The following is a 70030-nucleotide window of genomic DNA, read 5'->3' as shown; positions in this document are numbered from 1 at the left end:
CCATCTCTTCCTTCCCCCCAGCAGAGGAGTCCAATGTCCAAGGCCTCCGGTGTCCTGTCTTGGACGTATTCCTCACCTTTTGGTTTCTGGGGAATTTGTGGAGATAACACCACTTCATCGTGAAACTCCTCACTTCGTAGCAACTTTGTGGCTAGATATTTGGGAAAAGGACCATGGGGAATCTGGATCTGCCAAATTCATATTCCTGTTCCTGGAAACATATTTTCCCCAGAGTTATTTGTTTTTCATTTACTGAGCAGTTGATATGTGCCAAGTGTTGAATTGAACACGTTATGTACATTATTTAATTCAGGATTTCTCAATCATGGGACTATTGATTTTCTGGATTGGATAATTCTTTGTTGTAAAGGACTGTCCTGTGCCTTGTAGGGCAGCATCCCTGGCCTCTATCCACCAGATGCTAGTAGCACCTGCCCACTTGTGACAACTGAAACATGTCTCCAGACTTTGCCAGATGCCCAGGGGGTGGCGGGGGGAGCGGCAAAGTCATTCCAGGGTGAGAACCACTGATTTAATGGAACAGACTCCACAATATACTGCGGAGGGGGGAAACAGATTGTAAAACAGACTGTTTACTATGTTGCCATTTTGTTAGCATATTTCGACATAGAAGGAAGATCTAGAAGATAAATTCTACAAAAGAATAACAGTAGTACTCTCTAGGGGTGGATTTTTTAAAAATAAAATTATTTATTTATTTATTATTTTTGGCTGAGTTGGGTCTTCGTTGCTGGGTGCGGGCTTTCTCTAGTTGTGGCGAGCAGGGGCTACTGTTCATTGTGGTGCACGGGCTTCTCATTGCAGTGGCTTCCCTTGTTGCAGAGCACGGGCTCTAGGCACGCGGACTTCAGTACTTGTGGCACGTGGGCTCAGTAGTTGTGTCTCGTGGGCTCTAGAGCGCAGGCTCAGTAGTTGTGGTGCACGGGCTTCGTTGCTCTGCGACATGTGGGATCTTCCCCAACCAGGGCTCGAACCTGTGTGCCCTGCATTGGCAGGCGGATTCTTAACCACTGTGCCACCAGGGAAGCCCCAGAAATTTCTTATAAAATTAAATATACAGTGACTTCCCTGGTGGTGCAGTGGATAGGACTCCATGCTCCCAATGCAGGGGGCCTGGGTTCAATCCCTGGTCAGGGAAATAGGTCCCACGTGCATGCAGCAACTAAGAATTTCGCATGCCACAACTAGGGGCCCGCCTGCCGCAGCTAAGACATGGCGCAACCAAATAAATAAATATATTTTTTAAAAAGGCACTTCCATACTGTTCTCTATAGCGGCTATTACCATTAAAAATAAATGAATAAATAAATATACATTTACCACATGTCCCAACAATTTCATGCCTATGGTTTTACCTAAGAGAAATAAAAATCTATGCCCACACAAATAGTAGCTTTATTCATAATAGCCAAAACTACAAACAAATCAAATATCCATTAACTGGTGAATAGGTAAACAAATTGTGATGTATTCATGCAATAGTATTGTATTTGGCAATAAAAAGGAATAAACTACTGATACACACAACAGCACGATGAATCTCAAAAGCATTATGCTAACTGAAAGAAGCCGGCCACAAAAGCTTACATCATGAATACTTCCTTTTATATGAAATTCTAGAAAAATCAAAAGTATAGTGGCAAAGCAAAACCAGTGGTTCTTAGGGGATGGGACTGGGGGAAGGGACTGATATTAAAAGAACTCAAGGAACTTTAGAGGGGAGATTAAAATATTCCATATCATGATGTTGGTGATGGTTAGGTGACTGTATACCTTGGTCAAAACTCAATGAGCTGTACATTTAAAATGGGTAAATTTTATTGTATGCAAACTCTACCTCAGTGTGGCTCACTGTAAAAGTTTTGATGCCATGACAGACCTATTAGAATGACTAAAATGAAAAAGACCAAATTATACCAAGTGTTAAAGTAGATGTGGAGCAACACGTGCTCTTGAACACTGTTGGTGAGAGTGTGAAACAGTACAAACTCTTTAGAAAACAGTTGGGCAGTTTTTTGTGAAGTTAAACATCCATTTGTCATACAACCCAGCAATTCCACTTCTAGGTATTTACCCAAGAGGAATGCAAATTTATGTCCACAAAAGGACTTATAACTGAATATTCATAGCAGATTAATATAAGTCGCTCCAAACTGAAAATAAGCCAAATGTTCAACTGATAAACAGAGGAACGGCCTGGGGTATATTCATACAATGAAATAGCACTCAGCTGTAAAAAGGAATGACTTCCCAATATAGAAAACTCATGAATAAACTTTAAAAACATTAGGCTGAACAAAAGAAACCATACACAAAAATATATATACTCTATAATTCCACTTATATGAAATTATAGAACAGGTACAACTAATCTGTACTTGAATGCAAAACTTTTTAAAAGGAATGGCAAAATAGGTCCATCAAAGATGTTCAAGTAGGAGAATTACATATACAAGGCTAGGTTTGAGGAGATGACTTAACCCCTGTTTGATGTGATTAGAACAATGAGAAGACAATTTGGTTTTCTTTCTTATGTAATTTGCTGATTTTTCACATTTTAAAAACTAAAAATAAAGGTGGTGTGATGAATTGGGCGATTGGGATTGACAAGTATACACTGATGTGTATAAAATTGAACCTGCTGTATAAAAGAATAAATAAAATAAAATTAAAAAAAGCTAAAAAAAGGAAAGAGAGTTGCTGTATTACTCAGTCATAAAAAACAATGAAATAATGCCATTATTCAGCAATATGGATGGACCTAGAGATTATCATACTAAGTGAACACAGTCAGAGAAAGACAAATACCATATGATATCACTTATATGCGGAATCTAAAATATGACGCAAATGAACTTATCTACGAAACAGAAACAGACCCTCAGACATAGAGAACAGACTTGAGGTTGCCAAGGGGGAGGTGGGAGCGAGAGGGATGGACTGGGAGTTTGGGGTTAACAGATGCAAACTACTATATATAGAATGGATAAACAACAAGGTCCTGGGACTTCTTTGGTGGCGCAGTGGTTAAGAATCTGCCTGCCAATGCAAGGCACAAGGGTTGGAGCCCTGGTCCGAGAAGATCCCACATGCCGCGGGGCAACTAAGCCCGTGCGTCACAACTACTGAGCCTGCGCTCCAGAGCCCACAAGCCACAACTACTGAGCCTGTGTGCCACGACTACTGAAGCCCGCACGCCTAGAGCCCGTGCTCTGCAACAAGAGAAGCCACCACAATGAGAAGCCCACGTACCGCAAGGAAGAGTAGCCCCCCTCTACAAGGAAGAGTAGGCCCTGCTCGCTGCAACTAGAGAAAGCCCGCGAGTAGCAACGAAGACCCAACGCAGCCATAAATAAATAAATAAATAAATAAACTTATAGGAAAAAAAGAGGTCCTACTGTATAGCACAGGGAACTATATTCAATATCCTGTGATAAACCGTAAAGGAAAAGAATATGAAAAAGAATGTATACATACATATAGGTATTTATGTATAACTGAATCACTTTGCTGTACAGCAGAAATTAACACAATGTTTTACATCAACTATACTTCAATAAAATAAATATACAAAAGTAAAAAATAGAAAAAGAGTTGCTGCCAGTTATGTGGTCATCCCTCCTCTGAGCCCCAATGTTCTGGGAACACCACTTTTTGCCTTTTGTCCTCCTAATTGAGAGGTTGTAACTTCTTTCTACAGTTTTTAGTCTCTGGGTTACCTCAGCATCTTTCTTTTTTCACCTTTATTCTCTTTTAGGATATAACTATGTATCTAATTCCCTGTACTAAATCTTATTTTATTTTGTTTATTTATTTACCTATTTATTTATTTGGCTGTGCTGGGTGTCAGTTGCGGCATGTGGGATCTTTAGTTGTGGCATGCAGGATCATTTAGTTGCGGCATGTGGGATCTAGTTCCCCGACCAGGGATAGAACCTGGACCCCCTGCATTGGGAGCACGGAGTCTTAGCCACTGGACCACCAGGGAAGTCCCTTAAATCTTTTTTTTCCTCTAACTGTGTGGCCTCTCCTGTTGCGTAGCACAGGCTCCGGACGCGCAGGCCCAGCAGCCATGGCTCACGGGCCCAGCCACTCCACGGCATGTGGGATCTTCCCAGACCGGGGCACGAACCCGTGTCCCCTGCAACGGCAGGCGGACTCTCAACCACTGCGCCACCAGGGAAGCCCATTATTTTTTTAAAAAAGGAGTTGCTGTAATTTAGCCCAATAAAATGGGCCAGGTATTGTTTCATCATTAACTGTCTTAAATTTAGAGCAGACACTTCTCCTGATGATTTACTCTTTCTTTGATATAATGATTTTCTTCTTATTCAACAAGAAGAGACCCTGAAACAAAACTTTATCATTTCCCTCATTTCTTCCTTTTTAAAAAAATAAATTTATTTATTTATTTTTATTTTTGGCTGTGTTGGGTCTTTGCTGCTCCACGTGGGCTTTCTCTAGTTGCAGTGAGTGGGGGCTACTCTTCGCTGTAGTGCACGGGCTTCTCGTTGCGGTGGCTTCTTTTTTTTGCAGAGCACAAGCTCCAGGCATGCGAGCTTCAGTAGTTGTGGCACCCGAGCTCAGTAGTTGTGGCTCATGGGCTTAGTTGCTCTGCGACATGTGGATCTTCCCGGACCACGGCTCAAAGCCGTGTCCCCTGAATTGGCAGGCAGATTCTTACTACTGCACAACCAGGGAAGTCCAATTCTTTTTTTAAAAATGTCTTTTCTTTAAAAATACTTAAACTAAATTTAAAATATTGCCTTACATGTAAGCCATCATCTCTCAAGAAGCAATCAAATTATCCACGTACCTCTTGTAACTTTGTAGGTATAGTTTTTTTGTTTTTTTGTTTTTTGTTTTTTGTTTTGCTGTACGCGGGCCTCTCCCATTGTGGCCTCTCCCGTTGCGGAGCACAGGCTCCGGTCGCGCAGGCTCAGCGGCCATGGTTCACGGGCCCAGCCGCTCCGCGGCATGTGGGATCTTCCCGGACCGGGGCACGAACCCGTGTCCCCTGCATCGGCAGGCGGACTCTCAACAACTGCGTCACCAGGGAAGCCCTATTACTAATTCTTTTCTCCAGTTAGTTATTGTCAAATTATCTAATGACTACTATATTCATTAGCAAATGCCTAGAATGAAATATTGTCCTAAGCCTAGTGAAGTAACACATTTTGTTGCATTTATGTTTTTGTTCTAATTTTTGAATGCAAAACTTCGTGATTTACTAATAAAGAAATGAGTGATTAAGAACAACAACGACAAACTAACCTGTAGTGACAGAAAGCAGAGAGTAGGTGTCTGGGCGACACAAGATAGGGGATTGGGGGACTCACTGCAAAGCACCACAAGGGAATTTGATTTGGGTGGCAGTTACGTAGGTGTATACTTTTGTCAGAACTCGTGGAACTGTGTGCATTTAGAAAGTATGCATTTTATTGCATGCAACTTATACTTTAATGAGTTTTATTTGAAAGGAAAAATAGAACAGGGTAAAGAAATGCACATTAGAGGAGAATACCAACCTCGAAGGGAAGAAAGTAAAACCCAGAGAGCCTGGAGGGTCCTGCTTTTGTTGGTCTATGACTTTGGCTCTGAGCTTTGTTTCCCCCAAATCTTCCCCAAATCTTACCTATCTTTAAGTCCTAGCTGAAATGCTGCCACTTCTAGGAAAGTTCCCTGGCTTCCGCAGCCCACAGTGATTTATCTTTGAAGTCAATATTGATTCTGCATATTAAAACAAAAATCCTCCGTAAATGAGTACAGTGCTTTCAGTTTAAATGCTTTCAGCCCACTATTTCAGCTGATTCTCACCTTAACCACCAGTCAGGACAAGGATTATTCTACCCATTTTAGAGTTGGGAAGACTAAGGCTTAGGAAGGGAAGTAACTCACCTAAATATTACAGCCTCCAATTCCTAGGCCTCCAATGCTCCTTCCCCATTGGAGGAGTGGGTAGAAAGAGCACGGGTCGAAGAGTCTAGAACTCCTGCTAATTTGCTTGGCAGATTCCTGGGCAGTATTAATATTGCTAGACCTCAGCTTCCACGGCTGTAAAATGGGTGAAATCCCTGCCTGCCTATGTCCCAGGGCTGTGGTTAGGATTGCCAAAAACAGTCCCTGGTTGGTGAATAAGTGATCAATAAGTATTTAATGCAATCAACACACATAAATTGAGCACTTAACTCTAACACGATGGCAGACAGTGGGGGTACAACAGCTAACAAGGAGACAGGCAAGAAGCAATAAAGATTATGAAAGGCGCTGAAGAGAAAAGGGGTGGAATTAGGTTGAAAAACAGGGATCAGGTCAGAACTCTGACGAGATGATATGGAGGGTGAGGACTGAAGGTTTAGAAAGAGCTAGCCCCCACACAGGCCTGGGAGAGGAGCAGTCTAGGTAGTGGGAATTCTATATTATCTTGCATTTCACAACTCCCGTTTCACATATGAGGAAATTGAGGCTATTCATCTGAAATAATAACATTGACCCAATCCCTGTCTTCCGCTGAAGGGCGGAAGTAAATTAACTAAACAGGTACTCTATGAACATTTTCTCATTTGATCTTGACACTAATAATTTTTGATGGTAATGTTCCCATTTTATAGATGAGGAAATTAAAGAAAGTTATCAAAGGTCATATAGGTACTTGGTTCTGTTTACTTACGCTCTGCCTCATTCCAGATGGACTTGCACTCAGATTTGAGCCTTGTCTGACTCGTTCCAAAGTCCAAGCTCTCTCCCCGACACCAGATTGACGCTGAGAGTCTGAGAGCTGGCTACGGAACAGACAACTAGCCAGAGCAGAGGCTGAGTCCAAAACACGGGGAGGCTGTTATTTCTGTAGCACTGTTGCCCATATCCAGCACTAGACCAGGCCTCCTGGTGGATACAAACATATATTTCACACCTATTTTATTTATTCAGCCCCTACCACATGCCAGGTCCTGCTCTGGGCTCTGGAGATAAAGCAGTGAACATGCTAGACAAAAATCCTCTGCCTTCTTGGGGCTTGCAGTCGAGTGGGGAGATGAGTGAGCCCCACAATGGTTATAATATTAGACATAAAAAACGCCTTCCTAAAACAGAGGCGCTAGGTAAGCTTAGGTCAAAGGAGGAAGATGTATACTCAGGGTGGATTTGGGGAACCAGAGAAACATTTTTGGTTGAGGGGATTTTTTTCCTTTTTAATAAATTTCTTTCTTTCTTTCTTTTTGGCTGCATTGGGTCTTCATTGCTGCGTGCAGGCTTTCTCTAGTTGCGGAGAGTGGGAGCCACTCCCTGCCGTGGTGCGAGGGCCTCGCACCACGGTGGCCTCTCAGTGTGGGGTGGGGGCCTCAGCAGTTGTGGCACACGGGCTCAGTAGTTATGGCTCGCGGGCTCAGTAGTTGTGACTCGTGGGCTCTAGAGCGCAGGCTCAGTAGCCATGGCACACAGGCCCAACCACCCCATGGCACGTGGGATCCTCCCTGACCAGGGCTCCAACTGTGTTGCCTGCATTGGCAGGCGGATTCCCAACCACTACACCACCAGGGAAGTCCGGTTGAGGGGATTTTTAGTCTCCATTCCATCATGTCCATCTGTAAAAGGGAGACAATACTAGGCTCTATAGGGCTGTTGTGAGGATGAAATGATGTCATGCTTGTGAATTACTTAGTGGAGGACCTGGCATGTAGGCAGTCCTAAATTAGTCTTACTACTTTCTTCACTCCTTCTTCTAATAAATGCTATCTATTGCCTTAGTTTGGGCCGCTATAACAAAAATATCTTAGACTGAGTGGCATAAACAACATTTATTTCTCACAGTTCTGGAGGCTGGGAAGTCCAAGATCAAGGTACCAGCCAGTTGGGTTCCTGATGAGAGCCCTCATCCTCGTTGTGTCCTCACATAGTGGAGTGAAAGTGAGAGAGAAAACAAGCTCTCTCCTGTCTCTTCTTAAAAGGGCACTAATCCCATCATGAGGGGTACACACTCATTACCTAATTACCTCCCAAAGGCCCCATCTTCAAATAACATCACACTGAGGATTAGGATTTCAACATATGAATTTGAGAAGGACATGAACATTCAGTCCACAACATCTGTTTTGTAATAAATAAAATCTCCTTTGAAGACTTCCCATTGCTAATAGGGTAAAGTCCAGAATTCTTAATATGCCAGATCTGCCCTAGGCTTTCTTCTTACCTCACCCTTCCTCATATTCTCTCTGCTCCCTCTGCCCTGCCAGGCTGCCTTCCTGCTTCGAATTTTCTCCCATGCTGTTTCCTCTGCCAGAAATCTTTTTTGCTCTGCACGCCTTTCTCCCCTCCCATCCTTGCCCGGTCCTCTCTCATCCTTCATGTCCGAGGTATTTCTCTGGGAAGGGTTCCTCTGCCGCACGCTCTCATGGCTTCCTGTGCTGTTTTTTCCCCTGTCCAGGACTCATCACAAGTATTTGTATGATGTTTGTCTTTAACATTGGATTTTAAAGTCCATGAGGGCCAGGACTGTATCTGTCTTATTCATTGCTGAACTGCCGGCATCCGGCAGTGTCTGTGACAAAGTAAACACTTGATAATTTTGGCATGAGCCAAGAAAAGGGGTTCCTCCCTGGAATGTGAGTTTACAAACTCGGAATTGGGGCAGAAGCTCAAGGCTTCCCTGAAGAGGAACCAACATTCAGGTCAGAGGTGATTCAGACAGGAGGGGAAAGAAATTCTTCTGCTATAACCAGCTGAGACATGGTTTTTCTCAGAACCATGACACGGGCTGACTTAAGAGAAGGTAAAGCATTCAGGCAGTGAGTGTACTTAACCTTCTCCCCAGAGATGGCAAGTGACTTGCCCAAGGTCTCCAGCCATGGGAGTGACGATGGGAGTGAGGACCTTTTCTGGCCTTTTCAGCATTGCAGCTGTCGCCTCCAACCTCAGGAAGAGAAAGTTGTGACCAGAAGTTGTAGGCCTCTGACACAGGGTGGTGACAAACTATGACGAGGATCTGAAGTTTCAGGCTTGTGAGACCACAAGCAAGAAATTTCTCCTCTCGGGTCTTTATTTTCACCATCTGTAATAAGAGTGTCTTAGGATCCTTGGTGAGCAGACTCAGATGGAAATTTGCATACGGGAGGTTTAGTGGGGATCAGTATCATAGGACAGTGAGAAGCAGGACTGGGCAGAAGTTGGGCTGCAATGCAGCTGCAACGTTGGCCTCAGCTGATCATGAAGGGAGCAGTACAGCTGGGACAATCCTTGAGCTGTTTTGAATGGAAGCAAAGGGGTCAGGTCTTTGCATACTCCTCTCCCATCAACGAGTCACTGGAGGCGGACCAGAGTGCCTGGAGGGGCATAACCGTGAGCTTGGCTGCTCCCTTCAACTGGGCAGTTCCCAGAGAGCCACTCAGCTGAGATCCTTCAGCAACCAACACTCCCAGTGGAGTGGGGGTGTGGGAAGGAATGCGTGCTACAGTCTGGGTTGCACACGACAGAATCTGTTACAGAGGAATGTAGATTAGCAGTTTTCTAACTGTTCCATGGAGGCTTCAGGTTCCAAGAAGGTGCTTCAGTGGGTGGGAAACTGCTCTTCTTCGATGTGTTTTAGTTTCTGCAGAAGCCCAACGTATTTCTTTGGAAGAAAAGCCTCTGATGATGCTACATTGTAAATACTCTGACAGCACCTCATGTCTCTCCTTTGAGGTGCTGATCACAATTATAATTGCAATAATTAGTTGTATAATGATCTAATGTCTGACTCCTTTACTAGATAATAAATCCCAAGAAGGCAGGAGCCATGCCTGTCATGTTCACTGTTCTGTATTCAGGGCATTTACATATTAGGAGCACAACATCTGGTGTTAAATGGAAGAATGACCTTGGCATCAGAACAGCAGGGAAGCTGTTGAAGTTGCACATTTCTGAGCTCTACTCCTAAACACGGGTCCTCTAGGAGATTCTAAAGCACAAAAAGTTTGTGAGCAACTTCTCCGTTCCACTTGTCCTAGGGCTCTGGTGAATGTTCGAAACCTGATGGAGGAGACTCACTCACCCAGCTCCTGTTTCTACCCACTCTCAGCAGCCCTCAATCCAAGCATGGCTTCAAATGTCAAACCAACCAAGAATCAAGTCACCAGAAACTTCTACTAACTCCAACCTGGGTAGACATGCCCAGGTCCTGGATTGCAGGTTGCAGAAGTCTAAAACAGATTCACTGGATCCAAACTGGAGCCAAGAGTTTTCAATTCCACATGCAAATCAGCTTGAACATGATTTTTAGAAATACAGACTGAGGGCATAGGGAGTTTGGGGACAAGAGTAATGCTCTGGATGGGACTTCCCTGGCAGTCCAGCAGTTAAGACTCTGTGCTTCCACTGCAGGGGGCATGGGTTCAATCCCTGGTTGGAGAACTAAGATCCCGCATCCTGTGCGGCATGTCCAAAAAAAAAAAAAGAGTAATGCTCTGGAGTCAGACTAACAAGGATTCAAATTCTATCTCACTTTCATGATGTTGGGCAGATGTCTGAATACCGAATGGCTCACTAGTTCAAGGTACCTGAACTGTGCGAGGTGCTTTTCATGCATTATTGAATCCACACAACTCTCCTGTGACCCTAAGTATTAATTCTGTTGCATAGATGAGGAAATTGAGGAAGGAGAATTGAAGTAACTTGCTTACGGTCAAACATTAAATGTCAAAGTTGGAATTTGAACCTGGGTCTGTCTGTTATGTTAGTGTTCCCTAGACTCTCACTTGAGGTTCCTTTTCCACATCTGTAAAATGGGACCAACACGCTTTTCTCACAGGGTTGCTGTGAAGATGGAGAGATTACTTTTGAAAACATCTGGCAACAGTCACTCAATGATGCTACCTGGAAAAGAAAATGTTTTGCCCTCGTTTTTATTTTTGGCAAACTTGAGACACAGTGAAATTAATCAACCCTCCCCCTCCCAGGGATAATAAATGACTAAGTCAGGACCAGAATCTAAGGGGAAGGGTACAGGAGAGTCAATCAGGGGAGGCTTCCTGGAGGAGACCCAGTTTTCATTTTATGACGGCAGTACTTAGAGGAAGTGGGAAGCCAGCAGGAGAGGTCTTAGCTCTTAGTCATGATGTGGTTTTTCTGATAAGCTTGCTAGAGTTCCTAGTGCCCAGAGAAGCTAAGAAGCTTGACCAAGGTCACACAGCTACTAAATGGTACTGGCACCAACTTGGAGTCACATCTAACTCCTTATGCCTGGATCTGTCTCCTTGGTGCTGGGGAGGGAAGGATGAGAAGCAAGTAAGAGTAATGTGATGAGGCAGGAGAAACAAATGGTCCCCCAGAAATTCTCAAACATCCTCCCTCTGCCACAGGCCAAGGCCTCAGGATCAAGTTGACCCCAGTTGTAATCCTGGTTCCACCATGGACCACTGATGTGGCCTCAGCAATGTCACTTGGCCTCTGAGTCTCAATTCCCTTACAGGATTTTGCTGCGGATTCAGAGAAATGACTCCAAGTACCCAGCCCGGGGCCAGGCATAATGAGAAAAATAAGATGGCCATTATTATTCCACAATGCCAGGCCAGCCACAGATGAGTGGCAGGGCTGGACACCCAAGGGACAAAAGTAGACCTTTAGTGCCAACCACTCCCAACCCTACGGTCGTGGGCACAAGTGCTTAGCAGGGTAAGGGCTGGCAGGTCAGGTCCATGATGCAATCACAGCTCCCTGCTTATGCCAAGAGGTGAACTATGACCCTTAGGAAATGGGAAAAACAGCCCATTAACAAGAAGTACAAAACAAAACCTCAGTGAACTTTTATTTCTCATCATACAGAACTGGTAGCAAAGGCAAAGATTTCTGCACTTGAACACTGAATACTCCTCCCCACCCACCCGGGGACACGTACAGTCATCTTGTCCCCTCTGGAATCCAAACCCCAATGCTGGGGCCTCTTCTCTCCTGCCCAGCTTCATTGCAGGGAGGGCTTTGAGGCCTGAAGGGGGTGCCAGCTGCTTGCCCATGCCTGCACGGGTATGAAATGTGGCACAATGACCAGGCTCCTCTCCTGCCCCACCCCAGAGGGGAGGGTCAGAAGCAGCAGCAGCTTGGCCCTTGCCTTTCTTCAGTCACCTCCCAACTGGTCAGAGGGGAGGCACATACTGACGGAAGAAGGGCAAGGGAAGTCATAATTCACAGCTCGTTTGCTACAGAAAGTGCCTGGGATCAGTCCTCGGCTGCTTCTGCCTTCAAGCAATCCACCTAAAACCGAGGAGAAGGGACAGAAATTGGGATGGGGGTGGGGAGGTCCTTGGTAGGTAGCCCGGAGAGACTGACTACAAGAGGGGGGGGCTCCCCAGAAGCCCTCAAGATCCTGCAAGGATTGCAGTTGGCTGCTGGCCTCAGAATCTGAGTGAAGGCTCAAATATCTCAGAAACTACCCCTCAGTCTGCAACTGTGGAAATGGAGGTCACCTGGCCAGTGCCAGGGGCCACACAAGAACCCTGGGGTCTCCTGCCTCTCCCCCTGAGCCATGTACCACCTAAACCACCTAGAAAGGCTTGCTTTTTTGGCAATGTTTGTGGCAGAGCCATGGGAGATAGCAAAGTGGGATGCCAGCTTCTGCAGGGCAGGTGCAGCTCTGGGGAGGACAGATTTTTCCCTGTCCTTCTCTCAGACACTGACTATGGCTCTAGGGTTGAGGCCCTGAAGAACCTCACCCATAAAAAACCGAAATACAGAGAATGTATAATATAATACTCCCTCTTCTAAAGGCAAAGTGACCAACAGAGAGTCCAGACTCTCTAGAGATAATCTGCTTGTTTGATGTGCTTGGTCTCTCTCCTGGGGCCTCATACCACCAGGTGTGGGAGAAAAGGGTAAAAGGGCAAACAAAGGAGGTCAAAGGAACTGAACTAGGACTGGGGCAACCAGGGGACGAGAGGCCTGCAGGCTGCCTAACACAACAGGCTTTTGGGGAGCCAGACGCACAAACCAGCTGTGACCCTGACTTTCACATTGATGGATGAATGGCAGGTGGGAGGTAATGAAGTCTGAGAATGAGGAAGCAGGAGGAAAGGCAAAGCCGCTTGGAGTGTCAGTCCCTGGAGGTGTTTGCCCCTCTCCCTTGGGGGCCAGCCAGGGACTTTCCAGGCCAGGAAGGCCAAAGTACTTGTGCTGCCCGGGCCCCTGCCTGCTGGCACACAAGTCTGAGCTCAGCCCATTTTCCTTCCTGTGCCCTTGGCCTCTGGGGGTAGGGGCAGGAAGAAGGGCCTTGGCGCCTGGAGATTTGCTAGTCCTCTTCCAGCTCCCAGGGGCAGAGCTGAGATCCCAGAGTCAGTGCAATGATCCTGTCCATTCCAGTGAGAAGGAGGGTGTGGCTCAGGGGCTGCACATCACACACAGGCCCACCACCAGAATAGGGTGGGTGGGCGTGGGACAGGCAGGCTTAGGGTCTGTCTCCAGACAGAGAAGTCCTTGCAGGGAGAAGGATGCCTCCAGGGTCAGCTGCTCCAGGCCCAGGTCCTGCACACGAGTCAGGTCATGTAGCGGGTGATGGCACGGAGGGCATAGAGCAGGGCGGCTTGCATGCGGGCCTCCAGAAGCAGCAAGTTCACGTGGACCTGGGGCGCAGAACAAGGGCTTGTTGGCAACTGATGTCACTCCTCGCCAGCCCCTTCCCTCCCAGACTGCCACTATCCCTGACCACTCATCCTTCCCCATTCTTTTTTTTTTTTTTTTTTTTGGCCATGCTGTGTGGCATGCAGGATCTTAGTTCCCTGACCAGGGATTGAACCTGTGCCCCCTGCCTTGGGAGCACAGAGTCTTAACCAACTGACTGTCACGGAAGTCCCTCATCCTCCCCTTTCCTACAGAGATGCCTTGACCTTTCCTAAGGCTCTAAGCAACTTGGTGCAAGGACTGTGTTAGAATTTCAAGCACATTTATCCCTATCACGGCTAATCTCTTCATCCCCCGAAACTAAAAACAATAGCTACCCCTGACATCTATTTGGGATCAGAGGTTTACATTCATTTTCTTATTTCATCCTCCCAGCAACCTTGAAAGGCAGGCAGTTTTTATTCCTATTGTAAAGAAAACAAGCTCAGAGAGGCAAAATGACCTGCCCAAGGTCACATGACTACCAGGTAACAGGGTTATGATTTGAACCCAGGTCCTTCTGGCTGCCACTGAGGACCCTGGGAAGCACACTCCTACTTTACAGGTGAGTAAATGGAGTCTGAAACCACACAGTGGAGTAGGACATGAACCCAGGACAATACACCCAGGTGCCCCATCTGGCAGAACAGACTTAGTCTGGGGCACCTCACTGGGTCCCGACCCCTTGCCTCCTCCATGGGCCAGGCTGTCTGCTTCCGTCCTGCTCCTACCCTGAGAGCCTCACCTTCTCTGAGTGGCGGAAGTGCCTCCAGAAGTGGTTGTACATTCTTCGGGTGGTCTTCTCTGGATAGCAGGCCACTGTCTTGATATAGACCTTGAGGTTCCGCTCCAGGAGCTGGTTCACCTCTCCGTAGTCATAGTCATCATATCTGGATGGAAAGGCCCCAGTAGCATCACTTACCCTCTGCTCCCACAAGTATCTCCTCTCCCCAGTCCCACCCTGCAGAAGGAGGAACAGAGAGTGGCGAGAAAAGGCAGAAGGTAGGAAGCAACTAGAAACTTCATTCCTCTTAGAAAAACAGCTGATGTCATATTATCACAGCCCACTGGACTCGTAGGGGAATGCACAGAGGGTGAGCATGCTGTACTGACCATGTGAACATGTATTCATGGCATCCTCAAAACTACTGTACACTACTGTATACAAAACTATTGTATACAATTTATTGTATTTCATCAGTCTCAATTTTACAGATGAAACTGAGGTTCAGAGAAGTGAAGTCACCTAGGTCACACATCTGGGAATGGGATTCAGACTCAGCTCTGCCTGACTCCAAGGTCATAGTCACTACTTTACAGCTGAGGCCATGCATGGAAGATGGGGCAGGAGATCAATGCAAATATTTACCCTGGAGAAGGAAGAGGGAAAGAGAAAAAGGAGCCGGTAGTCATTTTACAGATGGGCAAACTAAGGCCTGGGGAAGGCAATTAGCTTGTTCAAAGTCAAAGAGCAAGTTGGTGACAAGTCTAGAAGCCACTTTGTCACTCCCTAGTCCAGTGAGCCAGTGAGTCATCACAGATCAATGTGGATGAGGAAGACTGGTTTAATTTTTCTTTACTTTTTTTTAAATTAAAAAAAAAATTTTTTTTTTTTGGCCACGCCACGCGGCACGTGGGCCCTTAGTTCCCCGACCAGGGATCGAACCCGTGCCCCCTGCGGTAGAAGCACAGTTTTAACTACTGGACCGCCAGGGAAGTCCCAGAAGACCAGTTTTAGACTAGAGGACAGATTTGGTAGACAAAGGTTTAGGAGTGAGGGCCATGTTGGAGAGTGGAGGAGCCTGGACCTGGCAGCTGGGCAGGAACTAGCCTGTGCCGCACACACCCTAAGATGCCCGTCCATCCTTGGCCTTCGCTGACTTAGAAACCTGCCAAGGAGGTTGGCCAGAAGGAGGCTGGCCAATTAAGCACAGCTCAACCCACTCAGTGAAATATGATTTACAGCTAGTAATGCACAGAAATGCACATTTTTCTACAAGGAACATGTACCTTTTTAAAACTTTGGGGATTTTTTTTTTTGATGCGTGGAATAATAGCTAAACTAGAAAAGCAAGAAAAAAAAATCACGTGCTCTCTAAAATATGCTCTCACTTGATTAAACTGAGTAAAATAAATACAGTAGACAAGAAAGTCTTTATTTTTGTAAAATTATATGTGTTTTGGTCATTTGTGCATGGAAAAAAGACAGGAAAGAAATATTTGACAATAATAAGAGCAGGTGGGATTATGGATGATTTTTAGTTTCTTCTTTTTGTTATCTGTTTCCTAAATTTACTAAAAATCTGGCTCTTTACAGACATCAAGCATATCTTTTAAAAAACGAAATAACAATTATAATTTCAACTATACAAAAGCAATTACATAAGAAAGAAAAAAAGCAATGGAGGAAAACATCTCAGAATGTGGATGTGGTTGTGGAGCAGTAGAATTTTGGGAAATTGTTTCTTTCTTTAATTCTTTAAATTTACCACAACATTATCAGAGTGAGGTTTGTAAAAATAAAAAAATTGTTCTGTGTATATATATATATTTTTTTTTTGCAGTACGCGGGCCTCTCACTGTTGTGGCCTCTCCCGTTGCGGAGCACAGGCTCCGGACGCGCAGGCTCAGCGGCCATGGCTCACAGGCCCAGCCGCTCCACGGCATGTGGGATCTTCCCGGACCGGGGCACGAACCCGTGTCCCCTGCATCGGCAGGCGGACTGTCAACCACTGCGCCACCAGGGAAGCCCCTGTGTATATTTTTGACAAGTAATTTCACATCTAGGGTTTACCTACAAGGACTTAGGTATAGGGCTTCCCTGGTGGCACAGTGGTTAAGAATCCGCCTGCCAATGCAGGGGACATGGGTTCGAGCCCTGGTCCAGGAAGATCCCACATGCCACGGAGCAACTAAGCCCGTGCGTCACAACTACTGAGCTTGAGCTCTAGAGCCCGCGAGCCCCAACTACTTAGCCCACATGCCGCAATTACTGAGCCCGTGTTCCGCAACAAGAGAAGCCACCACAGTGAGAAGCCAGCACATCACAACAAAGAATGGCTCCCACTCGCTGCAACTAGAGAAAGCCGACGTGCAGCAACGAAGACCCAACGCAGCCAAAATAAATAAATAAATAAATTTTTTTTAAAAAAAGGACTTAGGTATAAAACTAGTCATTGCACATGGTATTTGTAATAGTGAAAAACGGCAAACCACCTAAATATCCAACAATAGGGAAATGGTTGGATAGTTACACTTCATCCACAACAACACTATACAGTGGTTAAAAAGCATGCAAGATCTATTCACACCAACAAGGAAGGTGGTTCACAATAGATTATTAGGTAAAAAAAGCAAGTTGCAGAATATATCAAGTATGATTCCATCAATTAAAAAAAAAACTTACTAAAAAAAGATCAGAAAATACTTAGGTAACAGAATGAAAATGTAATTCATCATATACTATACAGAGACAGCCATTATCAAATAACATTTTACGGTACAGCCTTCCACACATTTTCCATGCATGTACACGCTTTTAGTTTAAAGAAAAAAAAAAAGGAACAAAAAGAAGATTCTGGTTGGTAGCCAGCTTTCTTTTCTTTCAATACATTTTGACCATTTTCCCATGGCAATATAAATAAGCCATTATTATAATTTTTAATAGCTGCATAATATTTCACTGAATGGATATGTCATTATTTAAAATCCCCTACTGTTGGCATTTCTGTTGTTTTATTTATTATGAGAAGAAATGCTACTTGGAATGAAAATACAAATATAACTCTCTCTCTCTCTCTATATATATATATATATATACACACACATACACATACACATACACACACACACATATATAAAATCTCCCTAGTTATCTCTGGGGGTCGGATTAAAGAGTTTCAAAAGGTGAGCATGGCTATTATCTTTTATAATCAGCAAAGAAATACATTTGCTTTGAAAAACAATATAGGCAGGAAGAAAGGGAAAGAAAAACAAACAGAAAAAGGAAGCAATTGTGAGCTCAGATTGAGGGCTTGCAGTACACTCATGCCCTGGTCTTGCACTCACCTGATGCCAAAGACGCAGTGGATGTAATTCCAGATGGCCCTGCGGAGCATGGAGGTATCTACTCCGCTGTGCATGGCAATGGTGTTGTAGGTGAGGCTATAGGCTGCCTGGAACTTCTCATCCAGCAGCTGCCCACCCTCGGGGTAGAGCCGCTGGATCAGTGAATAGCCATGGTCCTCCCAGGTATAATCCTGAGGAACGTGGGAAGGGGTCAGTGCTGAGAATGTTTGGGGCCCAAGGCTAGCCGGAGAGACGCCATCCTCTGGAGCACACCTTGGCTCTCCATAATGTGTCTCTCCACCCCACAGATCTAACCCGCTGCTTGGTCTGGACCCGAGAAGCTGAGGAGGATGCAGCTTGGTGGTGACTTCCTCCTTGTGATCAGGACCCCCTGAGCTTAGGGCACAGGTGGGTCCCTTCACATCCAGGGTCTCCCACTTCCCTCGTGCAATCCTGAGGGAGAGAAGGTACCCAAATCTCTAACTACACAAACCACCCACCCCTGCTTGTTTGCAAAGCAATAGTAAGACCAGTGGGGAGAGCCTACCTGGGCGCGGAAGGTGGGGGGCGCCTGAGTCCCCCGCCGGGTGAAGTCCTCATATCCGAAAGTGGGGTCTTCCACAAAGCATAGCATGTCTGAGTTTGGAGAGGGCTCCAGGATGTCCGCTGAGGACGTCAGAAAGAGGTCATGGTGAGGCCAAGGCATGGAGCACAGTGGCCTCCACTCCTGGTTAATCACCATTAGGGGGCTGGGAAATGCAGAGTAGGGGGCCAGAGAAAGCCCCTCACCACATCGAGTGGGACCAGGACTTCGGCAGGAGCCAGGCCTGGGGGAGGAGGTAAATCAGGCCTGTGGTGGCTGGGACGTGGCTGCAGAGGTGCAGTGCATGGAGGTACCTGCTTCCCAGCAGAGATGATGTAAGGAGGGGGCGGCCCCTGAACCTGGACACCTGTGACCCTGTACCTGAGGGGGTCACCAGCAGGCTCTCTGACTTCTCCAGCTCAAAGCGGCTCTCCATCTCCTCCTGGGAGGCCCCCTCATCCCGCAGCAGGCTCTCCTGCAGCTGCCTCATGCGCTCCATCAAAGCTTCCACGTCGCGGGCAGCCTCAAAGCCCTGCAGGAGAGACCTGGTGGTGGCCATCTACTCTTCCTCCCTGGGCCCCAGAAACCCCACACGTCTTTCCCACATGCCGGGCCTTCCTGAACGACCGTAAAGGCCCCGTGCCTCCTCTGTGACAGCCACTGCACTGGATAGCTCACATGGCCTGTGCTTCCCAAAGTGATGCTTAAGAGCTAGAGAATAGACACGGCTTCTCTGAGCATCAACTTCCCTCACAGAAAGGGCTTTTTAAAGTATCTGTATTTTTAAAATACAAACAAATAAGCCACTTTATAGAATGAGAGGCAAACTTCGTATTTTTAAAGTTCTAAAAGTCAGTGACTTTAAGCCCACGGGGCTCCATGCTGAGGCCAGTCACATGGTTATTTCATCTCATCCTCACAACCCTTTATGAAGTGCGAGTCTTTATCCTCATTTCCCAGATGAGGAAACTGGGTTTCAAAATCAAATAACTTTTCTAAGGCCTCTCAGCGTGCGATAGGGAAGCAGCTTCAGATAGGGAGGCGCTGTCTTCTACCCAAGGACCAGGGGCCATGCCAGCTTCCTCTCCCACCAAGACTGAAGCCCGTGACTTACCCCAGAGTGGTTCAGTGGGTCCCTGCTGGGGGGTGTGCTCTGCTCACTGGGGGGTGAAGGGGCCTGGGGGGCGGGGCTTCCCTCGGGGTCCCCCTCAGGGAGGATGCCACAGCCGAACACGAAGGAGGCTAGCGAGTGGCAGTGGGTGAGGAGGACCAGGGCCTGGATGAGCTCGGCCAGGGACCAGCTGTGCTCGCCTGTCTTCAGCAAGGCCTGGAGAGAAAAGGAAAGGCCAGACCTGCTCAGTGCCTGCCCTGGGCTGCCTGCCATGCCCCAGCCTGGCCCCCGTGCTCCCTCGGGGACCCGCCTCTCTGCCCACCGCACCTGGATGTGCTCCTTGGTGATGAGCCACGGCCGATGAGCCAGCAGCTTGTTGATCTCGCTGAGCTTGCGCAGCTTCTCGGGGGCACGGTGGAGGCCAAGCAGCCACTCAGGGTCACCGCCAGTCTGCAGAAACTCAGCCATGTGGGAGCCCACCAGGTAGGAGCACTGGTGGCGGGCGGCGGCCTGGAGGTGGTGGACAGAGCCCAGGTCACCCGCTTCTTTCTGTGCCCTGCTCGGTGGGTACCCCATGGAGGGAACATCACGAGCCTCACTGTCGCCTGAGAGGCAGGAAACTTAGGTTCTAACCCCAGCTTTGCCCCTGGCTTGTTGTCCTCCCTTGGGCAGGTCACCTGACTCCTATGTGCCTCAGTTTCCCCATCTGCAAAGCAGGCATTAAATAGGCCTCTCTTCAAAATCTAAAATTCGATGGATGGTCAGATAAAGCCAGGGCTTTGCTTTATGCTGCCTCTCCTCCTTGTTTGTGGAATCAAGCCCCCAGCAGAGAGATCTGAGCACCGAATCCCCCAATGTGTCCACCCCTACAAAAGTCAGGCTCAGACAGGCTCACCATGATGGCGATGTAGTGGCGCCAGGAATTGGCCAAGGGCCCATCCGTGTGCAGCAGCAGGTAGTGCAGGCGCCAAAAGCTGGTAAAGTAGTCGGGGTGCAGGCCCATCACCACTGCCAGGTTGTCCACCCTCCCGGAGGACATCAGCGCCTCCAGCCCCAGGTGTTGCTCGAGGCTCTCGGCTCCCTCCCGAAAGACCTGCCAAGCAGAGGTGAGGAAGGGATGGCTTCCCCTCCTGCCCTCCCCACCAAAGAGACCAACATATTCATTGCATTCATTGGAATTTTAATAGCAAGGAACTGAAGACAACCGCCATGTCCAAAAAAAGGAGAACAGGGGAGGAAAAGATATTGCATTAAATGATTAAACAAATACTTATTAGACACTTTATATAATACTGGTTGATACTTATATAATGCTCGCTAAGTGCCAAGCACTGTTCAAACACTTTACATATATTAACTCATTTACTGCTCACAACTATGAAATTAGAGACCTGTTTTCTCCAATTTTAGATAGGAGGCACAGAGATTAAAGTACGGCTTCTCCTGCTTTCGTAGAGCTTCTATTCTTTTTTTGGCTGTGCCGGGCGGCTTGCGGGCTCTTAGTTCCCCAACCAGGGATTGAACCCAGGCCCTCAGCAATGAAAGCGCAGGATCCTAACCACTGGACTGCCAGGGAGTTCCCCACAGAGCTTCTATTCTAATAGTGCAAATCCATGCAGTCATTGGAGGTGGGTACAAAATAGTTCACATTTCCTGAGTGATCTCTCCGTGCCAGGTCTGAGTTAGGAGCATTCCCCGCCTGCATTATCTCACTGATTCTTCCCAGTTACCCTGTGAGGTGAATACTATTATTTTCCCCCACTGACACATGAGGGAATCAAGACCCAGAGAGATTTCATTCTGTGCTCAAGGTTACAGACCTGGTAAATGACAGAACCAGGATTCAATTCCTGATTAAGCCCAAAGCCTATTTCTTTCCTTTACTACAGAAGAGGAGTGGTTATTTATAAATGAAAAAATAAAAGATAAGAACAATATTTGAGCTTAAAATTCTGGGCTACGTAAATAATCAGCGGGTGGTTGTGTGTTTTCCACTTACAAAGGGTGGAAGGAACTGAAGGGTTTAGGCGTTTGTTAACAGCTCATTAACTGCTTGGCCTACACATTAGGAGAACAAGGAGGACAAGGAAACATTTGTCTTTGTTCACTGAAGGCCAAAGAAAAAGAAGGAAACTATTATTTTTTAATTTGCCTGTTCATGGGTTTTGAAGTTTCCCCCACCACCAGGCACACACTGGAGTGTCAGTTCCACGATGGCAAGGATTTTTGTCTGTCTTGTTCTCTGCTGTATCCCCAGCACCTAGAACAGTGCCTGACACACATTAATCATTCAATAGATATCTGTTAAATAAATGAATGGATGACCTGACTCAGTAGATGAAAGGTGTCTCTGTTGCATTAAGTGAAAAAATAAAACACAACAACCAAAAAAAACCACACCAGAAACCCAAATAAACAACAACAACAGAACCATGTTATAAACTATGACCTTGGCTCCGTATGAAAAAAAGTCTGGAAAACAGTGGCAAATGGTTAACAGCGATTATCTCTGTGGGAGTGGGATTGTAAGAAACTAAAGCTTTCTGAAACGTTGGAAATTTAAAAATAATGAACACATATTACTTTTGAAGTCGAAAAAAACTTTAATACACGCACAGTCAAGGATGAGAAGATAAACATGCATAGTTCTATCTTCTTAAGGAAATGCAAGTCTTGTTCTGGGAATCACAAGTTTGCTCATTACCTGGCTGTGTTATTATCACTTTATCTCTTTGAGCATGTTTCTTCCCAGCAAGATGGGGTTGACATGCTTGCCTCAAAGAGCTGTTTTGTGGATTAAATGGGTCAAGAACCTGAAGGGGTAGTTTCAAACCTGCAATTTCAAGAGACCAGCAAAGCCCCACACACACTCAATGCCCCATGTCCTTTCTTCCCAGGGACCCACAACAATTCCTAACCCCTTCCAAGCTTACCTCCTCCACTGGAATGAAGGCGCTGGGCCCTCGAGGGCCTCGCCGAACCCGGCTCTCCCTCTGCTCCTAGAAGGAAGCACATCATGGTTAGATGGAGGTAAAAGCGAGGACTAAGAAGATAGTTCTCTCTCCAGTTTTCTCCTCCTATCCGAGGGGTCACACTAAGTTTTTTTTTTTTTAGGCTGCACCATGCGAAATCCAGGATCTTAGCTCCTCAACCAGGGATCGAACCCGGGCCCCCTGCATTGGGGGCGCAGAGTCTTCACCACTGGACCACCAGAGAAGTCCCCCACACTGAGCTTTTAAAATCACCTTTCTGGCTCACCTTGCATGAAGCAGTCAGGTGGAAATATATACCAGTTTGGTGGGTGAAGAAAGGGTAAAGCGACCAAGAGAGCTTACCCCACAGGCTGAGTTCTTCAGGAACTGGGAAGGGACACAGGAGCCCACTATAGAGCCCCAAGGGAAATATACAGCCACCGTGTTGCACATTTCCAGGAGGCCACCTTCTCGGCAGCCCTGGAGAACCTATAGAAGAAGCCCCCTTGTTCGTACCCTGAAGCCAGGTTACCAAGTCCCCTAGACTCCTACGATGCAGCTTCAGCCCCTCTCAAACCCACAGCCTCACCGATGGTCTCCCTGCCTCCACAGCCCCGCCCTCTCCTATCCATCCTCTACCAAGTTAACAGAACGAATGAATAAATAAAACATTCTCCCCCAACCCCACCTCTGGGACCAGGAGCAGATCTAGTGAGTACATGACACTGGTGGTTTCTAAAGAGGGCAAACTTGCTGTAGCCAGAGTGAACTTCCTCAAGTGCAAATCTCATTACTGGCTTAAAACCCTGCCTCTGCCTCCTGTAGCCTCCCAGACCATTAGTGGCTCAGGCCCGCCGTGCTCACACTGGTCACACCTTTTGCAGAGCTAGCTCTGTCTTCCAGGGTCTAAGAACCTTTCTTCTGATCCTCATCTGTGACCCCCCAATTCCCAACGCTTTTGCTTCTGAAAACGTTGCCTTCTAATTGTCTGAGATAGGTCTCCCTACTACCAGATCACATTCTGTGGAGAACGGTACCAGGTAATTCACACTAGTCTGTGAATGAAGAAAACAGAGAAAGCAGAGAGGCGTGGAGGGCAGGGCGGTACAACGCTGATGGCAGCAGCTATTCTGACGTGGCTGTATTGGAGCCTCTATGGAAACCACCAGTTTTATTTATCCATTTGTTTTGCTACCTGGGAGGGGGCTCTCAGCACTGGCCTTAGAAACAGTTTATCCAAACCAGAGTCATACCCTCACTGGACAGAGACGGTGTCCTCCTAACTCTCCCCTCCTCATTCAAATTTAGACTTACTGCTAATCCTCAAGTGTCCAGGGACTAAAGATTATAATTGAACCTTCCTTTTCACATAGCCAAAAACCCCCTGAGGGAGGCAGAGCTCTGGGGCTCTGAAAGACCACAAAGGAAGGAACAAGGGTACAAAAGTCCCAGGCATGAGTACCAATTCTGCTGCCACTAACTTGCTGTGTGACTCTGAGAAAGTAACCTAAACTCTCTGGGCCTTAATCTTGGACAAAGAAGGTAGCTGGGCTGACTGCTTAGCCCCTTTCAGCCCATACTTCTGGGATCTACCAGGCCAGCCTGGTCCAAGTCCAGCATAGAAACCACCACAGTCCCCAAGCACTCCCGTTTCACCTTCCCTCCTCCCTCACCAAAGAGAAAAAAAACCTAACAGCTCTGTCTGGGAGATAAGGATTGCTGACTCCACAAACTAGGCCTCCCCCTCAGGGGACCTAAGGACAGATAGAAAACCACAGCCAGGTGTGGTGGGGAAAGGCAGGAAGGAACTGGGGGAGTTGGGGGGTGTGGGACAGGGAGGGCCCACCAGGGTACTAGCGAGGGACAGTGAACAGCTTTGGGAATCCCTTCCCACTCTAAAATCTGCCCCAGGAGCTGTCAAGGGAAGAAACTGATGCCTGTGGGTCTCTAAATGATAGGTCTGGATCTACCAACATTATCAGCCCTGATGAAGAAGATGATGATGATGATAGAATACTGTTAAAAGATAGGGGCTCTTGACACAAGCTGCCTGGGCTCAGATGACAACTCCACCACCTATTATCTGCTAGCTCTGTGAGCCTCAGTTTCCTCACCAGATTACGGGGTAATAGTACCTACTGTCACTGGGTAGTCATAAGGACGTAATGAGGTACTGCCTGTATAGGCCTTAGCTCAGTACACCTGTCACAGCAAGCGCTTAACAAGTCAGAGATCCTTAACCTCATTGTTATTATTTCAAACAAGGGCCTCTCAACCCAAGCTGCACATTTAGAATCCCTTTGAGAAGCTTTTTAAAAAATACCAATGCCAAGGCCCAGCAATTCTAATTTAATTGGGTGCGGCCCAGCATAATTTGCCGGGGAGGGAGGGCCATTGTTTCACACCACTTATTGATCACTTTCTCAATTATAAGGCACTGTGTTAAGTGCTTTCCAGGCGAAACCAGAATTAATCTGTTCACTCAACAAATATTTTTGATGACTACATGGCAGGTAGCAAGAGTACAGGAGTGAAAAGACAAAATCTTAGCTTTCCCAGAATTTACGATCTAAAGGAGAAAGACAATCAAACAAATGATGAATAGGATGTCAAATCATAGATTATATGGATGGGTGGGGGAGTGTGTGCAATATTTCAGTCCTAGTAGACAGGCAAAGCCACTGAGGAGACAACCTTTAAGTTGATATCTAAATATCAAATATCTAAATGAGTTGATGGGCCTGTAAAGGGCCTGTAAAGATCTAGGGAACCAGCATTCCAGTCAGATGTAACAGAAAGTGCAAAGCCCTGAAGGCAAGATCAAGCAGATTCTACTCCAGAGCTCCAGTACCCTGAATGCCTCCCCAACCTAGACACCCAAAACTTGAGAGGAAGCAGACGGGGCAGGGGCCCACCACCAAGAGATGACACCTCCGAATCAGCCCTCCCCTACTTCCTGGGGTAGGAAGGCAATAATAATAATGGTGGGTAACAACACTGATTACCATTGGCGAAGCATTTATTTCATGTGCACTTTAAGGGAGTTCTACTACCAGAGCTCCCATTTTACAGATGGGGAATAAGGTTCAGAGAGGTCAAGTCACTTCCGGTCACTCAGCCAGGAAGGAGGTAGCAGAGTTAGGATACAAATCAGGTTTCCTCAACTGCAGAAACTTCCTATTCTCTAAACTTCTCAAGGTCTCAGAAGCCCCAAGGCTTTGCCTCTGAGGTTCACCAGGAATGAGAAGCTCCTTCTCCGTCTACATTCCCAGGGGATCCACTGCCCCAGTCACAGCCCTTGTCATCCTACCTTGTTTCTTACCTTGAGAGCACACACTGGATCTAGTTCTCTGTTGTTATCCCAGAGTTTAGCACAGTGAGTCCAATAAAACTTTGTGCTATGATGAAATATTCTTTATCTGCGCTGTCCAATAAATATGGTAGCCCCTAGCCACAGTGGCTGAGCATTTGAAGTATGACTAGTGCAACTGAAAAACTGAATTTTTAATTTTAAAAAATCTGATTTATCTACATTTCAATAGCCACATGTGGCTAAGGGCTACCATATAGGACAGTGCAGGTTCAGCACACCTGATAAAGGCAAGATCCCCGCCCTGACTATGTGGATAAAGAAAGGAAAACCAGAGGGGGCGGGTGACCTACCCAAGGCAACACAGCTAGGATGGGGCAGAGGGAAAACCAATGAGTTCCAACTGAGGGGACCACACAGGGCAGCAGGAACACTGAGGTCAGACAGCCGTCTGGGTGGCCACTCAACTGCGAGGGCTTCAGGCAAGTTGTAAAGAGAGGATAATCACCTCAGAGCTCAGTGCCTGGCTCTTGATTTAAGCGCTCACTAAAAGTTACCTTTCATATCAGCTTCCATATTACGTTTCACTAGCACACTGGTTGCATCTAATCTTCATCAGTTTGGGGGTGGGGGTGGGGGTCTCTTCTGCACACAAGGAAAGATTAAGGTTCCAAAGGTTAAGCACCAGCTGACAAGAGGCCAACCTGAGATTTGAATTCAGCTCAGTCTGGCTTGCAAGGGTCCTGTCCACCACCCAGATCAGCCTCTTGGAGTAGCCCCAGCCTTTATTCTTGGTATCCTATCCAGAGCCTGCAACCTCCAGGACTCAGCTACGGAGACCTTCGAAGCCACTCTGCCGGCTGGGAAGGGGCAGAGACTCCCCTCCCCGTGGGCTGCTGAACTCAAGATTCTTGCCTGGGTTTACACCTGAGAGGGAGACAGAGCCCAAGCAACCTCTGATCTCCAGCCTTGCAGGGAGGGGTGTGGGAGTGGTGCATATAAACTCATATGCCCACCATGATCTGGCCGATTTCTCACAACCACCTGGAGGGAAATACGTCTTCTTATCCCTTTTTCAGAGACAGCTCACTGAGGTTCTTTTGGAGCTCAGATCTGACTTCAAAGCTTGCACAGTTCACAAGGGTCAGCTAAGCCAACAAGGGGCAAATAGTTACGAGCACCTATTAGGTACTAAGAACAGTGCTGGGGGTGGGACCTACAGAGTGTTTCTAGTCTAGCAAAGGAGACAGACAAGAAATTCCTGATTACACAACTGTTATACTGTAATTGGGATAATAGCTCCTGCAATGGAGAAGGGGAACAGGAAGCAGGTATGCAGAGGGGAATTATCTCGTGGGGAAGGAAAGACTTCCCTGAGGCAGTGATGTTTCAGGAAGTGATTCTAGAGCCCAAGAGGGCTCTGAGAACATACCACCAGTACTAGAGTGAAGCATCTGAAGGCCTTGACCTGGTGAAAGCATGTGTGGCGAAGTGATGGGAGTTGAGGGGACTGTATATTCCTTGTTCATACTTGTCCAACTTCCCTTGGGCCTTGGGCACCCAGCTCTGTAAGTTCAGCACCCTACTGTCTTCTAAAGATCCTGCTTAAAACAGAATTTTCCCAAGGTCCTCTTTTCTTGAGAGAGAATCTGTAGAAAGGGGTCAGATATCACCAGCTTCCCCCCACCCCCGCCTGCTGTTGACAGCTGGCTTCCACCTAAAGGCCACACCCTCAGAGCCTTCCCAGTCCACCAGGGGCACACTCTTCTCCCCAGGTCACTTTCCAGACACTGTCCCAAAGAGGGATGGACCAATTCTCACCTCAGGCAGGAGGGGTGGGCTCGGACACCCCCTTGTGAGACACTCTGGGGAAAGGGAAATATGTGCTGTGGCCACAATCTAAAAATAGCTAGCGTGTTTGATACAGGACGTAGTTGCTATGCTCTAGGCACTGTGCGTTGGCCTTTGCATGTATTCTCAGTTAATTCTCCCAACAGTCCTTTGGAAATATGTCCAAATCTCCACAGGAGGAAGTTGCTGATCACAGAAGTGATCACTTGGCCAAGGTCACACAGCAAGTAAGTGGGAAGGCTGCCACATGAACCCGGAGCATGCCTGCTCTAGTGCCCAGGTGCTCCAATAAATAAAATTATTTCCATAAAGAAGGAAACAGACAGAATAAGGTAGCTTGGTCAAAGTCACGCAACTGAGAAGTGGCAGGAGCAGTATTCGTCCCTCCACTTCGGGCTCCTAAACCATGATAGGGAAAGGTGACAAGCTAACAGAAAACCGGGGACCCCCGGAAACCGTGCTGCTCAGAGAAGTGCAGCTGTTTTTCCCAGGGTCACAGTTCAGGACTAGCACTTGTCTGACTCCCAACCCCAGTAAGACACTTGCGCCAGGCTCCATGTCTGTAAACTCAAGAAACAAGCAAAACTCTCCGTTGTGTGAAGCACACTTGGAAATCCTAGAGACACCCGAGCCAAAGAATGAGCTATTCTGCTGGGTTAGTGAAGGAAGCCTCTCTATAGCCCCTCCTGGGCGTCAATTTTCTCATCCCGTAGATTGGGGCTACTATTAATGGTATAGCTCATATTTTGCTAGTTTAATCCTGAGGACTCAGCGAAAAGGCAAAGCCGGAGCCTGGCATCCAGTAGGTGCGTAATAAATAAGATGGCCATTGTCCGTGGCGGTGGTAATGGGGGAGGGGGTGTCAGATTGGGTCCAGCCGTATTCCCAGCCTCACTGCAAAGACAGTCCCTCCAAAACAAACTTCTGGGACGTCAGACCACTTAGTAGGGCACAGCCAAATCGGCGCTTGGCTTCTGGTGTCGCGGCCAGGGTTTTCCCCCTCTCCCCCGTGCTTTGGCCGCGGCGTACCCGGCAGCCCGCCAAGGCCCCGAAGCGCCCACGCCCCCAATCCAAATCGGGGGTGCGGGTGGGGGCGGGGGAAGAGGTCGACCTCCGTTGGCCAGCCCCAAGTGCTCCAATCCCCGAGCGGGGGCACTGCAGCGGGTACATATCCTACCTAGAAACAGTTCCTCTAGCCCCAGCCTAGAGGAAAGGATCTGCGGAAGGGGGCGGGGAGGAGGAGTGGTCGGGCCGCTGCGCCGGGATTTGCCTGGACTTGAAGACTCCCTCGACTAGGGCCCAAACCCAAGATAACGTCGAGAAGGCTCCCCTCTCGTTGGCCAGGAGTCCAAAGGAGCCTTGGAGGGCTCTACAGCCCCGGGGGTAGGGGCAGGAGGCGGAGGGAGCCGAGGCTGCCAGTTGATGCAACCCCACTCCGGCTTGCGCGCTCCACTCCCCCTCCCCGAGCCGGGTGGGGGTTGGCTCACAGACTCAGCTCGCGACAGCCCAAAGCTCGGACGCGGCTCTGGGTTCAAGGGAAGAGTGGCGTCGCTCGACCGCTGCTTACCTCTCCGGCCCCGGGTAGGTAGCCCTTCAGCTCGGCGCGGCACTCGGAGTCCGCAACGATCATGGTGTGCGCCAGGACCCAGCCGCGGCTCGCCGACCGCCCGTGCACCCGAGGGGCTTTCGGACGGACGCGCGCAGGAAGCCGGGACTGCGGGCCGCTGGGGAGGTTCTAGAGCCCCGCGGTGTCTCTCGGGGTTCCAGAAGGCTCTGAAAGCCCAGGATCCGGGAACGGCCGCCGCTGCGCTGGACTCCCCGCTCGTCTGGCTTCTGGATGGTGAATGGCCTCGGGAGCCTGGGATTGGCCGCGGCGCAGGGGTTTTCACGGCCCGGAGCGCCTCGGAACTCCGCAGTGGCCACGGCTGCCCGCAAACCCAGCGCTCCTCAGCATCCCCACCGCGGAACTGCCAGCGCTCTCCGGGCTCTGACACCAGCAGCTCCGCTCTGCCCGCCGCGGTCCCTGGGGAAGGGCGGGGACACAAAAGCCCCGCGCCGCAGCCAATCAGATGCCTGTTTCCTGGGGAGGCGGGGCGACACCCCCCTCTGGAGCCTACGGCTCAGCCAATCGGCACCGGGAAGCGCCCGGGAACTCTGGGAGCTGTAGTCCGCCCCGGACGAATGCTGCAAACTTTTGCAAGAGGGTTTGGTCAGATTGCTGGCAATACCAGACGAGAGTGACATTCCGGAGAGTCATTAAAGCTGCATGACGAAAGGGGACTTCACCGGGCTGGGCCAGAGAGCCGGGTGTGAAATCCCTCTCAAGTATGTTCTTCAGCTTTTCAGTTCCTGGAGGGACTGGTTCGGGTTAGGAGAGGTAGCGCTAATTACAGAGCTGACCGCCAGATCTTTGGAGATCAGAGCACATAGCCCGGTTCCTCTGGCCTCCGGGAAGGCTCCATCTTAAAATGTACCAGACACAGGGAATCCAGCTTATTTGTGGAGTCTCTGGAAAAGCCTTCATTCATTGAAAGGTCCATGGCAACCTCTGGTCTAACCTCAGTCCCTATTGCTGCAGTTTCCCCTCTTCTGCTCCCTTGGGGCCTCCCACCCTGTCTTCCATACCCCTCTTCTAAAAACTTTGTAACAAGGTATTCTACTGTTGTTTTTTTTTTCTCACCTCTCTCTGGCCACTCCTTCTCTGACTCCTCTTTCTCCTCCCCACTCCTGGAACGTGGGTGTTCCCCTAGTTACTGTTTTCATCTTTCCTCTCTCCAGGCACACTCTCCCTCCCTGATCTCATCCATTTCCTGGCCTTCAACTCTCCATTTGGAAGTAAGTCGCTTCTACCAGCACCTCAGCACCTCAAAGCTGAATTCGTCTTCTTCTTTTCCCTTCCCACAGCCTCTTCACAGTTTTTCTTCAGAGCTCCACTTTTTGTTTCAGTTTTAAAGTTACTGTTTACTTGGGACAGAGAATCCCGACAGGAGCAAAAGTGGACTGGATGACCTCCGACATCGCCTCTGAGACTTCCTGGGTCTAGGCTTAGGATTCCAAAGACGACCCTCTGACTTGGTCTCCTGCCTCCAGTCTCTTGGGGGAAGTAAATTAATCTCACCCTCTGCTGAGCTCAGGCACTTGGGCTGGGGTTCTATTATAACACTTATCACAGTCTACCTTGGGTTGTATTATTCTGTGTACATGTCTTATCTGACCCTTTTGATTATAAGCTTCTTGAGGACAGGGTCCACACCTTAACATCTTTGTCTTCTGCCCTATGCCACCTAGCACAATGTCCTGCCAATAACATGTTCTTGTTGACTAAATCTTCCTTTGAATTGAATTCCCCTTGAAATCACCCCCCACCCCAATATGTCAGATTCAGCTTTTATTTTCAAAATCTACTCTGTAATGTCAATGTTTAGATCAGCTTTACTGGTATTTCATCAGCTACAGAATAAAGGTCAAACTTGTAGATTGACATTCAATATCTGCCAAGATCTGCCTCAATTTACCTTTCTAGCCCTATCACGGCCACCTTCATGTTCCTTGTTTGATCTTCAAGCCTTTCTCTGCAAAGCTCTGGCCACTGAACTCCAACCCAGCAATCAATGCCTTTATTGGTAACTGTGGCCTGAATGAAGGCTTCAAAATTCTACTTCCTATAGACAGTATTGCTTCTTCAGCTCAGCTGAAAATAATCCCTCCCACTGTTCAACTCCTCAACACATTGTTTCTACCTTTTTGTACCACTGGCCTTCAAATTTGAAGCAGCATTGTTATGGGGTCTGAATGCCTTACCCCTTCTCTCCAACTAACAATGGAATATGTTATTGACCACTTTTGCAAAGTGAGGAAGCTCGAGTTCAGAAAAGTAAAACTTTGTATCAAGGTCATACAATGTCTTCTTTTGACTGCATCAGACTGTGTCAGAACTCCTTTAAGGCAGGAACTGTGTCTCTCTACCCCCACTGGCGTGTAGTAAGTCCTCAGGAAATACTTTTGAATTAATGAATATGAGTTGCTCTCCTTTGTAGAATGACCCTTTATAACCTTCAAGGAAGCGACTAAATCATTCCCAAGGCTTCACTTACAAAGTTAGTGAATTTGTGAAAAGCAAGAGATACTGATATTCTCAGTTGGATGAGATTTTGTGACCCAAACTCCTTGGAAAGAAAGCTCAGAAGGGACACAGATACTACCATTTACTGAGCTCCAACAACAGTCCAGGATACATCTGTTATCTCATGTAACTCTCACCACAATCTCATGAAGTAGGCATTATGGCCCATTTGACAGATGAGGTTACTGAAGCTAAAGAGGTGTGTTGACAAAGTTCAGACGGCTTAGTAATATGTTGAGTAAGGATTCAAACCTAGTTAGGGATGACTCCAAAGCAGAAATTCCACTGCACCACCGATGAGAGAAAGACCTGAATATGTAAGAAGCAGGCTGGCACAAGGAACTGATGCATAAAGCAGAATTCCAATATATTAATTGGGAGTGAGAAACATAATTGTCAAGTGGCCTATAATTGATGGGGCAGTACATCCCTCTTTATAGGACAGCCTCCATGAAAAGCCAAATTATCATCTGAAGGTGGCTAGGGCAGTTGGAATCTGAGCAAAAGGAGCCAGTGAAAAGATGAATCCCTGAACTAATTCCACTCAGAGCAAAACTGCTGGTTAGGGCTCCGGCTTCTTCCCTCTCTCTTTCATTCACTAAACATTTATTGACCATCTAGTGTGTACCAGGCACTGTGCTGGGCTCTGGAAGTCCAGCGGGGAAGCTTTCAGCCCAGGAGGACATGGCCAGGTGACATTGCCTGGGTTTGTTCCTCCCCTCCTCCATGCCTTGTATTTTTGGCTCGGAAAGATCCACCTCCTGTTGCCATACTCTCCACTCTTGCATCAGCTGTGTTGAGGCCACTGATTGGCCAAAGCTCTTTTTATTCCTCAATCACATTCCAGTCCTGAAGATACATCTAGGTTGGATTTGAAATGTTTCTGAGGTTTCTTTAGCTTCAGACCCTCTCGCAGATTTTAACCCTAATGGGATTCTCATCTGTTCTGTATTTATTCTTCCTAAATTAATTTTCGAATCCCCAATTCTGGGATCACTTTACTATAGTAGAATATTCTTGTACCCTGACCAGATCTGGGGCTTTGATTTATCAGTCCAGATGTAATTTTCTGAGTTCTTATTGTTTTGCCACGCGCTCCCCTCCCATCACAGAATTTAATTTCTGCCTTGGGGGAATTTCAGGAAAGAAACCCAACTCCAGCTGGTTTATTTGATAAAACCAAAGTAGACTCAACCTCTGTGGCTCATTCATACATTCATTCATTTAATTACTCATTAAGCAGGCATTTTGCTAGGTGCTGAGGGAGGTCCTTCTGGCTGACAGGTCCTGAGCTGTCAAGCTATACAACCAAAATTGAAACTGTACCCAGGAGTTGTGCATTAGGGGGCACAACAGCCACAGACTCTTGAAAACAGAGCCAACTCTCTCCTAAGAGCACTGCCCAGGAGTCAGGCAAGTAGGGTGCTAGGTTTTAGCTATGTGACCCAAAGTGAATTTTTTTTCATCTCTTGGAATCTTTTTCCTCATCCGGAAAACAAAGGAATTGAAATTAGCTCCAGAGCCACTGTGGAAAGAACTGATGTTGGGCAATACATATAATTCAGGTTCATCGATTGTATCCTGAGGACAGAAATCTTCAAAAAGGTTTCAAAAATTCACCCCTCTTAATAAATAAAACAAAAAACCCGACGAGCTCCAGTTTGGTTTTGTCGGCTGTGAGCCCTCAGCGCACCCTGCAGGCAGGACTCTGCTATAGCTCAGAACGGGCTGGGGAAAAAAGTGGATTTTTCAGTTCACAGAATCGTCAGGTCCTGAAAAGAGGTCAGGCAACAGCTAGGTAAAGATTGTGTGGTTGCTGAGGGTTCCCCTGCTGCCACCAGGAACCAGACTCCCCAAAGACCCCCAGCCCGAATACACATCCCCTTGTTTTGGCTTACTCTCATCTTACAGGCAGGAATCCTGGGGTCCAGAGAGAAGGCATTTGCCCAAGGTTCCCCAGGCAGTTGGCCACAGAGCAGTATTTAGAACCTTGGGGTCCGGGCCCCCAGTCCAGGGCCACCTGCGCCACAACAGACTGCGCCAGGAGTCTCACATTTCCAGAAAGAAGTGTTCTTGCTCTGGTGTTTTGCTCACCCTCTTTCCCCCTCTCCTCCAGGCCTAGAGGCTCCAGATATCCCATTCTCAGACAATCACCCTGAAGCCTGTCACTGGAGCAATGCCCCAGGACCTTGTCATCAACCTGTTCCACCTCTTCCTACCCTGAAAAGCCTTTCGTTACCCGCCCCCCCCCCAAAAAAAGTTGTACTTGGAAGCAGGATATCAGAGTTGAGGGTCCAATTCTTATACTTTATAGCTGTGTGAACCTAGGCAAGTCACTTCACCTCTCTGAACTTGCTTCCTGTTATGTAAAATGGGGCAATAACATTTACCTTCACAGGGACTATTGTGAGGATGAGAGTTGATACATACAAATCCCTTAACAAGGTTTGATGCAGGTTAAGTGTTCAGTAAACTGTAATTATCGTTTAAATTGTTACTGTTGTTCTTATTTTAAAGTACCTAGCTCAGTGACTGGTAGGTTGTTGGGTGTTCAAGAAAGGTGGTTATCACCATTAAATTAAAAAATTTGGATCAGGAAGCCTGGCATTTAGTGGGGACTGAATAAACGATGGTTAGTAATGTTGCTTTTTTGACCCAAGGGCGCCCAGTACGTTTGCAGCCTAAAAGTCTCTCCTTAGCAAAAGCAGCGGCACTTACTTCTTTTTGCTCAGCAACAGGCCCCTCTTATGAAAACCACGGCGGCCAATGAGCAGGAAGATGGGCGGGGTTATCTGGCAGCCAATAGCAGCCCGCAGCGGCACTCAGGCTAGGCCCAGGCTGGTTTCCAGGCTGGTTAGGGAAGCTAACCCCCCAGGCTGATTGCTGGGCGGGGGGTGTCTCCAAATTCTCCTGGCTCTGCTTATCAACCGGGCTCTGATTGGTAAGGACTGCGGCGGCCCGCCCCTCCCTCCGCCCGATACCGCCCCTGTGGGAGGGGGCGCGGACTACCCCATTCGCTTTCCATTTCTTTTTTTCCTCTTTCCTTTTCTTCTTTTAATGAACTTTTGGTTTTAGTTCATGTTTTTCCCTTCCAAATTACGTGACACACGTTATTGCAGAAGATTGGAAAATACAGAAAAGTATAAAGAAACAAAAGAAATAACCCGAGCGCTTCCCCGGTGGCGCAGTGGTTGAGAGTCCGCCTGCCGATGCAGGGGACACGGGTTCGTGCCCCGGTCGGGGAAGGTCCCCACATGCCGCGGAGCGGCAGGGCCCGTGGGCCATGGCCGCTGAGCCTGCGCGTCCGGAGCCTGTGCTCCGCAACGGGAGAGGCTACAACAGTGAGAGGCCCGCGTACCACAAACAAATAACCCGAAATTATATTCCTCCACCTCTCCTTTTTTTTTTTGTGGAACATAACGCAGCAAAGAAGCAGAAGGAGACAGCTCTACGTGCTCTGTTGTAGGTGCTCTACGTGTTCAATAGGTGCTCTACGTGAAATGAAAAGGTGTGCTGGATTTTATTTTTTTATAAATATGCTTAAAATTTTTTTTTTCTATTTCTTTAATTAATTATTTTTTGGGGCTGTGTTGGGTCTTCGTTGCTGCACGCGGGCTTTCTCTAGTTGCGGCGGGCGAGCGTGGGCTACTCTTCATTGCGGTGCGCGGGCTTCTCACTGCGATGGCTTCTCTTGTTGTAGGAGCACGGGCTCTAGGGGCGCAGGCTTCAGTAGTTGCAGCACGCAGGCTCAGTAGTTGTGGCTTGTGGGCTCTAGAGCGCAGGCTCAGTAGTTGTGGTGCACGGGCTTATTTGCTCTGCAGCATGTGAGATCTTCCCGGACCAGGGAACTAACCCGTGTCCCCTGCACTGGCAGGCGGATTCTTAACCAGTGTGCCAGCAGGGAAGCCCAGGTGTGCTGGATTTAATGTTAGGTTAAAACAAAGAAACAAAAAGCCAAGTTGCACAGTGATACATTTAGAATGATGTCATAGATATGTTCGTGATTACACAGAGGCAACAAAAGTCTGGAAGGATGTGCAGTTTGCAACAAACTGTTAGGGTCCAGTTACCTCTGAGATAAAGGGATAATAGAGAAATTATAAGACTTCATACACTACACTTGTTTAATAATTGTTTAAAAGCCAAGATGTATTACGTTTGTAACTTAAAAAAAAAAAAGATCCTTTTGAAGAGCGGGGGGTGGTGGGGGAAATCCCTTCGAAATTCTAATCCTACTACCAAGAGAGAATCAATGTTAACATGTTGGCTTTTATTTTTTGCGTATATTTATTTATTATATATATGTAATATATTACTATTATATATTTATTCTTTAACCTATGCTTATATTTACGGTATATAAATTATGTATGGTTGTGTAGCCTGCTTTTTCCACTTACTACATTTCGTGATAATTTTCAAAATATTAAATATTCCTTAATTTTTAAAAAATTAATAATAACGTGATTTTACTAATAGGTCATGTTATTTTTAGTAATTTTTTAAAATAAATTTATTTATTGACTTACTTATCTTTGGCTGTTGGGTCTTTGTTGCTGCGCGCGGGCTTTCTTTAGTTGCGGCGAGCGGGGGCTACTTTTCGTTGCGGTACAGCGGCTTCTCATTGTGGTGGCTTCTCTTGTTGCAGAGCACTGGCTCTAGGCACGCGGGCTTCAGTAGTTGTGGTACGCGGGCTCAGTAGTTGTGGCTCACGGGCTCTAGAGTACAGGCTCAGTAGTTGTGGCGCACAGGCTTTGCTGCTCTGTGGCATGTGGGATCTTCCTGGACCAGGTCTCGAACCCGTGTCCCCTGCATTAGCAGGCGGATTCTCAACCACTGCACCACCAGGGAAGTCCTCTTTTTTTTTTTAATTGAGGTAAAATTGGTTTATAACATTATGTTTCATGCATACAACATTATAATTTGACTTCTGCATATACCATAGCATGCTCACCACCAAAAGTGTAGTTTCCATCTGTCACCATACAGTTGACCCCCTTTACCCATTTGTCCCTTCCCCCACCCTCCTTCCCCTCTAGTAACCACCAATCTGTTCTCTATGTGTTTGTTTTGTTTGTTCATTTATTTCTGTTTTTTAATATTCCACATAGAAGTGAAATAATATGGTATTTGTCTTTCTCCATCTGACTTATTTCACTTAGCATAATGCCCTCAATGTCCACCCATGTTGTTGCAAGTAACAAGATTTCTCCTTTTTTTTTCTCCTTTTTTTATGGTATTCCATTGTATATTTATACAACATCTTTATCCATTCATCCATTGACGGGCACTGAGGTTGTTTCCATATCTTGGCTATTGTAAACAATGCTGCAATGAACATAGAGGTGCATATATCTTTTCAAATAAGTGTCCTTAAACATTTCTTTCTTTCTTTCTTTCTTTTTTTTTTGACCACATTGTGGGGCTTGCGGGATCTGTTTCCTGACCAGGAGTTGAACCCGGGCCATGGCAGTGAAAGTGCGAAGCCCTAGCCACTGGACTGCCAAGGAATTCCCCTTAAACATAATTTTTAATGGTTGCAGAATGTTCACGTGTCATATAATTTGTTCATTAATACCTATTGCTGGACATTTTTCACTACTTTATATCAAAATGAGATAAAACTCTTACATACAAAATATTGCATTATATTCCTGATTAGTTCCCCAGGTTAAATTTCTAGAAGCAAATCCATGAGTCAAAGGCTATGAACAAATACATTTCTCTTGATGCTAATTGTAAAAACTTTTAGAAGTTTATTTCTGTGAATGTTATTGATGCCTTCCTTAGGCCGGGCTGCCATAACAAAATATCATAGACTGGGTAGCTTAAAAAACCGAAATTAATTTTGTCACAGTTCTGGAGCCTGGAAGTCCAAGATAAGGTGCCAGCATGTTCATGTACTGGGGAGAGCTCTCTTCCTGGCTTGCAAATGGCTGTCTTCTCCCTGTGTCCACAGATGGCAGAGAGTGAGCAAGCAAGCTCTCTGGTGTCTCTTCTTATAAAGGCACTAATCCCGTCATGAGGGTCCCACTCCCAGGACCTCATCTAAAATCACAGAATGGGAGAAAATTTTTGCTAATTATATATCTAGTATCCAGAGTATATAAGGAATTCTGGGGGCTTCCCTGGTGGCGCAGTGGTTAAGAATCCGCCTGCCAATGCAGGGGACACGGGTTTGAGCCTTGGTCCAGGAAGATCCCACATGCCACGGTTCAACTAAGCCTGTGTGCCACAACTACTGAGCCCACGCTCTAGAGCCCGTGAGCCACAACTACTGAAGCCCGTGTGCCACAACTACTGAAGGCTGCGTGCCTAGAGCCTGTACTCTGCAACAAAAGAAGCCACTGCAATGAGAAGCCCTCGCACCGCAACGAAGAGTAGCCCCCGCTCGCCGCAACTAGAGACAGCCCATGCACAGCAACGGAAGACCCAACACAGCCAATAAATAAATAAATAAATAAGTAAAATCTATATAAAAAATAAATAAAATAAAGAATTCTGGAAACTGAAAAAGAACACAATCCAATTCAAAATAGGCAAAGGACTTGAATGGGTGTTTATTCAAAGAAGATATACAAACAGCCTATTGGCCAATATCATTAGTCATCAGGAAAATGCAAATCAAAACCACAATGAGCTACCACTTTTTTTTTTTTTTTTTTTTTTTGCGGTACGCGGGCCTCTCACTGTTGTGACCTCTCCCGTTGCGGAGCACAGGCTCCGGACGCGCAGGCTCAGCGGCCATGGCTCACAGGCCTAGCCGCTCCGCGGCATGTGGGATCTTCCCGGACCGGGGCACGAGCCTGTGTCCCCTGCATCGGCAGGCGGACTCTCAACCACTGCGCCACCAGGGAAGCCCAATGAGCTACCACTTTACACACACTAGGATAGCTAGAGTCAAAAAGTCAGATATAACAAGTGGTAGTAGAGATGTGGACAAACTGGAACTCTGTACATTGCTGGTGGAGATGCAAAATACCACTGTGGATAAACAATTTGGCAGTTCCTCACTAAGTTAAACATAGAATTACCCTATGACCCAGCAATTTCACTCCTAGATATGTATCCAAAAGAATTGAAAACAGGTGTCCAAACAAATACTCGTACAGGAATGTTTTTAGCAGCACTATTCACGACAGCCAAAAGGTGGAAACAAGCCAAATGTCTATCAATTGATGAATGGATAGTCAAAAGTGTGATATATCCATACAATGGAATATTATTCTGCCATTTAAAAAATGGAGTGAAGGGGCTTCCCTGTGGCGCAGTGGTTGAGAGTCCGCCTGCCGATGCAGGGGACACGGGTTCATGCTCCGGTCCGGGAAGATCCCACATGCCGCAAAGCTGCTGGGCCTGTGAGCCATGGCCGCTGAGCCTGCGCATCCGGAGCCTGTGCTCCGCAACGGGAGAGGCCACAACAGTGAGAGGCCCGAGTACCGCAAAAAAATAAAAAAAATAAAAGAAATAAAAAATGGAGTGAAGTACTAAAACATGCTACATGGATGAACCTTGAAAACCTTATTCTAAGTGAAAGAAGCTAGACACAAAATGTCACACATTGTATGATTCTATTTGCATGTGACATTCAGAACAGGCAAGTCAAGTCTATGGAAACAGAAATCAGACTAGCGGTTGCCAGGGGCTGGGTGGAGGGGTAAATGGAGAGTGACAGCTTAATGGGTATGGAATTTCCTTTTGGGGTGATGAAAGTGTCTCAAACTAAATAGAGGCAATGTTTGCACAACACTGTGAATATACTAAATGCCACTGAATTTTACACTTTAAATGGATAATGATTCATTTTATGTTATGTGAATTTTACCTCAAGTTAATAAAAAGACTGATGAGCAAGGAGGTACCTGTGGCATCTGCTAATTGAGAGGTTGTGTCGGGTGGCACCAACATGTGAAGTGTTGGCGTACATCTCCTTGTACTTCTTTGTTCCTTTGCCTGCTCTGAAGCTTTTTGTTCCTTTCCAGTGTTTCCAATTCCTGCAAGTAGGATACAAGTGGTTTAGGAGTTTTCTGCTCTAATAAAGGACTGCACCTAAAAAGAAGAGGGAAAGGAGCAAAGGAGGGAGAGAGGCTGGAAAGAAGGAAGGAGGAAGGAAGGACTAAGAAGTAGGAAACGGTGACTGATTCAGCTTACAAATGGCCAACTCAGCCCTGGGAAGATTCATAGAACTCACCACACTTCCTCCTCCTCCCCCATTGCTCCCTCCAGGCTCCAGATAGAAAGGCTGAAGTATTGTCAGTTCCCCAGGAACCAAGGGTCTCTCTCAATGCCAGGCTTCTTCGGATGCTGTCACTCAGTCTTTTTTTTTTTTTTAATTAATTTATTTTTGGCTACATTGGGTCTCCATTGCTGCGCATGGGCTTTCTCTAGTTGCAGCGAACGGGGGCTACTCTTCCTTGCGGTGCGCAGGCTTCTCACTGCAGTGGCTTCTCTTGTTGCAAAGCACAGGTTCTAGGCAAGCAGGCTTCAGTGGTTGTGGCATGCAGGCTCAGCAGTTGTGGCTCATGGGCTCCAGAGCTCAGGCTCAGTAGTTTTGGTGCACGGGCTTAGTTGCTGTGCGGCACGTGGGATCTTCCCGGACCAGGGATCGAACCCGTGTCCCCTGCATCGGCAGGCGGATTCTTAACCGCTGAGCCACCAGGGAAGTTCCCTAAATATAATTTTTAATGAATACGTTTCAGAAATCTGAAAATGGAATACATAGAGTATGCAGCAATGCATATTCAAGAATAGTGGAACAACCCAGGGTCGTCCCCAATTGTCCAGGCAAGTCCCACCACCCCCAGCCTGTCCCACAGTGAGGAGGTAGTTAACAGGAAGCTGAACCGCTACACTGGAACTGCAACTCAAGACTGTGGGAGCAGGAGTTCTGAAGTAAAGTTCTTGCTCAGCACAAACCTGGTTGTGTGACCTTGAGAAAGTTATTCACTATTCCCTGCTTCTGTTACTTTGGTTATAAAATTAAGCTAATGGTATGAACCTATTTACCAGAAATATCATGAGATTTAATGAGCGTAGTTGTTGCTCACGGGCTCAGTAGTTGTGGTGCATGGGCTTAGTTGCTCCGCGGCATGTGGGCTCTTCCCGGACCAGGGATTGAACCCATGTCCCCTGCATGCAGGCAGATTCTTAACCACTGTGCCACCAGGAAGTCCCAGTTTAAAAAAAAAAAAATTATTTAGGTTTTTGCCGGGTCTTAGTTGCAGCATGCGGGATGTTCGCTGTGGCATGCGGACTCTTAGTTGTGGGATGCATATGGGATGTGTTCCCCAAACAAGGATTGAACCCAGGCTCCTGCACTGCGAGTGCAGAGTCTTACCCACTGGACCACCAGGAAGTCCCATAAAGCTCAGGTAGTCTTAAATTAGGCTGCTCCAAAAATTCATTTAACCTTTTTAAGAATTCAAACTCACGATTCCTCATTTTCACGTTAAAGTTCCAACTTTTTGCTTCAATCATCATTAGACTGATTTTTATTTAAAATATAGGACAAGAGCAGATGGTACACTGCTATTGAGGAATCAACTCAGGAACATCATTCCCAATAAGGAAATTATTGATTGTAAGTCATGAAAACACTGTCATCTTCAAACTTAAGAGGTTGTTTTGTTTTGTTTTTGGCCACGTCGCTTGCGGGATCTTAGTTCCCCCATCAGGGATCGAACCTGGGCCCATGGCAGTGAAAGCAGGGAGTACTAACCACTAGACTGCCAGGGAATCGCCAAACTTAGGAGATTTTGTATGCCTTTCTTTGGTCACAAAAATGCGAAATGGAAGATATTACTTGTTCCTCAACCAATTTTTAAACTTTTCAAATTTTGTAGTGTTCTAAAATTTTAAAAAAGGTATATGACTTAATATAATCATTTCTTGCACTTCATCTTTGAGGTCATTTTGTTGCTGGCCACTAGAATCTCAGCACTCATACCTCAAGAGTACCATAAATAAGCTTTTCATCAGTAGCATCATGGACAAGTTTTGGAAACAGCCATTGTTTCTGGTCTGCAAGGGCAGGGTCAATGACTTATCCAAGCTGTTATCACTCAGTGGCCCTAAAGGCTTTTGTGTAATAGGGTCTTACAACAAAAGACTCGTCACAATTCTGGGGCAAATGATCTACTGAACTGGAGAATTGAAAATGTCTTGCCAATGGCCCATAGGTCACTTGAAGTTTTGTTTTGTTTTTTGTCTGGACGAATTACACAAGTAGTTTGTATAATAATTTAGCTAAATGAGGCCTTAAAGTCTAATTTGAATCAAGAGCATACTCGGCAAAGCAAAATATAGCCTAAGAAATAATTCTGATTCTGTGCTGTTAACAGATTTGATTAGGAGTCAAAACACCTGGATGCCAAGGCAACACATGATTTCTAATTCCAGCCTTCTCAACCTGCGCAAGGATAATTAGAACAAGGATAACTAGTTCATATGAAGAGCTGTTTACTCCATTTTATAAATGCAAAATGGTGTGATTATTGATGGTGCCTTGAATTACACCTTTTTAAGCAATCACTCCTGTTTTCCAGGCTGCTCTTGACCTTACGCTTTGGATTGAGGTTTATTCCTTAAGAAGCTTTCTCTGAACACCTCTTGACTAGTGTCCGACAGGGAAAGGGGCCTTTCCATTCTCCAGGTCACATTGGTCCCCCCATGTTGCACAGCACTTATCACACTGTGCTTTGTCTCCAAGTTCCCTACTGCTGGTACCCTGTCTGATTCATTTTAGTGGTTCAGTAGTGTATCCCCCTACCCCTCTTCAGATAGAAGGCATTAGACACAGTTCACTGATGACAATTTATTATAATTTGTTGGAAGCACACAGATAGATATTAATTAAACCAGAACTATGTCTGGTTTAAGAGAAGTGGGCAATAACAGGTAGCCATGCTATAGGGAACTGTGTGCACTTAATCATCATCACGTTTTAGTTTCTTGATTGACTGCTTGTGCCGCTCAATTTCTTTCTGCAGGTGCTCAATCTCCTTCATGTGATGAGAGATCTCATTTTCATGGTGTTTCTTCAAGGCTGCCAGCTGTTCTTTAGCACGAGCTCTACAAGGACATAGTGGCTCTTGGTTTAATCCCAATCCTTCACCCCAAAGAGACCTCTAAGCATAATCTGAAATACCTAAGGCAAAGAACAGGAGTCCCAATCCCATGGGAGTCTGGCTGGTCATCCTTGTCTACCCTCTCAAGCCCCATATTAAGAATACTCCACCTTAAGGTGTATCATTTTTAGGAGATGACCAAAATGATTCCATCTTCCTGGTGCTAGTGCCTGAAATTCCACCGCTAATGATGGATTCCTTTCAGATTCAGTAGAAAACTCCAGAGAGGTATGACTTAAGTCCCTAACTGGGGGACTTATTAGAGGAACAACCCAGAGAACAGAATCCCTTTTGGGAGGAAAAAGAGCAAAAGGTGGGGGTGGGATATACGAAGGGGCATAGTTAAAGGACAAATATATGTGTCCTATCCCAGTTAATCTAGGGCTTTCTTTACCTGAGAACTGCAAGACCCACTGTAAAGGCCAAAATGAAGGCGGGGGCGGGGGGAAAGAAGCGGTCTCTCGCAGTACTTGGCAGTCCAAGTTTAGGTCTCAAGAAGGGATGATTCAAATGTTGGTTCGGCCACATACGGGCCTCTGTTTTCCGTAACTGTACAATGCAGGAGGCCAATTAGATGATCTCTAAGGGCTGCACCTTGTCTCTCTGGTATGGCAGGTGCTATGGTGGTAATTCTTAAGAGTGAGCAAGAGAGGGTGGAAGAGAAAAGATAGGTCAAGGAGAAGCAGAAGCTAGATTAGTTCCACGCTGCTCCTCACTGTGGACAGAAGTCACTGTAAGATAACTCGAGGTTGGTAAACAGGATAGGTAGGCCCAGTCCACACCATACTCCTAAAAGCTGGGCTGGGTGGAGCAGGCCAAGTCTCTGAGGAGTGGGGGACAGGGTTCCAGCCATGAGCAGCTGCTACATGCTCTACGACCCACTCGCTCAGGCCAGTTGGAGAGGTGGGCGGGGGGGGGGGGGGGGGGAGGGTGTCTAGAAATGGCTGAGAGGGTCTGAGGAGTCAGGGAATCCATCCACGCCGGGCTAGCAAAGCTGAGGCCTGGGGTGATGGGTGGGTGAGGGCCGAGGGAGTCAGGCTCAGGGGTTCTGCATGTATTGGAACCGTCGGATCTAGACACTCTGGGAGGAATTTGGGGGGCGTTTGGCATGATGCGGGGTAAACTCCACGGGTGGGGATGGTAAAAGATTCAGGAACAGATGAGCGGTGGTTGGCGAGTTCTGAAGACCCGCAGGTGGAAACGGCTTGGGCGTGGAGGCCTTGGGATTCGGCAGCGCACGGGAAGGGCCCTACAGGTGGCGACAGTCGGGTCCTCAAGTGTTGGGTGTAACGGGTTCAGGGGCCGGGAGTTCTGCTGGGGGATGGGGCGCCCCAGGACGCCAGGGAGGGATGGGTGGGGCGACTGACAGTTGAAGGACTGGAAGGCCGTGAGAGATATAGGGCTGGATTCGGGGTCCCGTGGGCCTCACCGGAAGTATCGCTCCTCTTCGGCCTGCTCTTTTTTACCGAAGGCTCCACCGGCGTCCCGGACCGCGCCCGCACTGGAGCCGAGATTGTCTGCCTGCGGAAAGCGACGGGGGTATTGGTAAAGGTGAGGGCGGCAGAGAGGGGATCTGTGCTCAGGGCTGGGGCAACAGGCACCGCCGGCGGCGTACCGATTCCGAGCCGAAGCCCCGGCCCTGCATGGCCCAGACGCTCCACACGCCGAACCGCGTCCGCGCCGCCAATGCCGTGGCTGCCATTGCTGTCAGTGCAGCACCCCTCCAGTGACCGGAGGTGCAAGCTTCTTCGCAGGAGCTAACGGCGCTGCAGGCCAGGCCGCCAATCGTTTCGCTGGAGAGGCGGGATGAACCTGGGAGTAGCGAATCAGCAGAGGGAGAGGCGGGGTTCCTGTAGTTTGCAGCGAATCCTGGCCTAGAGGCGGGCCTATTCTTAGCCAACCCCTAGCAAGGGCTCCAGGGTCAAAGGACTGGAGAAAAATAATGGAGGAGATAGAAAAGCTGGAACAGAGGGGCAGAAGTCAAGAAATTGTAAACCTCCTACATCGCTGGTAGGAATGTAAAATTGTTCAGCCGCTGTGGAAAACAGCTTGGCAGTTGCTCAAAAGGTTAAATATAGAATTACCAAATTCCTTTCTAGGAAATTGTACCCCTCAAATAGAAAACTGGTACTCAACACATGTTCATAGCAGCACCAATTCACAGTAGCCAAAAGATGGAAACAACCCAAATGTCCATCAGCTGACGAATGAACAAACAAACTGTGTTATACACATGTGATGGAATACTATTAAGCCATAAAAAATAATGAAATAATGATGTATGCTATGCCTTGAATGAACCTGGAAAACATTATGTTAAGCGAATGAAGCCAGACACAAAAGGTCACATGTTGTATGACTGCATTTATATGAAATGTCCAGAGTAAGTAAGTCCATAAGGACAATACACAGATTGGTTGTTGCCAGGGGTTGGGAAATATGCGTACGAAATGTTGATCAGGTGCCGGGTATCCTTTTGGGGCCATGCAACTGTTCTGTAACTAGATAGAGGTGATGGTTGCACAACACTGTGAATGTACTAAAGGCCACTGAATTGTTCACTTTAAAATGGTTAATTGTATGTCACGTGTATTTAACCTCGGTTTAAAGAAGAGTTTACTTAGATTGGAGGTGTCTGGCTGGGCTTCGAGCCCTTTAAGAGTCACAAGGGGGAGAGGCGGACCTGTAAGAAGACGTGAGGTGGCGCTTGCGCAGAAGAGTCACATGGTGGCTGGGCCGGGGAAATGGCGGCTCCAGGAGAGAGCGGGGCTTCGGGTGGCGGCGGTAGCACGGAGGAGGCATTTATGACCTTCTACAGTGAGGTGAACACAGAGTGAGGGATGGCGGCAACGGGGCGACCCCGCTGGAGCTACGCTCCCAGCCGGCGAAGGCAGTGGTCCTTCTGGCGTGGATCGTTGGGCAGCTCCTCCTCTCTGGCCTTTGGGGCGGTGGGGGCTTCGGGAGTGTGTGTGCATTTCTTCTTAATATTGCGGCGCGGAGATCCCCTGGACGACAGAAAGGGGCGGGGGTCCGGCGTCTGCGGGGAGGCGGCGATCTTGGCCAACCAAGTGCTTGGGCGCGCGCAGAGTTCCCCAGGTCCGCGTAGTCGGGGGCTGGCAGCGGCTGGGAGGCTGGGCCTTCCTGGGGGCGACTTAACCGGGTTGGCCCCCGTTGTTATTCTCAACGGAAGCACTCTCTACTCTTAGTTATCTGTAGTGAGTTTTCCTGGTAGTTATTTCTGCCATTAGCGAACGCTAGGCACTGTGCATTTTGCCGTGTAGGCGTTATCTCCCTTTTACAGATGACAAACCTGAGGTTTAGGGAGGTGAAATAATTTGTGCTGGGTCTTAGAGCAGATGACAGCTCGGTATCATGTTGGGAGGGAGTGAGTTTGGTGTGAGCCTCGTTTACTATCACATCTCCAGCGCGTAGAACGTAGTAGTTGCTTAATAAATATTTGTTGAGTAAACGAATGAATGAATAAATGAAGAAAAGAATGGCTTTTGGAGTCAGAGGACCTCGGATTGGATTCGTGCAAGGCAGTTAACGTGACTGTGACAGAATTCTTTCAAGCCATTGATTTTGCAATCCTCAATTTCCACGTTTGTAGAACGAAAGTTAATATTAAAACAAGAGTTTTAATGAGGGTTAAAGGGTTTAATGTATAAGAAAGTTTCATGAAATATAAAGCAGAAGCATCTTTGTAAGAGTTAAAATAAGGCTGAAAGTGGACCTCTTTAGGTTGGCATGGATTTGAGGAATGGAGTTGCTCCCCACCTGGCTGTGAGTTACTGAGAGTAAAGCACCATGTCACATTTCATCTTTTATCTCTGGTAGTTGTAACAGGGCTTGTTACATAGTGGTTTCTCCAAAATATTAAGTTTAAAAACAAATTAATATGTCCATTTACAGTCTGCTTTCAGAATGTCTGATTCACTTGAAAGTGTTAATGCACTAGTACCAGTTTACTGGCTTCTCATGAGTACTCAGCAGTTATAGTGGAACTTGTTTTAATTACTCTTTCTTAGTTAAAAAAAAAAGCAATCCTGTTTTGTTTAATTTAATGAGAGAAAGTGTCTAAAGGAGGACCCTTTAATCATCATTAACTAATATTTATTGAGCACCTGATATGGTCTAGTGTATTGTTTAGGTCCTGGAGAAATGGTAGTGAACAACAGAGAGAAAAGTCCTGTCTTCATAGAGCTTTCATTCTATTGAGAAGGATAAATAATGAATAGATGTACAATATACTGTCAGGTAGTGATAAGTGCTATGAGGAAAAATGAGTGGGAAAAAGAGAGTGGGGGGAGGGGCGTGCTATTTTACAAAAGAGTGAAGAGGGAATATGCTGAAATGGATTAGCTTATTATGTTACTGAGATCCTTTCCAAATCCATTTTGGCCATAGAAATAAAGATGGTATATATAACATGCCAGAGATTCATTCCAACTAAAATTTCAGTTCTGACAGTGGCACCAAGGATGTTTTCCTGGGACTACCTGGTGCTTGTTCTCTTTAGCATTGTGTTCAGGTCAGGGATTTTTCTAGCTATTAGAGTTAGAAAGGCGGAGTTATTTGCTCCCTCCCACACACTTTTTTAATGCTGCTTTGGGTGTATATTTCAGTGTAATTGTATTTTTCCTTTCTTAAAAAGTTGTAAATTAATGTGAACATTGACAAGTACATCGTTCATCATTAGAGGGGAAGCTCTTTGAAGGCAGTGGCTGTGACTTATTTATTTTTGAATCTTCTTGCTGCCTTGCTCTGGCATCAAACTGTTGGGCTTAAAATTCTGGTTTATAAATTGGGTGATTGGGAAAAAATCTGGTTTACAGGTTGGCTGGTTACAAGTCAGTTGACCTAACTCTCAGTTTTCTTATCTGCGAAATGGGGATAATAGTGGTACTTACCATATAGGATTGTTGAGAGGAATAAACACCTGTAAAGTTTTTACATTATATTAAAATTCAGTAAATGGTAGCTGTTGTAATTATTTCTCAAAGTGTTTAGCAAAATACCTTGAACGTGTAGACACGCAAATAAATGTTTACTGAACATGTCTGTGAGTAACTTGTTAAGATGACAATTCAGAGTTCATTACTGAGCTTTACTAATGAGGTTTTTATCCCCTTTATTTTAGGTGAAACAAATAGAGAAGAGAGATTCAGTTCTAACGTCCAAAAATCAGATTGAAAGATTGACTCGTCCTGGTTCCTCCTACTTCAATTTGAACCCATTTGAGGTGAGGTATCTGATGTTGCTGTGGCCCTTGATAGGGAGCTTTACTGCAGGCAGGCTTACCTCGAAACACACACCTAATTTGTACTATGCATAGTTGGAGTTGAACTTGGGTGGTTTATTGTGAGCAGAGCTTGCTCTCATCTTTTAGTAACCCAAATATATATGGATTTATTTTCAAATGTGAAGGAATAGCTAGCCTTGGTAAATTTAGGGTCTTTGATTTAATTTGTTAGTTAAAACTTTTCTGTTTCACCACAATAAAAAAAACCTAACAACCCAAAAATGTTCACAAGATTATAGACAAGCAAATACAATTTTTAGCTTCCTTAGTTTTATAACTTTAAATATTTCCTGATTATAAAAGTAAATCATATTTCTAATAAAAATTAGAAATACAGAAAAAGCAAGAATAAAAATCATGTATAATCGTACCTAAGAAAACACCTGTTTATGCTCCAACTGTTTTTAGTTTTATTTAGAAACAAAGAGGGTCATGCAGTTCATGCTGTTTTATTTTATTTTATTTTTTAAAAATATAAATTATTTATTTATTTAAATTTTTGACTGTGTTGGGTCTTCATTGCTGCGCGTGGGCTTTCTCTAGTTGCAGTGAGTTGGGGCTACTCTTTTTTTTGGGGGGGGGAGCTTCTCTTGTTGTGGTGCGCGGGCTCTAGATGTGCAGGCTTTAGTAGTTGTGGCTCACCGGCTCTAGAGTGCAGGCTCAGTAGTTGTGGCACACAGGCTTAGTTGCTCCGAGGCATGTGGGATCTTCCCAGACCAGGGCTCGAACTCCTGTTCCCTGAATTGGCAGGTGGATTCTAAACCACTGCACCACCCAGGAAGCCCCATGCTATTTTATTTTATTTATTTATTTTTTTGAATTTTATTTTATTTATTTATTTTTATACAGCAGGTTCTTATTAGTTATCTATTCCCATGCTATTTTAAATGCTGTATTGTTACATAAACTATTTTTATACACTTTTTAAAGTCTCAATTATTATTTCAACAATTCCTTTATTGTACAATAATTAAACTACTTTCTAATTGTCACAATTATAAACAACTTTGAAACGAATGTTGTTACATCTTATAAAAAACACTTATTGAGCACTTATTAAAAAAACCCTTTTCTCCACTTCATTTTATTGTGGTAAGGTATGCATAATGTAAAATTAACCATTTGAACCATTTCTAGGCATACAGTTAAGTGGCATTAAGTACATTCACAGTGTTGTGCAATCATCATCCCTGTCCATTTCTAGAAGTTTTTCATCATTCCAAACTGAAACTTCAAACCCATAAAATAATAACTCTCCAGTCCTCCTACCCCCAACCCCTGGTAAGCTCTATTCTGCTTTTTGTCTATGAATGCCTATTCCAGGTGCCTAATACAATGTTTGTTTATGTCTGGCTTATTTCACTTAGTATACTATTTTCAAGATTCACCAATTGGGAGCTTCCCTGGTGGCGCAGTGGTTGAGAGTCCACCTGCCGATGCAGGGGACACAGGTTCGTGCCCCGGTCCGGGAAGATCCTACATGCCGCGGAGCGGCTGGGCCCGTGAGCCATGGCCGCTGAGCCTGCGCGTCCAGAGCCTGTGCTCCGCAACGGGAGAGGCCACAACAGTGAGAGGCCCGCGTACCACAAAAAAAAAAAAAAAGATTCACCAATTGTTTCTGTTTTTTTGAAGAATATTTTTCATTTTAAAACGATCTCAGATTTGCAGAAAGGTTGCAAGTAAGTTGTCAATATGACACCCCATCTCCCTGAAATACTTTAGTGTATTTTCCAACGAACAACATTCTCCTACTGAACCACAATATCACGATCAAAACCAGGAAATAAAGGTTTTTTTTTAGGAAATAAATGTTGATGCTTTTATTTTACTATGTGATCCTCAGACCCCATTCAAACTAGCTAATTGTTTCAATGATGTCCTTTATAGCAAAAGGATCCAGTGTGGAATCTCTGTTACATTTAGTTGTCATGTCTCATTAGTCTCCCTCAATCTGGAACAGTTCCTCAGTCTTTCCTTGACTTTCATGACCTTGGCATTTCTGAAGATTACAGGCCAGTTATTTTGTAGCATCTTTCTCAACTTGAGTTTGTTTGATGTTTCTTCACATTAGATTCAGTTTATGCAATGTTGACAGGAATAGCAAAGAAGTGGTACTGCATTTTTCTCTTTGTAACCTGTAAAGTGGTACATGATTTTGATTTATCCTGTTATTAATGATATTACTTGATCACTTAAAGAGGTGCCTACTAGGTTTCTTCATGAAGTTAACTTTTTTCCCCTTTGTAATTGATAAGTATTTTATGAGGAGGTACTTTGAGAATGTGTGAATATACTGTCCTTATCAAAGTTTCAGTTTATTCATTTGTCAGTATAGACTTGGGTTTTCCTATTTTATTCAGTGGGTTATAATTTGATATTACTTATTTCGATGCTCAAATGTCCCAAATTTGACCAGTAGGTTACTTTTAAGCCTTTCCTGTCTTTTTGATATGTCTTCATCATTCTTTGATTACTAGGCACTCTTGTACTTTTCCTGACCCAGCCTGGAATTAACCATTTCTTTGAGGAGTTCTGATTCCTTTTAATGAAGAATGATATTTAGAAATCAAGATTTGGATGCTAGGTATACCCATTGCCATTGGGATGTCACTACTCCCAGACTCTATTGGTAGACAGAGCTAAGGAGTGTGTGTGTGTGTACATACACATACACGTATTACATAGAAGTTCAATCCAACATCACAGGGTTTATTCTAGGGTTTTTTTCCTTTCCATGTTCATAGTTCCCTTCTCTGAGAAATCTGGCTCCCACTGTCTTTAATATATATATTTACTTAATTGATCCTCCTGTATGACTCTGATCTCGATCTCCCATTGCCATTCCTTCCCTCATGTGAATGACCTCCTCACCCTGCTTCACTCTGACACCAACACCAGGTTGCCTCACTGTGCAAAAACCTTTCTCCCCACACCTGAACTCTAAACTCCAATGCCAGGTCACCCTTTGGTGTGGGTATGTTTCTCACCTGGCTCTGCCTCCCTGTGCCTGCCCTCCACCCCCAAGAGCTCTCTTCGTCCCTCTTGGGCTCCAGCATCCTCCCCACCAAGCAGGCATGCTTCCTTCCTACCCTGCTCTGGTTTTGACACCCTGTGTCAGGCTACCTTCCTCTGGGAACACCCTCCTCATCTTTATTGGGTTCTGACTCCACACTCCAGGTCCCCCCCTGCATGGAGGTCCTCTTCACTCTGCTCATGTTCAACTGTCTGTGCCAGTTGTACTTGGGCTCCTACCCCTCAAGTTAGGCTGCCCTGTTATATTGGACGCTCTCCTACATGGGCACCCACCTCACCAGGCACAGGCTTCCACACCCCATGCTAGGCTTGGGCTTTGTGGAGATGTCCTTGCTTGGGCTCCTGCACCGTCTGCCCTCCCATATTGACAGTCTCACTCTGCTTAGGTTCTAACACCCTATGGCAGGCCACCTGTCCATGGAGGTGCCCTCCTCAACCCACTTTGGCACTCTTATGTCAAGTTACCCCTCTGTGGATGCTCTTCTTACCCTGTTGGGGCTCCAGCACCACATGACTAGCCGACACTCCTTGTGTGGTTACTGTCTTCTTTGTCCCAGATGGTCTCTGACACTCTGCTCTGGGCCATCTTGACTCCTCACCCAAAGTAGATGTCTACTTCGCCTGGCCCCACTTAACATATTTGAAAGGGAAGAGGAAGACGAAAAGCTTAAAGAGTATTTAGATATGATTTTGGGGAGGGCGTAGGGGGACATAATATGTTTGAAAGGTGATAAAGAATTTGATGGTATGTCCTTTCTGTTTAGTCATATATATATATATATTTTTAATATTTATTTATTTGGTTGCACTGGGTCTGTAGTTGAGGCACGCGGGCTCCTTAGTTGTGGCATGCAAACTCTTAGTTACAGCATGCATATGGGATCTAGTTCCCAGACCAGGGATCGAACCCTGGCCCCCTGCATTGGGAGCATGGAGTCTTATCCACTGCACCACCAGGGAAGTCCCTAGTCATATTTTTAAATTGAGATAGTATGTACTGTGAAAAGGGGACACATGATCATATAACTTACCCGTTTATTTAAGATAATTAGTGTTTCCTGTGGAGATCTGTTGATGAGGAGTAACAGATTGTTGGGACCAGTATGAATGCTAGGATTTTACTGTCCTACCAGTTAATGTGGTCTGGAACTTACTGTCCCATAGCTCCTGTCCTGATTATAGGAAGTGTGTTTGTTTTTAAATTTTATTTATTTTTTTCACCTCATGGCATGTGGGGTCTTAGTTCCCTGACCAGGCATTGAACCTGGGTGGTTGGCAGTGAGAGCTCGGAGTTCTAACCACTGGACCACCAGGGAATTTCCCGGAAGTGTGTTTGAATGTGTAAAGAATATGGTAAGGTTGACAAACTTGGGGAGGTGCCACATTGTGTTTGAGTGAGCAGGACTCCATCCATGACTGTCCGTTAGAACTTTTGTCTTTTCTCTTTCATACAGATCTGCTGGCCACTTTATAGGATGGGTGTCATTGTCTTTTTTTTAATTGAAGTATAGTTGGTATGCAATGTTGTGCTAGTTTCAGGTGTACAGCAAAGTGATTCAGTTATACTATATATACGTGTGTGTGTGTGTATTCTTTTTCAGATTCTTTTCCATTATAGGTTATTACAAGATATTGAATATAGTTCCTTGTGCCATATAGTAGGTACTTGTTGTTTATCTGTTTTATATATGGTAGTGTGTATCTGTTAATCCCAAACTCCTAATTTAGCCCCAAGCCCCCACCAGTTGTCTTCTTACAAAGTTGGTTTTTGACCCTAAGTCAGGATTAGGTGTTCCTAGCAATTTAGGAAATAAGTAACTTCTGTTTTTTCATGCAACAACTACTGAGACATCTAAATGAATCAGGCTTTTCTCCAGAGGTAAGCAGACTGGTTTTTTCCTACTAAGGAGAAGTGATGCAGTAATAGCTGTCCTCTTGGCTATAAATTGAAATGCGAGTAGTTGTCCTATATACCATCTTCCTGAGCAGCAGATAGAAAAGGGACTCTGATGGGTCTTATTACAGGAATCCTAATCCAGGGGGCATTTTCCCCCACTTCCTGCCATCACTGCACTATTTGGATGCATTTCTAACCTTCAGCCATTTTCTAAACATCTTTCTTATGCATTCTACAATTGTTCTTAGGTTAAGGGCCCTCCCCTACTTCCTTCCATAAGCTTAGATGAACCTGTGCGCCTGCTCAGCCCTGCCTTTTTCGTGTTGCTTTTTTCTGTTTAACTTTATTTTTTATAAAGATTTTATTTATTTATTTATTTTATTTATTTTTGCGGCAGGTGGGATGCGGCGCGAAGGCTTCTCTCTAGTTGTGGAGTGCAGGTTTTCTCTCTCTAGTTGTGGCGCGCAGGCTCCAGGGCACGTGGGCTCTGTAGTTTGCGGCACACGGGCTCTAGTTGAGGTGCGCGAGCTCAGTAGTTGTGGCGCGTGGGCTTAGTTGCCCTGCAGCATGTGGGATCTTATTTCCCTGACCTGGGATCGAACCTGTGTCCCCTGCATTGTAAGGTGGATCCTTTACCACTGGACCACCAGGGAAGTCCTTCTATTTAACTTTAAAGCCCCAGAAGGCAGCACCACAGACTTCGTTTTCTGTTTATCTTGTTTAGCACGTTGGAAAGAAAGGTGTTTATCTCACAGGATTCTGGAACTTGCACATTATTAACAGGTCAGAGAGTTCAGATGTGACCCAAGACTGGATTCCTCTTTCAAGCAGAAGATCCTAAAGGAGACTCTGGCGGTTTATTTGAGTTCAGGAACTTATATAAATGCCACAGTCAAGCGTTTTTGTTTCTGTGTGATGACTTATTAACTCTCTGAGGTCCAAGACCGTGGATTTTTCTTTGCAGTATCCCCAAAGCCTGAGACACAGTGAGAGTTCAGAAAAATCTTCCAAGAGTCTGAACAGACCTGTGAGCTTCCTTAGAGCCATATTGGTTATATGGTATTTATCATTTTGGTAAGAATTATTTGTGACTTGTCTGTCCTTTCCCTTGTGGACCTTAAATTCTATGAGGACAGTAGTGAGCGCAGGATCTAGCAATCCCAGGTGCTCCATAAGTTTGTACTGAATGTATAAAACTGGCTTCAAAGGGGTTTGGGCTGCAGGTATAGGCCCATTGTCTTCACTGTGTTTCATGGCCACACATGGCACCTCCAACTCTTAACGATAGAAGAGGAGTCGGATTAGCTAGCTTTGAAGGCACTCAGTGAATATATGTTGCTAGTGATCAGTACACATATGATATGACCCTTGGAAAAATAACTTTTGTTGTGTGTGTGTTTGTGTATATTTATACATACCCTCTTCATTTTTGCCAAATCATCTGAAAGTGAGCTGCAGACATTGATGCTTCATGCCTAAGTACTTTAGCATGCATCTCCTCAAAACAAGAACACATTTCCACATAACCACAACGCCATTGCCACACCTAGGAAAAACCACATTACTGCAGTTCAGCAACGTCATCTGGCATAAAGTCCACACTCGAATGACTCCAATTGTCCTAAAAAAAATCTCAATTATAGCTATTTTATTTTTTAACCTGGGAACCAGTCAAGGTTTATGAATTACATTTGGCATGATTAGTTCTAGGCTATAGCTTTATTGAGGCTTTTTTTTGTGTGTGAAGGTGGGATGATTTCCATCCTTTCACATTCATTTTGAATACCTTGTTGGGTTTGTTGGACTTCGGTTTGCTCTAGTACATTCCTTTTCCCCAGAACCAAGGAAAGGTAGGGTTCTCCTCTGAATATTTGTGTGTGTACAGTTACCTCCCTTTGTCTGTAAATCGTAATGTGGCTGCATTTTTTCTTTTGAGTGACTTTTCCCCGGTTCCTTTCTCCCTTGGGAAGGTATGATGGGGCGCACTCACTCTTGAAAGTCTTTGTTTTAATGTTCTTCCTTTTCCCTCACCCCAGTTGTATGCCTGGCATTTGAGAATGGGTATGCTCTTGTAGTAACCTTCAAAAGTCTATTGAATGCAGGGGTGATTCAGCTTCATTGCCTACCAATAACTGCGGCTGTAGGTGGGCTGTTTGAATGTGTTGAAAGCTTGCTATAAATCTTGACATTATTTGTTGTCAAGTTTTTCTAAGACTCTAAACATCTGACTAAGCTTGGCAGATTACTTTTCAGTTTTAATTTCTCTGGTATGTAGTTTTCTTTTTTTTATATAAATTTATTTTATTTTTGGCTGCGTTGGGTCTTTGTTGCTGCGCACGGGCTTTCTCTAGTTGTGGCAAGTGGGGGCTACTCTTTGTTGCAGTGCGCGGGTTTCTCATTGCGGTGGCTTCTCGTTGCGGAGCACAGGCTCTAGGGGCATGGGCTTCAGTAGTTGTGGCATGCAGCTCAGTAGTTCTGGCTTGCGGGTTTTAGAGCACAGGCTCAGCAGTTGTGGCGCATGGGCTTAGTTGCTCCGCGGCATGTGGGATCTTCCCGGACCAGGGTTCGAACCCATGTCCCCTGCACTGGCAGGCGTATTCTTAACCACTGTGCCACCAGGGAAGCCCCTGGTATGTATTTTTCAAGATTTCTTACTTTTTTTTTTTTTCCTCTTTGCCCCCTTTAATAACTGATCATCAGTTCTATTAACTTCAAGTGCACTTATTTCGGACCTCTGTCATCATTTCTTACCAGTGCATCTCAAACTGTAATATGATTGAGATCACCTGGGGATCTTGTTGAAATGTTGATTCTGATTCAGTCACACTGAAGTGGGGCCTGCTCTTCTGAATTTCTAACAGACCTTCTTACCCTCTGCCCTTCAGCACCTTCTTCACACCTTGAATACTAAGTACATAAATGTTAGGTGCTATGTTGAATCCATGGACTACACTATGAAATCCTCTGGTTTAATTGTATGTCTTATAATAAAGCCTTCTTTGAAAAACTCTTATTATATGGTAATTTAAAAAAATGTTTCCCCTGCTTATTTACCTTTGCATTTCCAGTGTATAGCAGCATGTTCAGCAGGTAGTAGCTGCTATGTAAATGTTTGAATGAATGTGTGTTTTTGTGGTGAGGGAATCAGAATCCTTGATGACGAATGTCAACACCAGGATACCCAGGTTGGAGAAGAATGATAAAACTTATCTTTAAAACAGTGTTGCTCAAAAAATACAGACTTTGCTGTCATTTGACCGAACCCAATTCTACTAAGTTCTACTGAGCTGGAATCAGACTTTCCTGGAGTGAACCCCTGGCATGGCTCTCAGATTTCCACTCTGGGTTGAGAACTGTTGAGCCATGTAAATTATAACGTCGAGCCACGTGGACATTTCTCGATTGAGATGAAAATCAGCTGTGGGGGGGCTTTATTTGAAGATCTACAGTTCTCCCTCATTAAAAAAAAAAAAAAAATCAGGTAGCCAGCCTAATTATTTCCATGTTGAGTTGCTGTACTTTCTCCACATTTGCAAAGGTAAGTAGAGGGTGGGTGCTTTTCTTAATGAATGAAGGAGAAAGGCAACATTTTTCTCATGGTCTGTAAACATGTCCCTAGGTGTACGGTAATTTATTATTTTTCTGATGGAGTGAAAGAAAGCACTGAATTAATTTGAGAACTCTGAAACACTATAGCTATTATTCTGTTATTGGTTTACTCATTTATATTTCTTGAACATTTTTTAGAACTGTATGTCAGGTACTGTTATAGAATGCTGAGTACCGTTCTAGATGCTGATTATAAAATGTATAATTATTGGGCATCTCTTAAATCTATAAATTCTTTTACTCTCTTTTACAGTTTTGATTTTGTTGTTGTTTGTTTGTTTTGCGGTACGCGGGCCTCTCACTGTTGTGGCCTCTCCCGTTGCGGAGCACAGGCTCCGGACGCGCAGGCTCAGCGGCCATGGCTCACGGGCCCAGCCGCTCCGCGGCATGTGGGATCCTCCCGGACCCGGGCACGAACCCATGTCCCCTGCAACGGCAGGTGGACTCTCAACCACTGCGCCACCAGGGAAGCCCTACAGTTTTGATTTTGATTCTTCCAGGTTCTTCAGATAGATCCTGAAGTGACAGATGAAGAAATAAAAAAGAGGTTTCGGCAGGTATGATACTATATTCCTGTAATAGGTGGAGTTTGAACCTTTTAAAAATGTATTGAGTGCATGATTCTCTTAGGACTTGAGGGTTATTATCAGGGCATTCTATTATGACTTTTGGGCCAAAATTTAATCTTTTTTTTTTTTTAAGGCTATGTAACTCTGAAAAAAATCTTACAGTGACATACAAATCTTAAATAATTTAATGACCATAGCTTACCTGTGAATAGGATGAATTTTACATCCAAATAGAATCTCTCCAGTTCCTTAATTAAGAGAGAGAAGTACAAGTTAGAGTAGTAGAGCTTACATGGAGTCATACTTATCAAATCCCCTGGCTTCTAGGAGATTCATAACAGTGTTTTATTTTTAAGTTCATTTAACAGTGTTAAATGATTTTATTTTTAAAGTTCTATTCCTCAATAATTTTATCTTTTGCAAACTTATGTGAATACTCAAGATACTTGGTTTAATATAGAGTGCTTTCAGAAAGTTCTCTGGGAAAGGAGATCCACAACCTCTGATTCTTGCCCATTCTAATATTTAATAACTCAAGCTGCAGAGTTTTATAGTAGCCTTTTAAAACACCCTTCCAGTTTTGACAGCTGAGTAACCCCCCAGCCTTTTCTTCTATGAGTTGAATAATCATACTCCCTGTAATGTCTTTGCAAATTGGATTTTCTGTATATTTCATGTCTTTTTTTTTAACTTTCCTCAACTTATATCTTTTATATACTTCATATTTTAATAGGGCCTGACCAGTGCTCAATATAATTCTCAGCTCCTGCATGACAGAATTGTTAATATCCAGTGTTATGCTTGCTTTTTCAATAGTCATTGCCTCCACATTGCTGACTCATGATCATCTTCTGATCTACTGTTAAGCCATGGTGTTTTTATCTTTGCCTACTCAGTCATTTCCCATTATATAACTTCATAGCTTTTTTGCTTCCTGACTTCTTCTCTGCACTTATATTCAGCTTTTTCCCCTTCTTCTAAAATTTCAAGTTTTCTAATGTAATGCATTAGAAGTCTTTCCCAATTCAATAAGCAGTCATTCAAATTCATAGTCAAAACTTTTAGACTATTTATGTAGCTATATGAAGAACTCAATAAGAGTTCTTATTTAGTCATTAATAGAGCCTAATAGTTAAGAGTGTGGGTGCTGGAGCTGTATGACTCGAGTTTCTGTCTTGGCTGTACCTCTTACAAGCAGTGTGAGCTCTGGCAAGTTACTTTCAACCTTCCTGTGCCCTGTTACCTCATTTGTAAAATGCATGTAATGATGGTGGCTGCCCCTGGGGTTTTTATAAGGATTTGAAGGAGGCAACACACCTAAAGCACTTAGAGTAGGTCTTGGCCTATGGTATGTCCTCTTCATGTGCTAGCTGTTGCCATTGTGTGTTAGTATGCTAAGTTCTTTACTCGTTATCTCATTTCATCCTTACAACAACCCAGTGAGATACAGGTATACAGTATTGTCCCACTTAGAGAGGAGGAAACTGAGACGGAGATAGATCAAGTGAATTGCTCAAGGTCTCACAGCTAGCAGGTGATTGAAGTTGAAATTGGAGCCCAGGATTTTGGCTCCAGTAATGCTGGATTTAGCAGTAGATCCCTACTTGATGTCATCCCCGAGGACAGTCCCTCTGTTCAGACTGTTTCTGTCTGTCGGTGACAGTAGGTCAGTGGTTCTTAACCCTGGCTGTCGGTGACAGTAGGTCAGTGGTCCTTAACCCTGGCTGTCTGAAAGGATCACCTATGGAGGTTTTTGCTTAACTTTTTGTTATAAGAAATTTTTGTTATATTTTAAAAAGAAAGAATAAAACAATGAAAGCCCATATATTCACCATCTATATGCAACAGTTCCCTTCGTTAACTATATATGTATTTTTGGCAGAACTGTAAATTACAGACACTATGATACTTCACCCCTAAGTACTTAAGCAGTTATCCCACCAAAGTAAAAAAAGGACATATTCTTGCAAAACTACTTGTCACACCTAACAAATTAACACTAATTCCTTACCATCATCTGATATCCAGTCTAGTAGAGGTTTGAAAAGTACAGATGCCAGAGACTGATTCAGAAGGTCTCAGGCTGGAAAGTAGACCTCTGTATTCCTAAAAATCTGCACAGGGTTGGAACGCAGCCAGAACTGAGAGCCACTGCTCGATATTAGAAGTTCTTTTAGGAAAGAGGTGATATCTCAGACCTGTTTAATCCTCTCTAGTGCTCCATGTAAGAAACATAAAAGGAACTTGGTACTTTTTGTTCTTTCCTTCCCCCTCCCAAATTATCACAACATCTTCATAATGCTAGGCTTACATTTGTTCTCAAATAAATGTTTTCCATCTGTGCAGTTACCTATTGGTACTTGAATTTTATTAAGGACTAACACTTCTGGGCATTTTATGATATTTATTAATTTTTTAAAAATGCTTCTGGCTGGCAGTTTTTGCCCTAATAAGAGCTTTTGGTTGTAAAGAGGCACAGTGCAGGCGAAGAGTTACTAAACGTCCCTCTTATTGACAAAGCTTATCTTCTCTTATTATAGTTATCCATATTGGTGCATCCTGACAAAAATCAAGATGATGCTGACAGAGCACAAAAGGCTTTTGAAGGTATTTGTATATTTACCTGCTTCTGAGTAACATATTGTCAGTGCTCGGGACTAACTGTTCCTAGTCCTGGATCAAGAAAAGAATGTTACAGTTTTGTCTTCTGGTCATGAAGAAGCTGTGGTTTTCAGTAGAACGGTTGTCATTCAAAGCAGAATGTTGCTGTTTAGAAATAGACCTTAACTTTGGTTTGTTAAAACTTTTATGTGCCAACAAAGATTGTTACTGCATAGGATCATTTTTTTTCCTTTGAACATAAAAAATAATTGGAAGAATTTGATCACTGAGTTAAATCTAGATGTGGTGTATTTAACCTTGAGCATATATTTAATTTTTTTCCAAGGCTCTCAAGGAAAATCATTGCTGTAGTTGTATGTTTTTAAAGTAGTTTAACAACAGTAAATGATTTAACAAAGTAGGGAATGCTTTTAGACGGCACAAGTCCATTTACACTGCCTGAGTATAGTTCAGACTTTGAGAGGGTGTTTGCAGAAACAGTTAATTTCAATGTTTTGCATTAGCTGTGGACAAAGCTTACAAGTTGCTACTGGATCAGGAACAAAAGAAGAGGGCCCTGGATGTAATTCAGGCAGGAAAAGAATACGTGGAACACACCGTAAGTATTTATAGTGCTGCTGTGTTTACAGGAAGTATTAGTAAGCCTTGGGCGCCTTGCCTTGTAGGAGGGTAAATGTTAACATTAACATAGCAATGCCTGACTGGCCTGATGGGCCTGATTGCTCCTGTGGTCTCCACCACTTTGCTGTGGTGGTGAACAGTGCGTGCCTGAATCTGGCATTCACTCCTAGAGCTCAGGATAAGTGGCCAGGACGCTGCTCCTACCTCTTTCCCTAGCAGTCCCTTGTTGTGGAAAGAGGGTTTTTCTTGCTCTCTCATCGCAGTACCCCATTCTGAAAGTGGAACAGTGGAGCAGCCGTGGTGCTGCTTGACCCTGGACTTTTATGCTTGTCTCTGTGAAAGGGTTGAAACGAGGGCTTGAGAAAGGCTGGCAAGGGGATATGAGTAAATATTTAAAAAAAAAAATAGAACGAGATACATGTCTATATTAATAATAGGGTTGGGAAGGACTCAATTGAAATAAATTCAGTTTTAGCTGTCTTTATTTTTTTCCATTACCTAAATCTCCCGAGTGGTGGGAAATGTTAAGATAGCTTCCTTGAGGTAAGAAAGGTCTTTGTTGTATTTTTTTACTTGCTAGGGCAAGAATCTTGAGGCTGTTCTTTAAGAGCAGTTTCAATTGGGAGTGAATATGGATGTGACCTTTTCTTTGAAGAGCTTTGGAATCTGTAACAACTATATAACCAATAATAGTAACGAGGCCAATTTAGATGAGGGACATGAGTAAAAAGAAGAGACAGACTGCCATAACTGTGTCTTGCTGGTCATGTGTTGGAATTTGAGGGCCAAATTCCGGTAGAAACCAGAAAAGAACCTGACAATTTGTCCCTGAATTATTGTGATAGTTACCCTTCCTCTGTATTTTACCTGTAAAGGAGCCACCCTCAGGCTTTCTGACCACAGGGTGGCAGTAGGGCCTTTTTGAGCTTGGAAGGCACTTGGCTTTTTGCCGGACTGAATGGTAATTTAATGGAGTAATGTCATTCTTTTGTGAATGGATATATTTATTTTTGGGGGGAATCTCAATGGTGGCCAAAGTGATGAAAACATCAGTTAATGTGTTGTGAAGATCGTTGGTTTAAGGAGGTTTCACTGAAAAGTATCCAGAATGCCGTTGCAGAAATGCCAGAAAACAATCATATTGGATGCTGCAAATTCTGTAGCTTCTTTAAAACTTGACAAATGTACTTTTTTTTTTTTTGCTATAAACACATAACCACAAGCCATGAAAGATAAATGCATAATCTGTTCAATGTATCAGAGGCTCTTTGGATCTGGCCTAGGATCTGATAAGTTGGGGACAACTCCCCAGCCGGTCCCCTTGTGTTGGATTTTAGATGAGGTTAGAGAAAGGACCCCTGGTTCCTAGTGTTCTTTGATTGCGTTGCTGTTTTGGAGGGGAGGGGAGTGGCTCATCTTTTCTCAATGCAAACTTTTTGTTATACCTGTAGAAAAATGCACATATTCTATGTGTGCAGCTTAATGGATATTCTCAAAGTATGAGCGCTCATTTTTTGATGGAAAAAAATTCTTTTTAGGTGAAAGAGCGAAAAAAGCAATTAAAGAAGGAAGGAAAGCCTACAAATGTGGAGGAGGATGATCCTGAGCTGGTAAGTTAAATATGGGAAAAACCACCTCATCTCGTGTGAATGGGTTCACTGATTGGTGGCTTAAAGAGAGGGAAGCTTAAGGAATGTTGCATACGTGCTAGAAATATTTTCACTTAAAATATTAAAATGTATATTCATTCTCCTTTTTGAAAAATCCACCTTTTTTTGGACATAGGGCTATGGCCTTTCCTTTGAGGGTTTGTCTGCTCATTGGAGTTCGCAGTAGACTTTATTTTATAAAACACACAGAGCATTATCCATAGTTTCTGCTTTTAATTTCTTTTGAAGAACATTGAAAACTTAGGTACCTGTGAAGCAGAGCAAGAGCAGAATCCTAGATTGTTTTTTCAGTCTTTTCCAGATGTCTCACCTGTACCTAATTCCACAGCGGTTATTTTTAGGGACCTGTGTTTGACTCTTTCTAAAGCATTCCACTTAGTTTTAAAAGAACCAACAAGCATTTATTTTTATAACCACACTCATCAATTTCTGTGATGTTTAAATCACATAAGTACAGTAGTAATTGCAACTGGGATAGACAGCTTTGGGAGCAACCACAAATGACTCTTGGTAAACAGCTGTCTACAGCCATGGGTACCCATTGTGCTGCAGGTAATAATGTGCTTCCAGGGAAATGGCAAGCATCTGTTTTTTTTTTTTTTAATTTTTATTTGGTTGCGCCAGGTCTTAGTTGCGGCTTGCGGCCCCCTTAGTTGTGGCATGCAAACTCTTAGTTGTGGCATGCATGTGGGATCTAGTTCCCTGACCAGGGATTGAACCTGGGCCCCCTGCGTTGGGAGTGCAGATTTTAACCACTGCACCACCAGGGAAGTCCCCGAGCATCTGTTAATCCTGTGGGTTCTTCAGTGGAGATTGGTTAAGAGAGAGATTCTATTTATGTATTTGTGTCTGATTGCCTCACTGGCCTGAAAAATTTTAAGTCCTCTTAATCTTGCCTCAAGTTAGGTCAGTAAATAACTTAATCCCCATGCTTATTTTAAAAGATTTATAGAGGAGCAGCTGTCTTACTGCTGCTGGAAACTGCTCACTGGAAACTTCCTATCAACTTCTTCCATCAGTGATTTTACTAACAGCAGCTGGTCCCCTCTTTGTTTGGTGACACTGCTTGAGAACTGTTAGGCCATCTTTTCCACTAGCCACTTGTTTGGGGGTTACTCCATTCCAGTATTGTAGTTTTTTTTTCTCCTCAGCCTTACTTTCCCTTCCCTTTAATTATCCTTTTTAGTCTTTTCTGAAGACCCTCTTATAAATATTCCTTGCTCCTCCTAAGTTGTTAAGAACCTTAACTTTTTTTAGTTGTCTTTTTTTCCTGCTTATAAAGGAACACATGCTAATGCTAGAAAATTTGGAAAAAGCAGAAAAATATAAAAACTTAAAATCACCAGAAACTGTTCATCCAGGAGCTTTTAAAAATATTGAAATATTCATTACAGATTCCTTCATCTCTTTGATGTTTGTCCTCATTAGGGGCTGGAGTTTGTCAGCATTGCTTTCATTGAGCAGTGCCTGGGAGGTAACAGTATTAAAGAGAAGTGACATTAATCTGGGGATTCCTTTACTTCCCCTTTTTTCATATGTCACTCTTGCTCCATTGTCTCTGATTTTCGGATATAAATCGTATGAAATCTGCATGATGGGTTATTTTTTATATTTCTTTGTATATTTAAAATATATTTGGGGGAAAAAGTTTTAAAGATAAGAGTTTTGTTTTCTATCTAATGCTGTGTTACCTGTTTCTGCCAACGTAAGAGTCAGAATATAAGCTCAGCTGCATACAACTGAGACCCCAGATGACAGTGGTTTGAACAAGTCAGTGACTTTTTTCTCTCCTGTGTAGTAAGTCTTTGGGAAAATGGCTGCTGGACTGCGTGTCACTCAAGGACTCAGTGTCCTCCTTTCTGTGGCTCTGCCAACAAGTGTGTTGCCTCCATTCTCACAGTCCGGGATGTGTCATCACCTCCCCCATGTACAAACAGCAGGATAGAGGAATAGGGCGGGAGGGATAAGTGTGCTCCCTCTAAGAACACTCCAGAAAGTTGCTACATCACTTTTCCTTATAGCTCATTAGCTAACACAAGTTACATGGCCACGCCTAGCTACAGAGAAGCCTGAGAAATACAAGCTTTTGCGCTGGGTGGCCATGTGCTTTAAGATAAGGGAGTGTACAAGAAGGTAGAACACGTCATGGGGCGAGGATAGGGGACAACTAGTATCTCTGCCACAGTTGGGAGACTCCTGAGACTAGTCTGATAGCACCTGCATATCTCCAGTACCTCTCTTGGTGCCTAGCTCAGAGTAATTATAAAATATGCGTGAAAAGAAAGAATGAAAGTTATTTTTGGAAGTTCTTTGGAAGAAAGGGCCCTCCAAAATTTCAATGGTTGTGATAAGTGGGTAAAATTTTTTTTTTCTCTTAATTGGTGCTTTTTACCAGAGCAAGGCTTCTCTGTATCATCTGAATGGTGAAAGTGGAAAGAGCTCATAGGAGGATGTGTTATTTATCTCCCAGGAGAGAGCCAGCATCCTGAAGTGGTTCTCTCTGGAGAGTCTTTTTTCCTTGCTGGTCTAATCTGCTTTTGTCCTGGGCTCCATCTAAAAATATTTGATTCAAATTGCTGGTAAAATATTTACTTTGTTTTCTTCTTAATTTTTTTGTAGTTCAAACAAGCAGTATACAAACAGACCATGAAACTCTTTGCTGAGCTGGAAATTAAAAGGAAAGAGAGAGAAGCCAAAGAGATGCATGAAAGGTATATATTAGTATATTCGTTTAAGCCATGTCTGAATACCTAGATTAACCAAGATGGTCTTCGGAGATTTTCCTGGTGAAGGAATTGTTACAGTACATCGTTTAAGAGACTGTCTAAAATAGTTATCTGAAACAGCCAAACTTTTGAATCACTAGGGTAAGGAATTCTCTCTGACTTTTGGGAAATACTGAATAGGCCTGTCCTTAGGGAGTTTATAATCAAGAGTGCTGTGTGTTTTCTTCCTGATTTCCTGGAGTGAAGTAGGCAGTTATTCAGGCCAGAGCCTTTTGTGTGACTAGTGGCTGCAGCTTTGGTGAGTTTGTAGTGTTGTACAGTGTAATCACTTACAATATATTTGTTGCCGGAAAGTATGATTTCCCTTTGCTCATCAGAAATCTTGGGTTAATTTAGTTGATGTATTTTGTATTGCTGATTGGTGTTTAGCAATAACTAGGTTTTGCTAGCTGGGGTTGTGTGAAATGGCCTTGTTTTAGGGTCGGGTTTTGTCCAGAGATCCTCTTGAACAAGAACCTCTGCTATTGTCATGGTCACTCTACTGAAGTAAGGTGGCCTGGGTTCTTGAGATGGCGGGGACTGGGCCTGGAACCTCCGATTATTGTTGGCTGGGCTTTGACGACCTTGTCTGTCTCTCTCTGTGACAGGGGTATCTGTATCTTGCCCCACAGTCTCATCTGCATGTTTTAGAATGACATTTGTGCAGTGCTTTGAGCCCTTTCCAGACAGCCGTCTTTGGAGAACTCTAGGGAATTGGTTTACCTTATACGCTTGCTTTTGTGGGGAAATGCCTAACTTGTATGGTTAACACAGTCTCCAGGTATCATGTAAATCCTATGGCCTGGTTTTCCTCCTAGGAAGCGACAAAGGGAAGAAGAGATTGAAGCTCAAGAAAAAGCCAAACGAGAAAGGGAGTGGCAGAAAAATTTTGAGGTAAGTTTCCAAGGTGGCCAGGGACTCTTATTCCAGAGTAAGAAAACTTCCCAGCATGGAAGCTTGATTCCTGGGCATTGCCAGGACTGACTGGGGTGGACGGTCGGGGAAATGGCTTATGTGGGGAAGAGCGGGGGCTTTGGGGACTGAGTCCTGGCTCAGCCACCTCTGCGCTCTGTAGCTTGGCAAGGGCATGATAGGCACAGCTGAAAGTGGGCTCAGGAACAGTGGTTGGCACCTCTAATTTAGGGGGTAAACGTGGAGTAGCGCCCTATTTAGAGGTCTGTTAGTAGAAACCGAGGTTCTTGTGACCCCGGTGTCCTGCCTGCAGAGAGACTTAAGGCGTGATTCCTCTTTGACATCCTGGTTATATCCTTCAGGAGCTCAACCAGTTTCCTGAATTGAGCACCATTTGGTCTTATCTTCTGTAAGATTTAGGACTCAGGGTAAGGATTGGCTAACCAACGATGATGGCTTTGTTTCTGTCCCACTGAGTGAATGCACAGAGAGAAAATGAGTAGGCCCCTCGGTGAGGGGGAGGGATCCCAGTGGCCCTCCCAGCACAGCTGGCCGGGCATTGTGCTGGCCTCACGCCTCCATCCAGATTTTAAGGGGCAGAAGGAAGGGGCGGGGGAAAGAGCGGCTGTACTGCTGGCAAGCCAGATGGCTTTGAGAAAAGGATGCAACCTCTGAGCCCTGGTGTCTTCGTTTGTGAAATACCAGTGGCACGACACACCGCAGCTTTTTGTGAGGGTTAGAAAGAGCGTGCAGTAAGTGTCTAGCCCAGAGGCTCCCAGCAAACGATGGCTTTGTTGTATTATTCGTCTCATCCTCCTTTCCAGCCTGTGGCTTATCTTGCCTTCTAGGGGTGGTATGACCCTTTCCTGGGCCCATGGAAGGGGCAGAAAAGCTCTTGCTCTGTTCTACTCTTGGATTATTCCAGAGGACTGGGCTGGGCCGAGCTGGGCTACAAGGGGGACGGCAGAGCAGGCCCTTCCTTTCCCTAACTGGTTTCCTCACCACAAACCTCTTCTGTGCTTAGGAAAGTCGAGATGGTCGTGTGGACAGCTGGCGAAACTTCCAAGCAAATACAAAAGGAAAGAAAGAGAAGAAGAACAGGACCTTCCTGAGACCACCCAAAGTAAAAATGGAGCAGCGTGAGTGACCGCCTGGGGTCACAGCCACAGAACCTTCCCTCACCTGTCTCCCCTCCTGCTTTGAAGGACTCATTCTTTCCTCCCATTTTCACCCCAACATAGAGTAGTATTTGCTTTTTAGTCCATTTTGTTTTCAATACAATTTAATATCAATCAGAGTAATTCTTTTGTACATTGAAATGAGGGGCTCGGTTTAAAAAGAAACCTACCCCTACCCCTAGACCAACCGGGATCTGGAAGGTGCCACCATTGGTGCTGCCTTCTCTTCCCGCAGCCTGTAACTTAATGTTTTGTACTTCACTGAATTGTGATGGTTAGAAACCTCGTGTATAGTTTGTGGAAATCATCCAATTAAACATATTGCTTAAAATGGTGTTGCCATGACTTCAGAGACAAGCCTGGGCCACCTTAGGAAGCCCCTTTCCTTCAGTTGCTTGCTTCTGGGTGTGGCGTCCTTCGAAGCCCCAGATCAGATGGGAAGGCATTGGACACACAGAGCAGTCACTCGATGTCCTGACGTCCCGTGGTGTTTGGCATGTGCTTTCCCGTCTGACTGGCCAATCCGTGTGGCATGAGGCTCCAAGCCACCCAAACCTGTTCACTTTCCAAAGAGCTAGCCATCCTCCCTGCAGTACCACTGTGTCCCAGCCTGTCTGCGTTTGTTAGTGGTAATATTCTGTATGTGTAATAAATTTTTATACCCGAACCACTGGTGTACTGTTGCTCAGGTAGTTTTCCACGGGTGAGTCTCTTGTCGGGCTTGGCCCATCCGCACAATGCTTTGGAGTTGCATGGACCTGGCTTCTGACCCCTTACTTGCTGAACCTTAATTTCTTCATCTGCAAATGGGAATATAGATCACTGGCAGCTTTCAGGGAGGATTAGGTACAGCATATGTAAGGTAACTACCATAGTGCTCAGTGGGTGTTGCCAGGATTATTTCTGTGCAAAATGAAAATACTGATTATTTTGAGGATTAAATGAAATAACGTATGGAAGCATCCTGCTTACGGTATATACTCCAGTGTCGTGCTGGCTGTGAGAGACAGGACCAGCCCTTGGGAGGGACATAAGGTGAAAACTAGAAAGGTGACACCTAAAATGTGAAGACAGGAGAAGCTGGGTGACTTGAAGCCAGACTTTTGCATTGTTTTGTAGATGAGTAAAGATGTCCAGTAATCACAGAGGTACAATGTCTTGTATCAAGAGATCCTGCAACTTTGACTTGCTTTTCTATGGGAGGGGACAGAAGCTTGGGTGTCTTACTGTCCTTCCCAGTGCAGCTAAGCGAGTCCAAACTGCAGGTGATTAGACCACAGCGGGTGGGTGGGAGGGGTTCTAGCTAAAACCTGACCGAGGCAGAGAGAGGGAACTGTTTAGTCACCCGTGGCGGAATGACACCTGTCGTGAGGGAATGCTGATCGTCCTGGCCAGGGAGGTGCCGCCCACCTCCCTCCAGGGTGTGTGTGTACACACCCACCCCTTTCTTAGAGCTCTGCAAGCTCGTGAGGGCCAGGCCCTGTCTTTGTCCTCCAGGAGGTTGTACCAGTGATCAGCTACTGGTATGCTTAGGCACTCAACAAATACGCTGGCTTTGGGATAAAGTGGTGAACACCACGGGTCCCTGCTGCCGACCACATCCTACTGGGGCGTGTGGATGGTGAACCGGTGCAAAGATCATGAGAGGCGCGATGCGTCCACCGCTTCGAGGAGGGGGCCTTTGATCCTGTTCTTAGCGGCCAGGGAGTGTTTCCTGGAGGAGGTGACCTTTTCAAAGTCGGATGTTTTCAGCTGCAGGGAATAACTAGCGTAAACGATTTGGGCCTGTTTTCTCACATAAGTCTGGCGGCAGGCAGTTTCAGGTGTTGTTCATGACCTCAGCGGTGACACCGAGGAACCAGGCTCTTACTCAGCTTCTCCCTCCTCTCAGGAGGGCTTGTCATCTTCCAGGTGTAGAGTCTCAGAAGGTGGTGCCTGCACCACACCCCATATCAATTGCCAAGCGAAAGGAGTCATCCATGAAGCAAGACTTTCCCCCAAAGGTGTCGTTGGCCCCAAAATGCGTGACGTGGCCACCTCTAACTGTAAATTTGGGAAAACAGCAAAGGTTAATGGGCAGGCCCTAGACCAGGACTTGCCCCTTGGGACTGGACACCAACTGTTTCCAGTAAAGTCTTGTTGGCAAGGAAGGAAGAAAGGGAGATTGCCCAGCATAGGTGAGTTAGGACTTGAGGGGAAGATGTTTCCATCAGAGGGAACAGTGTGTGCAAAGACCTGGAAGTAAGAGCATAGCACATTCTTGGAACTGAACGCCCTTTGTCACGCCTGGAGCAGAGAAGTGGGGTGAGGTGAGACCAGGGAGATGAGAAAGTCATAATAAGGAATTTGGGTTTCAGCCGTGACATCCCCTTTTCCCAGACGGCCTAACGCCTTCCCGTTTCCTTTCTGGCACACGATAGCCACAGACCCACTTGGAAAGTCAGCAGTGGTCCCAGCCCATTCCCATAACCCTGCTCAGAGCCATCTTTTCAGCGATGACCTGGCCTGCGAGAGAGGTGTGCGTTGGGCAATGTACATTGGGCATTGAACCAGCTGCGTTGCTCAAGATGACTCCAGGGTGCTCAAGATGACAACCAGCTGCGTTGCTCAAGATGACTCCACTGGTTCATCCCCTTCAAGGTTGAGGGGCTCCTTGGGCAGGGAAGGCTGGCTGGAGGAGCGCCAGGGCCCAGAAAGAGCGGAAGCCTGGATGAGACACTTCACTCCTCTTCCTGTGGTTTGCTGTGAATAATGGGGACGATCCCAGCACTCTCACACCTCCCAGAGGGCAGCTCATTGCTGCCTGTGGGCTACCGTGGGCTGAGCCAGATGGGCAGGGGTAGCAGCTGGGCATTTAGGCCTCAGCTTCCTCACGTGTCAAGTGGGAATTGTCCCTTTAAAACGAGGTATAATCACCAAACGCATCAGTCCAGACATCCCACCCCCGTGGCTGGCCTCTCAGTGTCAGTCTGGGACCACCACAGCTGGGCCCCCCCTTCCAGCCCTTCTCACAGGCCCCAGTGGAGGTTGGAGTGCGAGTGTGTGTGTGCGTGTGCGTGTGCGTGTGTGT

The 70030-nt window shown here is 45.5% G+C and overlaps 3 protein-coding genes across 8 annotated transcripts; 1 reads left to right on the top strand and 2 right to left on the bottom strand.

Moving 5' to 3' along the window:
• Nucleotides 1–11771: 11771 nt before the first annotated feature.
• SESN2 (sestrin 2) lies at nt 11772–29572 on the bottom strand. Of its 3 annotated transcripts, none has more exons than XM_067725066.1 (10): nt 29101–29572; nt 22334–22396; nt 20296–20493; nt 19728–19910; nt 19404–19616; nt 18671–18821; nt 18254–18372; nt 17707–17897; nt 14384–14528; nt 11772–13601 (listed from the first exon to the last, which is right to left on the bottom strand). In XM_067725066.1, exons 1-10 carry the CDS (start codon nt 29161–29163, stop codon nt 13515–13517), a joined length of 1413 nt encoding a protein of 470 aa, XP_067581167.1. In that variant the 5' UTR covers nt 29164–29572; the 3' UTR covers nt 11772–13514. The 3 variants fall into 3 exon arrangements, with proteins under 3 accessions (XP_067581167.1, XP_067581168.1, XP_067581165.1); XM_067725067.1 differs by having other exon boundaries at nt 22334–22393; XM_067725064.1 differs by having other exon boundaries at nt 22334–22399; nt 29101–29571.
• Nucleotides 29573–35523: 5951 nt separating this feature from the next.
• Nucleotides 35524–44565, bottom strand: ATP5IF1 (ATP synthase inhibitory factor subunit 1). 4 transcript variants are annotated; one of them, XM_067725069.1, is made up of 4 exons: nt 44398–44560; nt 44212–44303; nt 39519–39650; nt 35524–35572 (listed from the first exon to the last, which is right to left on the bottom strand). In XM_067725069.1, the coding sequence occupies exons 1-4, from the start codon at nt 44482–44484 to the stop codon at nt 35539–35541; spliced, it is 345 nt and encodes a 114-aa protein (XP_067581170.1). In that variant the 5' UTR covers nt 44485–44560; the 3' UTR covers nt 35524–35538. The 4 variants fall into 4 exon arrangements, with proteins under 4 accessions (XP_067581170.1, XP_067581169.1, XP_067581172.1 ...); XM_067725068.1 differs by lacking the exon at nt 35524–35572 and adding an exon at nt 37393–37603 and having other exon boundaries at nt 44398–44565; XM_067725071.1 differs by lacking the exon at nt 35524–35572 and adding an exon at nt 37393–37704 and having other exon boundaries at nt 44398–44558.
• An 887-nt stretch (nt 44566–45452) lies between these two features.
• DNAJC8 (DnaJ heat shock protein family (Hsp40) member C8) lies at nt 45453–67627 on the top strand. The gene is made up of 9 exons (XM_067725063.1): nt 45453–45604; nt 47923–48024; nt 57124–57180; nt 59733–59799; nt 60318–60412; nt 61974–62045; nt 64725–64816; nt 65689–65764; nt 66807–67627. The coding sequence occupies exons 1-9, from the start codon at nt 45527–45529 to the stop codon at nt 66927–66929; spliced, it is 762 nt and encodes a 253-aa protein (XP_067581164.1). The 5' UTR covers nt 45453–45526; the 3' UTR covers nt 66930–67627.
• The last annotated feature ends 2403 nt before the right edge of the window (nt 67628–70030 follow it).

The sequence above is a fragment of the Pseudorca crassidens genome, chromosome 2, assembly GCF_039906515.1.
Source record: "Pseudorca crassidens isolate mPseCra1 chromosome 2, mPseCra1.hap1, whole genome shotgun sequence".
Taxonomy (NCBI): Eukaryota; Metazoa; Chordata; class Mammalia; order Artiodactyla; family Delphinidae; genus Pseudorca; species Pseudorca crassidens.
Note: the sequence above shows the minus strand (reverse complement) of the source record. Positions and strands in the feature narration are given on the sequence as shown.

What these genes read in the sequence shown, in the direction of transcription:
- DNAJC8 (XM_067725063.1), top strand. Translation starts at nt 45,527, where the DNA reads ATGGCGGCTCCAGGAGAGAGCGGGGCTTCGGGTGGCGGCGGTAGCACG. An exon ending in TTATGACCTTCTACAGTGAG is followed by an intron (nt 45,605 to 47,922) that starts GTGAACACAGAG and finishes CCTTTATTTTAG; the next exon opens with GTGAAACAAATAGAGAAGAG. An exon ending in TCAATTTGAACCCATTTGAG is followed by an intron (nt 48,025 to 57,123) that starts GTGAGGTATCTG and finishes TGATTCTTCCAG; the next exon opens with GTTCTTCAGATAGATCCTGA.
- ATP5IF1 (XM_067725068.1), bottom strand. Translation starts at nt 44,484, where the DNA reads ATGGCAGCCACGGCATTGGCGGCGCGGACGCGGTTCGGCGTGTGGAGC. An exon ending in GGGGCTTCGGCTCGGAATCG is followed by an intron (nt 44,304 to 44,397) that starts GTACGCCGCCGG and finishes CGCTTTCCGCAG; the next exon opens with GCAGACAATCTCGGCTCCAG. An exon ending in GAAGAGGAGCGATACTTCCG is followed by an intron (nt 39,651 to 44,211) that starts GTGAGGCCCACG and finishes TCCTACTTGCAG; the next exon opens with GAATTGGAAACACTGGAAAG.
- SESN2 (XM_067725064.1), bottom strand. Translation starts at nt 29,163, where the DNA reads ATGATCGTTGCGGACTCCGAGTGCCGCGCCGAGCTGAAGGGCTACCTA. An exon ending in CCTGCTGGTGACCCCCTCAG is followed by an intron (nt 18,373 to 18,670) that starts GTACAGGGTCAC and finishes TGACGTCCTCAG; the next exon opens with CGGACATCCTGGAGCCCTCT. An exon ending in CCCCCACCTTCCGCGCCCAG is followed by an intron (nt 17,898 to 18,253) that starts GTAGGCTCTCCC and finishes CACGTTCCTCAG; the next exon opens with GATTATACCTGGGAGGACCA.